The sequence below is a fragment of the Rhamphochromis sp. 'chilingali' genome (assembly GCF_963969265.1).
Source record: "Rhamphochromis sp. 'chilingali' genome assembly, chromosome: 5".
NCBI lineage: Eukaryota > Metazoa > Chordata > Actinopteri > Cichliformes > Cichlidae > Rhamphochromis > Rhamphochromis sp. 'chilingali'.
Genome location: NC_137932.1, coordinates 5,098,506 through 5,169,751, shown reverse-complemented (window position 1 = coordinate 5,169,751; position 71,246 = coordinate 5,098,506). Strand labels below are relative to the sequence as shown.

Here is a 71,246-nt window from a genome sequence, read left to right as displayed (position 1 = left end):
AAAAAAAAAAAAAAAAAAAAAAAAAAAAAAGAAAGAAAGAAAGAAAGAAAGAAAGGCAAAAGAGACAAGACATTTTTAAACTACATTTTGAGTTCACAGACAGGCAATTTCTTCATTGACAAGATCGTTTTTAGAAATTTTCTGTGTAAACCCATCAGCACCTTCATGGAACCAATTAGATAAGTTTCTGTAAGGTAGTGGGAGACGAAGAAGATGCAACGTAGTAGTTGGCATATGCTGCAGTCAAATCTTGTGTGGCAAGCTGGCCATCCCCTAATACAACAGATACAGTCACATATCAACGTTACACGCAAAGAGTGCAGGACTGTGTCGATGTGATATCATCGTTGATGGGGGAAGTGCAGGGAGGTAGCAGGAGTGTCGGAAAGGCTCAAGGTCACTTTACCTTGATCCAAAACTCCTCATAGAGAGCGCAGGCGATGAGGCATCTTTCGAAGAGAACCACCACACGCTCCGGAGTCCCATTCTCAATTTCGAACTCCAAGTACTCCTTCCAGTTGTTCAGTTGAGTCTTCTCCAAGGCTTTGACGTGGAAGTACGGTCTCTTAATCTAAAGAAACACAAATTGATTAGTTTGATAGTAATGAGGGGGGGACTGAAAGAATAAAACATCAGTAAGGGAAAAAAAAACAAGACCCACCCCTTCTTCAAAGGCCCAGCGCTTGCTGACTTCGTGTTCATTGTGGTTGAAAACTTCCTGCCGCACCTCAATCACCTTGTGGCGCATGTTCTCAATCTCCGTCACTCTCTACATACAAACACACAGACAAAAACAAGGTTAGCACCCTTATTTGTGCTTCTCCGTATCACATTCTCCACTTGATGTAAAAACTTCTATTCCTGCAGCCAACGATTTACATCACCAGAGATAAGAAGCCTGCAGAGGGGAGAAGTATTTATGCACCCTGCATATCAGCCACTGGGTATAGGTGCTGGGATCAACGGGCCCCGGGTGATCCTGTAAGTTTTAGGGCGAGTCCCTGACTGGATACCAACGTGAATCCCACCTGGCATTGATTGGCCTGGCTGCTGACATAAAGACACCTCTTCAAACCTAGGCAAATTATCTTTTCCCTTTCATCATGGATAACATCCAAGCTCCTGCTAACCCTGCAAGCAGCAATTTTATAAATTTTTTTCCCCTACGGGATTGGCAGAGAAGGTTTTACCTTAGCAGGATCCGCAAGATCCTCTGTACCAGGTGGAAGCTCCTCCTGAGCAACTTGTGACTCTCCACTGTCACCAACCATTCCCGACAGGCTGGCTTTAGAGAGCTCGAGCCTTAGCTGGACAAACTCCTCTTCTGACAAGAAGTGCCTGGGGTGATTAGTCTGCACATGGTCTTTGAACCTGCAGAGAGAAAAGAAAATGTCAGTGCACAGCTCTTTCATACGTTATAATTTTCAAAATGATTTGCACCATGACTATTTATTCCTTTACCAAAGCATGAAATCAACTTTCAGTTAAGCTGTTCAAGATGGAAGATTAAGCAAAACCAACCAAGCAGACCATGGGCAGAGGTAGAAACTATTATTTGTGCAGTTCCAAAACAAACATTTCAAGACTGCAGAACAGGATATGTCCATCACTGGGTTTGGGGCTTTGTAATTTTAAAAACTTTATAATTTTAAAAACTTTATATTTGCCTTTTATGATGATTTTAATAACACACTCCTCAAGTGAATGCAAACTTTCAAACAAATCTGGAAACTGTTCTTTTACTGTACCTCTGGAAGTGCTGGGAATACAGCTGGGTTGGAATGCCCAAGATGCGGTCATAGATGGCGGTGACGTTACCCAACTTCTGCTGCTCTGTCTCCCAGTTTATGAAGGATTCCCACAAACGGTCTGAGCGAAAGTCAGTGCCTGCTGCAAGCACTGCATGCTCATAGGAGCTAATAGGAAAACAAAAAAGGAAAAAAGATTCATGAAATGTCTCATTAACTCATTAACATTTGAGAAGAAAGTAAAACAGTAGAGTGTGTGTGTGTGTGTCTATATATATATATATAAATAAAGACTTTACTCACGCTCGAATGCGCCCCTCAGTCTCTGGGTCATTAGGATCAGAATTCTCTTTGATGAAGGTCAAATAGTGGATCCACAGGTCGACACTGAGAGGGATGACCTGCAAACCTCTTCTGTACACCTTGGAAAAAAATAAATAAAATGAGTTTGTTCATAAAAGTCTGAGTTTTTATGCCCCAAATTTTGGTTCTTAACAGATTATTCTAGCTGGTCAGTTATTGATGACACAGAAAAGCAGGCACACCAAGTTAAAAAAAAAAAAAAAAAAAAGCAACACGTGTACAAAAGTACAAGAGGCATACTTACTTCTTCTGCAACTTGTACATTGCCATGCTTTTTCTCAATATCTGCATACTTCTTCCAGTAGCCATAGCAGTAGGGGTAACGTAGGAAAAACACATCAAATGCCTTCCTCACTGCTGTAAGGACATTCTGTAAAGAAGCAGAAAGACCAAATTGCAACAATTTAACCACCTCTTTTTAGCATTACAAGTAATTTCTGTTCAAATTTATTGGACAAGAATATATTTTCACTCAGTTTTGTAAATGTGTGTGCCTTCTGTTTACCTCTTGTTCTACATACTGCAGCAGATAGACCCACGCATTGAAATCTTCTGGGTTTTCCTCAACTCCCTTAAAAAGCTTTTCAAACTCTGAGGGCAGTTCAGGATCTGTAGGAACAGCTGCTTCTTCTGTTGTTTCTTTGGATGGGTCTTCTAGCTCCATGCCATCCTCTGCCACCTGTGTAGCCTCTGTCCCATCTAGAGAAGTTGACAAGGAATCATCAAGTGAGTTTAACTACAAAATTACAGTTTATGATTTGTGCATAATGTGTCATTTGTTGACAGTTTTCTTTTCAATAAATTAGTTACTGTAAGCACCGACAGAAAAAAATAGAGAGAGACACTATGCTGATTCTACACAGTACCTTTCTTGGTTGCTTGTTGAAAACTAGCTAAATCTTACGACGTTACACTAACAATTGGACCAGAGTCAACTTCATGACTAAGCATTTATTATTAAATCAATTGAGCCAACTGAAAAACAAGTTTTAAGTTACCTTGACTGTCAGTCTGTCCAATGGATTCAGACTCAATATTCATGTCCTGGCTGCAAGGCTCAGACCCTACAGGTTCTGTTGCTTGCTGTGCATCTTCTGTGGGCTGTGGAGGGGGAGGAGGTGGCGGTGGTGGAGGTGGGTGTTCTTGGAAGAGCTGAGCATTGGCAAGTTGAAATTGTTCCACAGCCTTCTCCACAGATCCCAGATCTGTGGAATTCATTTGCTGACCCGGTTGTTGCTCTTGTCCCATGGCATCCTGAGACACATCTGAATCCTCAGGCAAGACATTGGAGAGAGGCTCTGGAGCAACCTGGTCTACTGACCAGTCAGTCGCTTGGCCTACGACAGGAAGGTCTGGAAGAAAGGCATCCCCATTGCTCTCCATGGCAGGGGACTCAGTATCCAGCATTCCAGGAAATGTACCCTCTGAGATTTTCAGGTCTGTTGGGACAGAAAAAAAGTAAAGACAAACTCAGGAAAAAGAAAATAGATTTTTCCACACACCGAATACTATTACAGTTTACTGAAATATTAATGGTTTGTACAACTTAACAAAAAAAAAAAAACTAAGAAAACTAGCTCTGAAATAAGCTAAAGTATTCCCACCATTTAAATAAATCAATAAATAAAAACATCCACTGAGTTTCCAATAATTTCTTTAAAAATACGCACTTAATGATACTAGTCAGGACAGCACAAAAACAATGTCAAGTACAATTATAATAAGGAACTTGGTGCCTAAAATAAACAAGTAAGAAATATCCAAGTGTGAACTGCAGTTATAGGTAAAATATCTACAAACAAGAAATTACTTTCAACTCACAATTTAAGCCAGTTTAGTTCTGACAAAGAATTTTCCACAACTATTGACAACGTGCTGTATTTTAAACTTGCCATGAACCTTCACTACTTAAAATGATACTTATAAATCTGACGCAACACGACGCATGTTTTTCGTTTCAAACTATTTTTTTTTATTTTACTTCCTTTACGCCTAAAGGGGTCAACCCTAGTAAAAACAGCCGCTAAAGCAACAGGATACTTCCTTGTTCTAACATTAAACCAGTGCCAGTTTAAGCTTCAGCCCTAATTTAACTACTAAAAATAATTCCGCGTACTCGGTTGCTTACTCTTAGCTTCTCGCTTAGCTACCTTAATACTAAAGTTGTTTTCTTTTTTAATTTTACTTTGGGGATTTTTTTTTTTTTTTAAATGCAATATTTCCTTTAAAAAACGAGTAGCTTTAGCTTTGTTTGCTCCTCGAGGCCTTGTTGTTGCCGGGAGGTCTTTTCCATGATCAAAGTTCAATCAGAAGTTAGGCCTGGCGCCCGTCTATCTCAAATAAGTATAATAGTAGAGGTCGAGGCATGTTTCGTGTACGCGCTTGCTTAGTACGGTCCAACACAAACTATTCGTCTTTAATTAAGTATCTACATTTTTCATCGATTCTTTACGTTGATAGCAACGTTTACAGAATAGCGAATAGGAAACTGTTACATACATCGTAACTAGGACATTTACATGTACAGCCTTTGCTTAGGCCTCCAGGAAATAGTCGGTAGCAGTTAGCTAACAGCAGCACGTTAGCTAACAGGCTAATGTTACCCATTTCGCCACTAGCGATTGTTAAATTCGTTACTAACCAGATAAAACCAAATCAACAAATAAAAATACGTTTAAGAATCTTATCCGTATCTGTTGCGTCAATTTACTTACCCCCGTGGACTTGAGTGCAGCTTTTGAATTCACTTTATCTACACTATTGCGACCGGCCGCGTTTCGTATACCATTCTTAAGTTGGAGGAAGATGAGAGGGACAGTGTACGCATGCCCAGTCGAACTACCACCCACCAGCGACGGCGCGCTATTCGTTGTTCTTGATGTCTTGCCAATTTACATTTTATGATGAAATTAAAATGCAGAAACAATATTTTGAAGTTAGCCCATAGCTTTTGTGAATTCCTCCAGAAGTAATGAAATAAATAAATACATTTCCTGCAGTTGCAGTGTTTGTTAAAAGTGCTGCATATAAACCCTACATATTTTAGTGTACACACACTGACACAAGAATTCAACCGCTTTTAAACCGAATGACGCAATATTAAACGTGAGCTCTAAATCTTCTGTGGCTTTTGTACAATACGTTACACTGCATTGAATTTTTTTGAAAGTAACACTCTTTACTTTTATTAATAAAAAAACAAACATTTACAATCAACCAAGCTTTATACCACTTTATACTTCCATACAATAAATCCCCCAAACAACTTCTCTAGGTATAGAATTACATTTTGTATTTCACTTTTATTATATTTATTAAAGCATTTCGTTTTATTAAACAAACCACTATTGATCTAATTAATCACTTGGGACTCAGCAAGCTGCAGCAAGCAGGTAAAGTCAGGTAGGTCTGGTACTGTTGTGTGGGAGCTTTCTAGTTAACCTAACCCAGCTATGTGCCAGTAAAGGTGTTATTAGTTTTATTACTATATTTTCATTTAGACTTTGTCCCTAGTCAGCATCACTTCGTCACAATCCTGACATTTCTCCACCATATCGACTTCAAGAACTTGTTTACTTGCTTCCTAATATATTCCACACTTTGTTGAGTGCTACTGTTACAATACAATATTACCAATTTAATATCTCAGTGGTTATATTACTGTGGCAGATCAACATGTGTTGCAAGTTTATGCACCACACTGGCATGTTTGTTATTCAGCTGCCTCGCCTCAGTTGCAAGTAGACAACAATTTCAGAGATCCTTATCATGAATGTTTGTGCCTGAAAATGTGGAGCGGTATTTGAGATCCTAGATTTGACTAAATCTATGAAAATTATGTCTTTTTGCTTTTATAAAGTCATTGACAACTTTTTTTACTTTAAGAAACTTCTAAGAACAGTAATAATAGTTAGATGTTAAACTGGCAGGCACAACAGAATGAAAAACAGGGTGAGGCCCCTTTGTAAAATCTCACATTTAAACCCATTTCAAAAGTAAAGTTGGGACGGTTATTCTCATAGCCTTATTTTTGAATAAGGCTTATGAGTGCATGACTGTTTTATGATATTAGAATCACCTCTCATAATTTATTATGGCAATAAACACGAGTTCACTTATATTTATACTGACCGTGTCTTTCTTTAGGCAGCCTAAATTAATAAGCTGGTGTCAGGTAATGCTTTCACCAATGAAATACTGTAGTTCCTCCCGCCCTATTCACTCACATTCTCCACGTCACAGACTAATAATACAGGAACTGTTTGAATGGATGATAAGACATGCCAGAAAGACCCGAAAGTAAACCGTCTCCTGAGACCACCGGGCCAACTAAATCATGGCATGTGTTTCATGTGTGCGGTCTTGTGTGTTTTCATTGCGGTACGTTAAACCAGAGGCGATTACATCCATAATGAACGCCCAAATGGCGTCAGCAATAGTGCCTAATGGACCGGTCTGCAGTTCTTTTTTTCTGGGCGCGCATGCGAAATGGCGTGCAGTGCGTTTAGGGGCAGTCGCGTTTTTTAAAATCTAAATGAAGGGTGTGTTTTCCCAATGTCCACGGTGGTTTCTACGGAGCGTGGATTTTGAAACAATTACAACGTCAGTGCATAACTTTATTAAATCAATAATCTGGTGCAGATTTAAACGATTGTTTATTTCGTTGAACGATTTGATTTTGGGCTGTCTAATAAATCGAATTAAAGATTATTTGAGTGTTAATTACCTAATTTACTAATTCTCTAGCTGTTATGTTTAAGGAGGAATACGGACATGAAGATTGATTTGTAGAGAGTTTCTGTGCACCATCCTTCTAGTCTTTTGTTTTCAATGTAGCCAAATTTCTGAGCTCCGAGGTAGCCCCTGAATGTATCAGTAGTGTGTGTGAGCGGTATAGAGGAAGTGGCGGCTGATCTGGGTCCGCACCTTTTCCGGTAACACAGCACCGCCACCGCTGTGACTGAACGGCTGGAGAGAGAGAGAGAGAGGGAGGAAGAGAGACAGAGAGCGGCAAGAGCGGGGAGAAACGGTCCGGGGACAGGGGGATGATTGCCGCAGACGTAAGTATTTACCGCGGTCTTCGTTTTATCTGTACCGTGTTGCTTTTCTGTGTGTGAAAAGAGTATTTTTTTCGGATCCAAAGTTGTCCTCTGTACTAACACCCCTCCCTTCTCTGGACCGCTCCTGTGTCACAGGGGGAAGAGAAGAAAGTCGGATGAATCAATGACCTTTTGAGCGCTCTTCCTCTGGATGTCCCGGCGCAGAAACGGACCGGAGAGGTTTAATTTAGGCTTTTTAACAAGAAAATTACCGAGCTTTGAAAATTCACCGACTGGAATTAGCTAAGGCCAATTGTGGATACCCGGCAGCCAAGGAGGAAGTGGGAACCCCCGGGCTTGAACTGGGCCTGATTTTTGTATAGTCCGCTTCTGGTGAGAAGGCACTACTTTGTGTCAGTTTCCAGCTCCGCTGAGAGCAACAGGATTTCGAACGGAAAAAAAACTTGAAATGTGGCTTTTGACGGAAGTCAGTGCTCATAGGCGACTTTGAAACATATCGGGCTTTTTTCTTCTTCTTACTTCGGAATCCATTGGATCATGAAAACAGACCCCCACTCAAGTCTGTGAGGGCTCCATACACACTGCTTCTACTGAATGCTCAGGTCAGATCACCACAGACCAGCTAACTGTACTGTACAAACTTGCAAGCCACCACCTTTTGAACATTGACACTTGTGTCAGCCCACCGCTGCCATCACGTGGAAGACTTTCAGTAGCAACACAGTGAAACTGTAACTTCTCAGTGATATATCTCCCCCTATTTTCTTCTCATTGGAGAAGCTTCATTATATCTTCTAAAGAAGTATTTATGAACAGAAAACAAGATGGGGAAAATGCTTTCAAAGATCTTTGGCAACAAGGAGATGAGAATATTGATGCTTGGACTTGATGCTGCTGGGAAAACTACCATCCTGTACAAGCTGAAGCTGGGACAGTCAGTCACCACCATCCCCACTGTTGGTTTCAATGTGGAGACTGTCACCTATAAGAATGTGAAGTTCAATGTGTGGGACGTGGGGGGACAAGATAAGATCAGGCCGCTCTGGAGACATTACTACACGGGCACCCAGGGGCTCATTTTTGTGGTGGACTGTGCCGACAGGGATAGGATCGACGAGGCGAGGCAGGAGCTCCACCGCATCATCAACGACCGGGAGATGCGGGACGCCATCATCCTCATCTTCGCCAACAAGCAGGACCTCCCAGATGCCATGAAACCACACGAGATCCAGGAGAAGCTGGGCCTGACGCGGATCAGAGATAGGAATTGGTACGTTCAGCCTTCGTGTGCGACGACAGGGGACGGACTCTACGAGGGCCTGACCTGGCTTACCTCAAATTATAAGTCTTAATGTTTCCCTCCCTTCCTCCTCCTTTCTCACCAGCCTGGACACTTGGAGGCAAAAGAAGTAGCTGAGAATGAAAAATAATAAGTAAAAAGAAAAAAAGATGCAATCTGAAGCAATTAATACCACGACCCCTCTGCTGAGTGTGTATCAAAGAGGGTAGCATTTACTTCTAGTTTTCTTTCTTTCTCTTTTTTTGGATAATGTTGACATCACTATAATCACAGATTTCATTTAAGCAAAAAACCAACATATTTCTTGGCTTTTTTTTTTCTTTGTAGCTTGCTTTGGTTCACACTCTGTATAACCAGCACTGTTTAAATATACAGTACGCTTTCTTTTACAGCAAATTCTTTATTTTTTTAACTCCCTGTTTTTTGTTTTTTTGTGTAATTTTTTTTTTCAGGGGACTATGGGGGACACGTTTATATTTCCACCCCATGCTTAACCCTCATTCAGTATTCTCAGTCATCACCCAGCTACATATCCAAAGGATGGGGAAAGTCCAAAAAGACAAAAAACAAACGAAAAAAAAAAAAGCCCATTGCCTAGCACAACCGCATATCACCTTCACTGGTCGAAGTTGCCGCTGTAATTTGTTAGAATGCGTGTTTATGAATATGTTAGACCTTCCTTTTGTATTCGATTGTACTGGGATGAATGAGGACGTGTTAGTTATTTCATGTGCAGTGATTCCATCCATAATGTCTACTGTGGCGGTTTGTTCGAAAGACACTATGTGGACGCTTGATATTCTGACACACACACGTACACACTGTGATATGGATATATCTATACATTTTGTTGTTTCAGGGTTTGAATCTGTTACAACCAGTCTTATCGTTTCCTCTCGAGCTTCCATTACTGTTGAGTGTTTGTAGTTTCGGCTGCCTTAAGAGGGACCTGAGTTACAGGTGTCCCCACACCCCCCTCCCCAAAATCAAGACAGCAGAAGGTATTCTTAGTCGCTGAGTTTGCACTGCAGGACAGAGCGAGGGAGGGAGGGAGGGAGAGGGGTTGGTTAGCAACAAGGTGGCTGTGCACATTTTTACTCTCTGTGACTGACTTTTGGACCCCAGCAAATGTTAACCAAATACCCAACCCTCCCCATTCACCACCACCACCACCTCCTCCACCTCCAATGCAGGTGCTCCAGTGACTTCAACCCCCTTCTCTTTTCTTTAATTATTATTATTTTTAAAATCATCAGCCTGTATGGTCCTGCAAACACCAAACCGGCTATTCTGTTAACGCTTTATAGATGCCGCTGTTTTATTTCTTCTCTTTTTCTTTTTTTTTCTTTTGCTATTGCTGATAAAATAATAAAAAAAATTATATATCCAGATCAGTACGGAAGTGATGCCTTTTCAATGAGCAGCTGCTACCGTAGCAAAAGTCATATTTCACAAAAAGTTCCCAAAAGAGGAAACGAGAGCTTCAGGGCGTTATAATGACTGAAAGAAACTCGAACGAACACAAAGTGAAGTGAGCCTCAGCCTGTTTCCTTTCTGCTGTTGAGTGTGTGTGTGTGTGTCTGAGTCATTTGCTGTGAATAAATGATGAGATCTCTAGTTTCAGAGAAGTGATTGTCAGGTAAACTACTTTGCCTCAAGTCTTAAAGTTTCACTCTGGTGATCAGAGTGCCGGATTCATAAAGAAAGCAAGTTTTGCTGATCTGTAAGCCATGGTAGGTTAAAAGCCAGAGGGAACAGGACCGTAATTCACTGTCTTGGTAATGGTGAGTAATACTGAGCCTGAATCATAACTTTAATGAGGAAATTACACATTTTTCTGCTGAAGATTCTGCCTAAAATACAAGTACAATGAATTTATTCTCTTTTGAGTAATTGGGCAGTGCCTTTCTTTGCCTTTGCGCAACATCTGAGGTTAGTCAGCATCACAAAAGATCTTTACCGCCCTGGCATTTTGCCCTGAGTAAGCGAGCTGCCCCGAAGCACGCATTTGAGATCAGGCCACCGTTTCAAAGCCATGCTTTCACCTCCGCGCCGCGCAGAGCAGCACAGACCTTCGTGTGTGTTTCCACTGCATAACAAAAGTAGGGACATGGCTGCGTTTGGAAGGTCAGGTTCCTCTCTCTGTACCAAAAAGAGGAGGGTGTGAATTGCGGGGAGTGACATCACTGTGTAGTCAGGAAATGCTTTGAAGGAAGAAGATAGTTGTCATGGAAATTGGTGGTTGAGGAGTGAATGCCTGAATGAAAACAGGTTGAACTACATCAACAGACAGGTGAAGTCCTGGCGCTTTTGACACTTTCTAAACTTAAGGAGGAAAGAGCTTCCTTAAAAGCTGACATAGCTGAAGGTATGACAGTGTCCCCAGCTATGTTAATGTAAAAATATTCAGAGGAGTCAGTCCAGGAATTCCTGCGCAGGAATTCTTGCTGTTTATCTCTGCATTTGCTCCGTTTGCTCGCGAGCTGTTTGCTCTGTGAGTGTGTGTCGGTTTGAAGTTTGACCTGTTGCTGTGTGGAAAGCACACATGTGACGAAGGACACTGAGATAGCCCGTCTCATTTGTGTGTCTATCTCTCCTGAAACCGCCGCTGTGCTCTGGATTTTTCTCTCGTACTGAAACCACTTTAACAGAACATCCGAGGGGCCGTGCCCCGGCGCTCTCAGGCGTGATCTTGTTTGCTTCTGACTTTCCATTCATGACTCTCATTGTGGATGCAATCAAAGTGAAACCCACAGAATGCCTTTCTCAAGAGGGTTCAATGAGAGGAAATGTGGCAAGGGAGAGCATTTTGAAACCGTTCCTGATGTTACATCAGCGCCGAGCCAGTTCATTGGGCTGCACATGTCGTTGGCCTTTTGTACAGCTGTCACTGCGTTCGGCAGCAGATGCACTGCACATATTGGCTGGTGTCAAATGCTGTCAGGCTCACCTGTGGCCCTCACTTAAAGGGCAGGATTTAAGACTGTTATTTTAATAGATTATATAATTTCATGTTTTATTAGGAAATACCTGTGTCAGTGAGAACAGCTGCACTCACACAGCCTTCCTACACTCAACCCTGTTTCATTTTTATATGCATTCAGTATTTTTTTTTTTTTTTTTTTTTTTCATCTGAAGCACTGCCATTGTATGTCTCAGGGTGGGGGTTGACTTAGACCATTGTACGCCTGAGAAGGGGGTGGTTTCAAACAATACTTTAAAACCGAGCTCATTGGCAGTTCCTCCGTCCTCGTTTTGTTTATTCAGGCGTTCCTCTTTGATTTCAGTCTGTCTTCAGTTCTTCATTCAGCAGGGCAGGAAACCATTCTCGTGCACGTGTCATCAATAACAGGTCTGTAGCTCGTGAACTTGCACAATCAACGAAGCGTCTCGCGCTTTCTAAGAAGCATTCACCTGCTTGTTCAGCGCTGATTCGGCATTCTGTGTTTTACGTGCCGCTGTAATCCTTGCTCTGCTTCCTAACTGCAGCACCGGCTGGGGTTATGTTTAAGTTAACTTCATGTGACACACACACACACTCAGCGGCTACGCAAGCCGACACGTTGCCTCTCACACCTCAGGCACTTGCTGTCTGAATCCTCCCACAGCCGTTTCCACAGAGTGTGCTCACTTTGCTGAAAGAGTCAGAGGCCAAGTAAAGAACTCCACCGTTTTCTCCTCATGTTCATACAAATATGTTTAGGTGGTGCTTTGCTGGTGTGGGAATAGATTTGAAAGTAGGGTGTAAAGGAGGTAATTATACTTTAATGTATGTAAACAAAACAAATAAAAATCAGGTTTTACATTAAAAAACAATATGATGCATCTTTTCAATTCACTGCTGCAACAGTCCTACCCTTTGAGGCTTGAGCTTTCAGCCTTAAGCTTCCCTCTTAAACAAGGACATTATATTCAGTCATGTCCCCATGTCTCTTCGACTTTACCACCCAGTGATTGTTAGCGTGTCAGGGATAAGTATCAAGCTCGGATACTTGTCTTCTTTGTCTTCTGATTGAATCCTTACCTGCACTTCTATTTAGCAGAACACTCCTGACACACCAAGCTGCATCAGCCAGAGATCCAGCTCAGAAGGTTACAGCGTCTTGGTTGTCATGGGGCCTGTTTCAATAGCCCCGTTAAAGCAGCATGCAGAGTGACATTCAGCTTCCAGGCAGTTGTAAGCTCTTCAGAGTCTGTTGCACATTGCATTTCCCTCCTCCTTGGACAATGTGCTAATAATTATAGGGAGCCCAGGGCCTGTGTTTGCATTTGGCAAAGAAGCTTTGCAGTGGGAGGGATGTGAGCTGCTACAAACCCCACGCTGCAGCAAAGATTCAGGCTCAAATATGTAATTAATGGAGGCTTTTTTTTTTCTAACTGAAGCCTGTAAACGAGAGAAAATTTTTTTTTTTTTACAAATTTTACTTTTAATTACTTAATGAAATTATTTTAATTACTTTAATTTAATTTTACTACTATTTTTTACTAAAACTATGAAATGCCAAAGCCTAACTAACCAACTCTGAGGTCTTTTTTTTTAAATAAATTTAAGAAAAAAACTGTCACTGTTGGAATTGTGCTCAAAGTCTTTTCTACGTCAGTGAAAATCTGATAACTAAACGATTAGCACAAAGAGAATTATGACCTCTTGTCTTTTGTCAGCAGAAGAAACTTTATCAAATACATAACAGGAAGCGAGACGATTTTCTAATTACAGAGAGAGAGAGAGAACAAACGTTTCCTTTATAGATTAAGACAGACAAACTGATGGGTAAAAGCAATGTTGCGCTTTCGTTTGTGACAGGAACTGACATATGCTGCAACCTTCCTGTGTGACACATGGCACACCACAGCAGCATATGGACAAATTCAGATAACCAAAAGAAGATTAGCAGAATAGTGTGGAGACAATAACAATAGCAGAGTCAAATTATTGTTATTATGGACTAAATGATGTGTCTGCTAAACAGCACTGTAATTACCTTGACTGTCTTGCTGCTGTGTTTTCTATTGTGAAACCCTGATTGTTTTGAATATGGGTTTGGACACTGAAACGTAACCAACATATGTTAGTTTCCCTCTGACTCAAATCTCCCCTGCTTTTTTTTTGCTAAAACAGTCAACAAGTGTTACTATGCCTTCACACGTCCTCTAAAAACTGTGCTAATAAAACATAATAATCATAGGTTACAGGCTGCCATTTACACTGTCGCACTCTGAAGGGGGAGACAATTAAGCTAAATGTCCCCCTCTCTCTCTCTGGGGACTGTTGTCAACCTCCCACTTACACAAACACAGAAGCAGAGTCACCAATACAATGTTCATCCCTAAATAACACACAGCACTAAATCCCAAAATAAACTCACCACACACAGCCTCCCCACTGGCTCTTACTAATGTCCAATTTGGCGAGCCACCTTCTTTTATGTAGGACACAGAGCATATAGCTTCACACACCAGCAGCTGTGTGTTTAGTCTGTGTACTCGGGTCATGTACATTAGGGCTGCCACAAACGATTATTTTGATAGTCGACTAGTCACCGATTATTTTTGCGATTAGTCGACTAATCAGATCATCATCCATTAGACGTAAAACTACAGCTTATTGCACCAGCAGCATCTGCTCTTATATAACTATCATTAGCTTACAGCTTTAAGTGTTTAAGGTATGTGCTAACTAAAAATAAAGACAAGATGATAGTTTATTAAATTTTAATGAAATTTGCAGATTGTTTCGGTGAAGTTTAATAAACTCCTTGCTATCTAAAATATAACAGGACACTGGAGTATATTCTGGAGCATCTCACACTTCTGATAATCAGCTGTCTGCTTGACGTTTATTCAGCTGTGTAAAAACTATAACTTTAATCTCAAACTGATTTACTCAGGAACAAATAAAATACTAAAAAAAAAAAAAAAGCCAAACAATAACATTTTAAGTTATCTAAGTGACTCATATATATTTAACCTGAGTAGCGAAAGACTGCGGTGGGTTTGAAAACGATTTGCGGGGAGTCCGGTGTTCTCAGGGCGCTAGTGAGCCTAGCCCCCGGCTCGCTAACGAGCTAGTGGGTAACAGATGTCTCCGAAAACGTCGGAGCGCTTTTGAAAATATGTGGTGTCCTGATAAACTGAGCAGATATTTGAGGTTTACACAGCTACATTCTCGCCTGAAAATATGTTAAACGTTTATTTTGTGACCCAGAAAGAATAATAAGAGTAACATTAAAACTAACTAGCTGCCGCCATTGTTGGAAACTGCGCTGGGCCGCGCTATGAATTCTGGGACACAGCTGCTTCTTCTTCTTCTTCTTCGGGGTTTAACGGTAGCTGACATCCTTGTACATGCAATGCTGCCATCTTCTGTTTCAGTCCGTTATTACACTCTTAAATCCTGCCACTTATTCCTGCGTCTTTTGTGATCGTACAAAGTTTCAAACGACGCCTCGACTATTAAATCAGTCGTCGACGATTTTGATAGTCGACGTAATCGTGACTAGTCGACAAATCGTGGCAGCCCTAATGTACATGTATGGCAGGTTGCTGAGAGGTGTTGGTGAGACGCTGTGCGAAAGGCTGCTGTCTCAGCTCACCTGTCAGTGTTTAAGCTGGAGCACAAGTGCATTGTCATAGATCCTTGACACACTGAGTGTGCACACTGATCAGCCACGACATTAAAACCGCTTACAGGTAAGTGAGCGCCATTGATCACTGTCAGATGGGTATGACCATGCATCTAAACAAGGTGGTGGCCAAAGCGCACCCCACATAGCAATATCACTGCAAATGGTAAATGGACTGATTCTTATATAGCACTTTTTTTTACTCTAACTGAGCACTGAAAGCGCTTTACACAGGTTTAGATATACCTTCTTGCATCTAAACCTTCTAGATCAACCATGCATGCAATGTGCACACTAGGCCATGACGTACAACCTGCAAAGAACTGTTGCAAATGTCCTACAGACAGGCAACACAAGGTAACTCCAAAGGTTTAGGTCCGACACTGGCAGGTGAGCTTCCATTTGTGTCAAAATTCCTGTTCACATGCCCGCTGTGTCTGTTGGCACAACACGTGACCAGATGTTATCTCTGCTTTTTTAGTCAAATGAAACATCTGGACCACATACTCAAATGAGAGGAAGTGCAACAAGACAATCGCGGTGAAGTTGGAAGGACACATCAGGTGTCGGATTAGCACCTGATACAGTTGGTTTCCCAAAATAGTTTTGTTGCAACTGAAGTACAATTCAGAGTTAAAAAGAGCTATGCAAATATTTTACTGTCGACGGTTTAGACACAAATTGAACCAGAAACAACAGATCGGTGAGGGACACGGGGTCTCACGCAATATTAGGCAGTGGTTTGATTGTTGTGGCTGACTGTGCAATTTGCATGTGTACAACTGCTCTGTTCACTTAGGTTAACCTTATGGTTTTTCTCGAAAATGTTGCATTTATTTAATCCCTTTTGCACGTTGGGATTTAATACAGTTCTCAGACTAAAATGCTGAAGTGCAGATTGCCTAACCCACTGATTTCAAAGGTTAATCCTGTCACATGCACAGCAGGTTTATTTGGTCCATCTATGATTTGTTTCTGTGAGATCTTCAGTGACTTCCTTATCTCTTGTTAATCACATGATCCTATATAATCTTTCTTTGTCTTGCTTTGAACCAGCTGGCCTAAAAAAAAAGCATTTGTAAACAAACTGTACGACTATATAACAGCTTGTTAAAGCTATTTCATACACAGTATATCACACTTTATAATTACGTTAGTTTTTAGTATTTTGCAACAAACCTGCTTGTGTGTGCAATTAGTCCAGCTCCGGGGGGGGGGAACAAAATCACCAGCCCTGCCTGGTGTGTATTTGTCCTGTCATACAGAATAAGAATATGCTGAGCCATCTGCAATATCGTGTCAGCCCTGTGCTGAAGATGGCCTCCTCATCAAGTAAAGGGAGTGCAGTCTCTCTCTCTCACACACACAGATACACGCATACCCAGCAGGTATGTGTGCACTTGTGCATCACAGGTAGGTGACTGTTCCAAAGGACACACAGCACACATGAATGCATTTAACAGCTTACGAACTAAATCATGTACTGTAATTGTATTAAACATTAGGATCATTGTGTTTAGTGTGCATTATTCCCAAATGCTTAGGGCTCTGCTTCACCAATTCACAAGTTCTTACGACACACAGCGAAGACAGGGTCGCTTAATGACAGAAATACCTTTTCTTTGTTTGCTCACATCACTATGGCAACATTGACAAAGACTTGGCAGCAGATGGCTGGAACACATCTAAGTGGTCCAAATTGATTGTCTTGAATCCCATCTCTTACTTACCATTCTTCTACTTACATGTTTACTTTTTAGATCAGCACAAACTGAATGCAGATTGTTGAAATCAGAACACGACTCTGGCTATAAATCATGGAAACATAAGTCACATTCTGAGCTATGAGAGTTAGGCTCCTAATTCGAAACACCGACAGCGGTGTCAGTATCAGGTGTTCTATTGGATTGAGCTCTGTTGACTTTAGAGGTATATGCGTATAACAGGAGAGTCACTGATATTTGGAACACAGTAACGTAGAGCTATTCCAAAATGGTTCATGCTGGTGTGTCTTCTATTCAAACATCCACTTCTAAAATATTCAGCTACCACCCCATTTCTATTTTTTGCTTTACTTGAAAATACAGCCTGCCAAAAGCTGAAGAATGATAGCAGAAGTAATGCACTTCACATGTTCACAATTAGGCTGACCTGAAATTTGCTTACCAAATATGGTGTCTGGATAACTTGCCCACTAACCCTGTTACGCACGTGATACAGATAAATAGCCCCAATGTAGGTGACACAAACGATTTTGTAATATTGACTTCTAATGTACATTTTCTATGCTGTGAATATAAAAAAGACTGCATACTGTGATAAGCCCATGGCAATGTGTTTGACTGACAATGCAAAGTGGCTGCCAATCAAAGTGCCACGTCCAATCTGTCAAACGAGTTCAGTTTGTCTTCGGCGAATATGACGGGGCTATGAGGTCATGGAAACATGGCCGGATGATGCTGTGAATGAGACACTTTACTAATAGAGTGCTTTTTCAGCTCTCTACGTGACAACAAACATCTATTCTGCGGTATCCTTTAAAACGCAGATGAATCCCTCCTACTGTTCTGTTGCTGCAATCGTTCAGCGACGTCAGTAAAAATGATAAAACACTCAGATGGGGATTACTACATGATCATTAAACATAGTCAGCCAATTACCAGACATGGAGTGGGGTTGTATTCATTCAGAACATTCCTTAAATTCCTGGTTAGACATGACAGGTAAATAATCCCGACAGCGAAAACTGGATCCTTGTCCTGCTGATGGATTATTATGGCCACAAACTATGTAAATTAAAAGGAACAGTGAGGATTAGTACAAAAATATTTTCTAGTTTAATACTGAAACTGAAGCCGAACAAGGACAGGCAGACAAAAATAAAGAAGCAGAAGGAAAAAAGCAGGGAATATGGGAGAGATGGCAGGAGAGACTGAGGAGGGTGTGACCTTAATCTCACAGTGGAAAAGGAAGAAACTCACACTGAAACATGCACAAACACAAACACACAGAGAAGCATGCACATCTGGTCCATCCAGTTTCTACTTTGTATCTCAGAAGAAAAGTATGTTGGAGGTTAACCTTCTGATATCCAGTATACAAAAGATTACTTAGTGCTCACGCTGGTTGATCAGTTACTCTGTGACTGCTGTGGGCTGTCAATTATGAAATAAGGGTGTGGCTGTTTGCTTTGGTTAATTCTGAAGCTGATTCATGAGTCATTACCCACATACAGTGTCATCACTGCTCTGTAGCACTGCAAATGTGTTACTGAGGGCACAGTCATTACCTTTTGAAACTATTATCATAGCAATTAGGTTAACATCTGTAAATTTGCACATGCAAATGTTTTACTGCTGTCCCATATATCCAGTAAAAAGAGGCCCGACACTGCCACACACTGCAGAGTCATGCAGAGTGCTATACCGTTTCGCCTTGCAACTCTATCTGCAAGCTACTACATGTTACACCAGTAAGCCAAACATGAAAAAGGGGACTGCTCCACATGAAGACAACGATGCTGATCAGTGTCTCTGGCTTCTGTTCAAAAACCCTGCAGCAAAGGTTTTGCTTTCATGTGTTGGTGTGGGGTGGAGGTGTCATATCTAAGCTTAGCTGTTCATTCGTTTATATTACTGGAGAGTGCGTGTAAATAGAAGTGATATTTAAACTGGAAAATTAGTCACAAAAAAAACCATTCAGACTTTACTGGCTGGAAAGTTGTACTTAGCAAGTGCACTGCCCTCATGCGGTCACAACATGATGCCTTACTACAGTGTGAGAGAAAAGAGCGAGAGAGGGATGCACGCGTGGGTTCCAGCCGTCCTATATCCGTCTCCCGACTCCCACATGAAATCCAGGGAGCGGGGGGGAAGGTGTAGTCTGGGGCGCAGTGGTGACCCACATCTTAGCTCCACCACCACACCCCCCGGAGCTCCTCCTTACGTCAGACTGAATAATGGCCCGTTAGATCAGCATCACTTATGACCATACCAATAAATAAATAAAAAAATCCAGTGAGGTAGTATTTTACTTTAAATATAGTAGAATCCCTCGGTATGGCAGGGGGATGCGGGTACTTCCTGTGGATTTCGAAATGGCTCATTTTATTCTATCGGGGGGAGCCAGCTTCACATCACGGATGCATCCATTCGTATTCCGCGGGTGGATACGTTCATGGCGCTTTTACGTTCTAAATGCTGAACTGCATTTATTTATCTAATAATCGCACGTGAAGTTTTTATCAGCATTTTCAATCGAGAAGTTGCACGTTTTTCCCAACGGGCGTAAATTTTATCAAAATTTTCGACATATGCTGTGAATGGCATCCTCTTCCCCAAATTTATGGTACAGCCCACTCCCTACCGTTAGCCGTTGTTGTATCCCCTGCTACTGAACAGATTTGTCGCGATACAAACTAGCTACACACTGGCATTAAAGCCACGAAAAGATGCTCCTTCACCGGATTAAAACAATGAAAAAAACACCTAGAAGTCTGGAAAAACTTTGCCCAACAGTGCCCAAACTTTGGTAGACTACAACCAAAACCACTTCCCTACAGTTTCGAGTGTGTTAGCATTGTTTTATCTCACCACTATTGCAATTGGACGCGTTTTTTGCCCCATCTGGACCAGTCCAGTCTGATGAATTCACCGAAAAAAGACGGAGATGATGATGTGCCCGTTAAAGACCCGGTAAAATACGGCGAATTGGTCATTTTGGGGTAAGTCTTTTAAAACCTTAAGCTAGAGTGAAATTATATCGTTTGGTGAACAGCTCCAGTGGCAAATTAACCTTTAAATATGTAGCGGTTTCACCAGCACAAATAACCCAGCAAATGACGTTCGAGTTCAGCTTTAATCCACTGCTCTTACAAAATATATCGCGCTTACGGTTGTTTTAGGGTTATTAAATCAATCGTAGTAAGGGATTCTAGCTTATTTCTCATTTATGTTACATTGTCGTCGTTTTCCCTCACCGGTGTAGCTGTGTAGTAATGTTAAAAAGTAAGTTTTTAAGGCATTTTATCTCAAACTACAGCCCAGCATAGTTTCTCCATCATGTTTAAGTGTAAAGGTGCAACATCTGCCTTGGCCATAGTACATAAGGCTACTACGGATGTAGCCGGTTTTTCATCAATGGTTGTAGTGGCAGCGCTGGATTGCTCAGACCTGAAAATCCCAATGATGTCATACTTTGCTGGATCGGTGCTCGCTAAAAGTAGCAGGGAGGAGAACAGCGTCGTCTGAAAAATGCGTTTTGCTTATATTCATAGTCATAGTCGCGCTCTCGTTTGGTATTACTAATTAATAAAACGTCTCAGCCAGATGACCGTCCATGCCAGGGCGGGAGGGAGGGAGTGAGGGAGGAAGGAGGAGGAGGAGGCGGAGGAGGAGAAAAGCCCTTCTACATCACCAGCGCACGCAAGTACAGGAGTGGGCAGGATGTGCTGATGACAGCCACCAGCTTCCACAGCACTTCCAGCCCTGCAGCTCCACTCTATGCACAGTTTGCAAGGACCAGGAAATTACAACACACATATACACATACACAATCATATACACAGCCTTACACAGGCCTCCCTTTTGCCCTGCAGAGCTTCCTGTGTATGCCAAAGATAACTGACCTAATGGCCTATCTCTTCCCCTCCAGCTGAACACAGAGTGAGGAGGCTGTAGCCCGCCTGCATTAGAATACTGATTAACGTCCGTTTGAACACAGCAGCCCTTTACACGCTCACATCAGAGTAAGGATGTGAGAACTGAATGCCTATTTTGAGAATTTTTTTCCTTTTTTTGGCTGTGGAACTTGAACACCAGTGTGCTCTGCAGTGTGTGCCGAAATGCGCCTCCTCGATGGCTAAAAAAATGCATTTTGTACAACCTCACTTTCAAAGCTGTGGTGATTGAGAGTCGGTTTTGATTGTGCCCTGCCAGACTGGTAACCTGTCTGTGGTTTTGAAAAAGAGCTGACAGACAAGGATAAAGAGATAAAGCTGATTAACTATCTTCCAGTGCCACAGCCTGGTTGTAGTAGTACACGGTACAGTAATATTGTGAATAATTGTTTTATTATATGGGTGATCACAGGTATATTACATTTGGATTTGTGGAATTTATTGCTCTCAAACATACAGCAGGTAATTTTGCCTGGAGGCAGGCAGTGTAAGAACAGGTTGTATCTTTTACTGCTTCCTGTCAGATTTCATAATTTTCTGGCCATGTTTTATGCAACTGTGGTTTGGCTTTGCATCTGTCAGCTTTGATGATCCCATGCCCCTTGTGGTCAATGTCTACTTCACTGCTGGCCATGTGATCTTTGCAGAGGCTGCTTGCCTGCTATCTCTCGTCACCTTAGTTATTCTGGACACCATGTACCACCACCATGCCCCGTCCAGCAACCCCCTCTATTCGCTATGCGAACACCCTCTTGTCTTCTCACACCTTTCTATTCTCCTCCATAACTTATCTCAATATGGTCTCTGTCTCATTCCTCTGTCTATCACCCAGCCCTTTCTCTAGCCGACCATTCAGTGTTTTGCTGAGTGCTGACTTTCACAGAGGCAGGCCTCCTTGGTGACTTGCCCTCAACGAAAATAAACCTCGTGTTGAGGGGCAGAAGGAGTGAATATTTCATATAGTGCCTTATGATGTGTGCACATTTGTGATGCAGGCTGAACTGCCCACAAACGCATCTTAAAGAGCTGCTGTCCTTCTGGCCTTTCCCCCTCAATCCTCTGCTTTGCGTGATCTTTCAGTCCCTGTTCTCCATCTCCCGTCCTTCATTTTATTCACTTATTTCTCTAAAACTTGTGATAGCTTCTGACTGTTTTTCTGCCTCCATTTCGACCAACCTGCTACCCTTTTCTCTATCTCCTGCAGCCTCTTATCCTTTGCCCTATTTTATGTGCTCTGACTTTTGGCCAAAGCCCTGAAAGCTCTGTGCTTGCGTGTCCGTGATTCCTGCACCAGTCTTTTCCTTGTTAGTCACAGTTTAGTTTGAACTGTCAGAGCAGGCCAGGAAGGGTACAGGTTTGCATTGAGTCATGCTCTTTAATTGGATTTCACATAAAAAAAAATCAAAGTTGAATGTGCCCTGTTTGTAGTATTTCCAGGTGACATACTTGATCTGTTCAGCATCATCATCCCACCTTCCTTTCCCGCTCTATCCTGAGGATTGTCAACCACAGAAAATCTATGTTCTGAGATTCATGGAATTGAAATGCACAATATCAACTTGCTCTTAGACAAGCTCACAGATTGAACCATCAAAGACAGTTTACATTTTTTCATGAATACAAATTTATTGAAGTGTTAGTATTAAATAGTAAAAGAATAAATAAAAACAGGCCTGGGGTAAATGCAGTGAAAAACTATGAAAAATATGCTAAAGTTGTTCATCTAATTTATTTTCAGAGAGCTCATGTCAAAGTGATATTAGAGTGATTCAAGTGAGCGACATTAGGTTGCTGGAAACTGCTGTTATTAACAGTTTTCCCTTTTCATCCTCTCTTTTCATCAGCTGTGAGCTGTCAGGAGAGGTCACGTTACCATAAGTATAATAGAAGATTACCAACAGGTGTAACACTAAACTAGTGTCCTTCTAGCTTCTTAGATATGGTCGGTGACAGAATATAATGAGAGTGAAAGTAAACTAGTGAAGGAAGAGACAGAAAGCATCTTCATTGTCAGGTGTTGTCAGTCATGTCACCTTGAGCCCAGTTTGCAGCAAAAAAAAAAACAACAACTTTGCAAATTTAGAGACCGAAGCTGTTGCAATGCCTCCAAACTGCTGACATTCTGGTGTTTGCTCGCTCCATGCTACATTAGCTCTGCTGCTAGCTGCTGCTGTCTATTGAGGAAGTAAACACAGAACCATAGTGAACTGAAATGAATGTATCAGACCACAGATCAGTTCAGTATAACCAATATCCAGACCAGTAACCAGACTAGTTTTTTTGTTTGTTTGCGTTGTTTTTTTTTGGGGGGGGGGGGGGGCTGTCAGACTAATATCTGATCTTAATATTGGATCGGTGCATTCCGATTTCAAGGAAGCAGTTTGAGATGATTTTACCTTTCTAGCATAGTTTGTGTTATCCTGCTGGAAGCAGCCATCAGAAAATAGGTACACTGTATTATAAAGGGATGGACATGGTCAGCTGCAATATTCTGGTATATTGTGGCATTTTAACAGGGATACTGATCGGTCAAGAACGTATCCCTCACATCATTATACCACCACCAACCTGAACCATCGATACAAGGCAGGATGGATCCATTACCAACATGTTAATGGCAGATTCTGACCCTATCATCTAAATGTCGCTGTAAAATTGAGACTCCAGTCTTCTGTTTTCCACTTTCAGTGAGCTTGTGGACATTATAGACTCAGTTTTCCATTCTTACGTGTTAATTATACTTATACGTCAGATTTATGTTGTAACTTACGCCATAACTGGAACCTTGTTATAACCCTACGCACCGACCTGATGTGTACCTCTGAGAAATGTGCCTACACATTGGGTTGATGGATACAAAAGACTTAAATGGCGTGAAAGGTTGTGGTGTAGGGGTGAAATGAGTTTCCAATTATTACGTAAGTTAGGACATACATTTCTAGCAGAGGTCTAAATAAAGCTTTAGCTCACATGAGTAGCACCCAATGTGGTCTTCCAACTGCTTCAAGTTTAATATGTTGTGCATTCAGAGATGCTCTTCTGCATACCTTGGTTGTATTGAGTGCTTATTTGAATTACTGTTACCGACTCAGTCTGAATACATCTATGCCATACTCCTGTGAGTGGTATCAATAAGGCATTGTTCATCCCAGAGAACTGCCCCTCATCAGATATTTCCCTTTTTTGGACCACTCTCAGTTAAACTTAGAGATGGCTGTGTGGGAACATCCAAGCAGATCAACAGTTTCTGAAATGCTCAGACCACCCGTCTAGAACATGCCACTTGCAAAGTCACTTAAATCATCTTTCTTCATTCCTTTTGTAAATTCATCGCAGTGTCAGAGCTACACTTTACTGACACTCAAAAAGTAGGCAGTGCTTCCTTTTGTACTCAAATCAAGACCAAAAGTCAGAAGAAAACCAGACCAGATGGCTTTTCATCCCATCAACTGTGGGGAGCAGTGAAGATGGTTATTGTCAAAATTGTGAGTCTTGCCTGCAGGACTTCCTCTGAATGCTTTTAATAAGAAACATGTCCTGCTCATTAGTCACAAGCCTTACATACTGCCTTTTTTGTGAACTCAAGCTGTGAAAGAAATTACATTGACCCAGCTACAGAAAACATTGAGGACAAATTCAATATCTTAGTTAAGGTGTCAGAAGGATTTTCATTTAAAAGCCTTATATTGAGTTATAAAACAGTAATGGGCTGGACTATGTTATTTACCACCCTCTGAAAGAACCTATCATATCTGCTTGCTATTAATGAACACAAAGCTTCAAAGTATTATTCAGTATCCTCTCCAGACCACTTACTCTCTTTATGGTTAATGTAATTGGGCAATGGTGTGATGAAAATAAATCTGTCTTGCTGAAGATGCTTTATATTGTAAGAGGTTAGATGAAGAGCGTGCTCTTCTTTAGTGAACGTGGGCCTTAAGGACAAGCCGAGTGAGTCAGATCAAGTGCAGGTTGTCTTTCTCATTGAGGTTCAGCAGTTTAACATGAATCACGAGTGGCCTGAATGTGCTGCTCTAATTCATTTCAAACGAGCGAGCAGCGGTATTGCTGTAAAGATGCACATAATTAATTGAGCTTGCACTTTAATTGCCGTTATTTTCCTGACATCTTGGCAGCTTCAGTGTCATTTAAGTGATGACTTATGATAAGTATGCAAACAAGATAACTGTGTTTTTAACACAATTAGGCTTTCTCAATAAAGCTAGATGTCGGCTGTATTCCAGCCCAAATTAGATTACTTAAACATCATTTGTTGGTTTCAGTAGATATTTTTCGTCATGTTCTTGTGTTTGTTTATCTTCCTCCAGCTACAATGGCTCCCTTCCAAACGGAGACCGTGGGCGCAGAAAGAGCCGCTTTGCTCTGTACCGAAGGGCCAAGGCCAACGGTGTCAAGCCCAGTGCTGTGCACATCCTCAATACACCACAGGACAGCAAGGTACGTGTCCATGCGCATGTGTGTGTGTGTGCTATAGTTTTCATCATTGTGTAACATGAGTTTCCTTCCTGTAACCCCTGTTGTGTGCCAGAGGAAGGATGACTAATCATGAAGACAGGTTTATGTGGTCTGTCTGTGTGTGTGTGTGTCATCCTACATAAGGCTGTTTGATGTACTGAAAGATGCTGCATGTAAAAAACTTGAGCTGAATTAAGATTTTAATCTGGAGATGACTGATACTGATTACTGCTTGGATACTGTTTTTAGCTAGTACAAAATTCAGGTATCAATAAATCGGCCAACATTTATATTATTTTGGATGGATATTTTTTTCCCACACAGAGACTTTGCTTGGGTGGTCTTTCAAGTATATGAACAATAACCAACAGTATTGTTTATTTATTTATTTAATTTAAGATAACAGTACCACCTATGATCAGAATACCAGTTGAAAAGCCACTTACTTTTATTTTGAAAGTTCAGTCACTGTTAAGGTCCCATTATAACGTCTGTGCAGTACCTGACAAAAAGCACTGTATGACAAATTATTAACATTAAACTTCAGATTCGCAGCTGCAGTTGCTGCAGCTTAATTGAAGAGACAAGTGTAAGATTGTGTTGGTTGTACCGCCATTTTTATCATACATTAGCACAGAAGCTCAGAGATTCACAGAGTTTACAGAGGAAGAAGTTGCAACAATCTGAAATGGTAAATGGCCTGTATTTGTATAGTGCTTTACTAGTCCCTAAGGACCCCAAAGCGCTTTACACAACCAGTCATCCATCCATTCACACACTGGTGATGGCAGCTACATTGTAGCCACAGCCACCCTGGGGCGCACTGACAGAGGCGAGGCTGTCGGACACTGGCGCCACCGGGCCCTCTGACCACCACCAGTAGGCAACGGGTAAAGTGTCTTGCCCAAAGACACAACGACCGAGACTGTCCAAGCCGGGGCTCGAACAAGGCGAACTCCCAACTCTTGAGCCACGAAAAGATGAGACCTTGTGGAGAAAAACTTGGCTGTTCTTTGGTTCTTGGTTCTTGTTTTGACTTCTTCTCCTCCTATATGAGGTTTTGTCTGAATGGTGACACCTGTTGTTCAGGAGAATATTGCAGCAGGTATCTGCACTGTAACAGGGACCATAAATGGAAGAGGCTGTGTGATAATGTTACCAACAGTGCACCAATGTGGCGAGTATACTGGGGCCAAAACCATGTGGCAGGGCCAACCTGGCAGAGTTGGTTTTTTGGCTCTCCTTGACACCATTCAGCTGTCCACCAGAAAGTTCCTGGCCCAGCAGTCTTAGACTGCCACTGAAAGCAGTATTCCTTGCTGTTTTTTGGAATTCTGCTATAAGCCGCAGAGCCACACTAAATAATATCCCCATGGAGCGAGGCAAACATTCAGGACCACCTAAAAGTAATGCTGTCATGTTCATCACCACCACCTAATGTGATCTGAAAAAACATAGAACTATCTCAAAACCTGGGAATTTTTGACAGTGTCAAATTTGTGTCAGAGCTGTCGTATTATATTTGATTTCAGTGGTGTACTTAATGAAGCTGAACATGAGAGTGATCAGATTTGTGGGATTGTATTACACAAACTGGTTAACAACTTACCATGAAACCCACACCACACCACCATCTGTTCTGCTGTGTTGTTACATGTGCTTTGCTGAGAGCTGACTCTGTAAGAGAATCTGTGTGATGACACCATGTCTAGACTCTTCCAAGCATCTTATTCAGCAATTTCCAACACAACAAAGAAAGGCTTTTATATCAGCAGACACGTCATCCAGTATCTATATTAGATCAACATCCACCGGCTGATCTGTTTGTCTGGCGCTTAGTAGAAGACGTCATTGCTAAATGCTGCTCTTAATGTTGGATGATGGTACCGTGGTTAGCACTTTGGCTTCACAACAAGGTTCCCGAATCATGGTGAGGTGGAGTTTGCGTGTTCTTCCTGGGTCTGCGAGAGTTCTCTGACTTTTACCCACAATCCAAAGACATAAGTTAGGTTGTATGATTATATGGGTAAATGTGGCTTGTAGTCTAAAATGCAGTCCCCAACCTTTTTTGTGCCACGACCGGTTTATGTCCAACAATATTTTCACTGACCGGCCTTTAAGGTGCCGCAACAAAATAAAACCAGTACCGGTAGCAAAAAAAGAAGATTTATTCATAACACATGGGGAAAAGACCCAGGAAAACCGAGTTGACGATAAAAACCCTAAAACCGATCAATTTCACAACTCTCACGGCCCGGTTCCAAAGACTCACGGCCAGTACCGGTCCGTGGCCCGGGGGTTGGGGACTGTTGGTTTAAAATGCTTGGAGTGGTAAGACTGGAAAAGTGTTGTATAAATGCCAGTCCCTTTGCACAAACTGTTTGAATTTAAAGGCGCCTTTAAAAACAAAAATGTAGATATACTTTATTTGCTTATAACTGTGTGTTTTACTTAAGAATATGGGTGGTTAAATGAAAAGAAAGAAGCTTCCAGAAAATGACAAGTTGTTGCTGTTGTTGTTGTTGCAGGCGGTGCACAGCAGGGGGCAGCACAGCATCTCTTTCACCCTGTCCCGAAACCAGACCGTGGTGGTGGAGTACTGCCATGACAACAACACAGACATGTTCCAGGTAACACAGCAAGCAAACAAAGTCAACTTTTATTTTCTTTTGAGTGATGAGAGGATTCACAGCAAAATGTACTCCAAGAAGTGCGATCATGTGCAAGTTTCCAACTGTTATGTAATCCCATCAAAGTCATTTCTACAGGAGGGTAGATTATTTTGGTTCAGAACTGGGACCATTAAGTGTTAAAAATAAAGAGATTTACGTCATAGCTCCAAGAAAGTCTATTTTTATGCACACGCTTGTGCTTTTCTATTGCTCTTACAGATCTTTTTAAACATAAAAATGAACCATCTTGCCCAGATAGCTCAAAGCCATAAAATTATGAGCACTGATGCTTTAAAAGAAATAGCTCTGCTTACCAATAACATTTTAATGAGACATTTGTTTCAGTTAATAAATAGTATTTTTCTGTGCTGTCCCCTGCAGATTGGACGCTCCACAGAGAGTCCTATTGACTTTGTGGTAACAGACACCTCTGGAGGAAAGGAAGGCGAAGATCCTTCCATTGCTCCCAGCACCATTTCCCGTTTTGCCTGCAGAATAGTGTGCGAGCGCAACCCGCCTTACACTGCACGCATCTATGCTGCAGGCTTTGACTCCTCCAAAAATATTTTCTTAGGGGTGAGTAGACTCATACTCCAGCAACAGGTTTCTAATAACAGAATATTTTAGATTTTAAGTTATTGAAAAATCTAACTGAGTCCCAGTTTCTTGTCTACTGTACACATCCTGATGATTTAAGAGAGCTTAACTTTCCATGAAACGATCTGATAAAAATTGCAGTGTTTGACTAGCTTTCACTCATTTTCAGTCCATTCCTTGTACCTGACCATTTTGAGAGTGTTGCTTTGTATGTTACGCCACTTAACACTGACCTATGAATCATTCAAGCATAGAAAAGCACCTGCCTGCAAGGGATGGGTGCGTTGTCCATGTGTTTCCATGTGTATTTGCACATCTCAATAAATTGCTGTACCCATTTTCCTTGCAAAATGGTGCGGTGGCCAAAGACTTTTGCACAGTGCTGTGGGACTTCTGTTGTAGAAAGTGATGCACTGAAGATCTAACTGCAAAGTCTTTTTTCCCTGTGTTTTTGGACTGCCTGTATTTGAAAGTAAGACGAGAGCAGCACTCTTCATGCTGGGAATAACAGTATGATTGACACAATAAAAATACTTTCTGAAACATATCAATATTATGTTTTAATGTCTTTGCTGCCACAGGAGAAAGCAACCAAATGGAAAAATCCTGATGGGCATATGGATGGCCTCACCACTAATGGGGTGCTAGTGATGCACCCACAGGGCTTCCCAGAGGATCCCAAGCAAGGCCTGTGGAGGGAGATCTCCGTCTGTGGAGATGTTTATGCGCTGCGGGAGACACGGTCTGGACCCAGCAGGGGGACGCTGGTGAGTTGCCGCAGGTTTGGTTACCATATCTACATTTCTTCAGTGAACTTTCGGGGTCTGTGTTTGCCTTTTATTGTACACAAATATCTGTTTGTGCGTCACTTCAGGCGGAGGGGGAGAGCAGCGCACTACGTGACGGGTCGCTCGTCGATCTCTGTGGTGCTACTCTGCTGTGGCGCACCGGTGAGGGGCTCATGCGCTCTCCCACTCTGCGTCACCTGGAGGCGCTTCGTCAGGAGCTTAACGCATCCCGGCCCCAGTGTCCCGTCGGCCTCAGCACACTGGCGTTCCCCAGCCTTCCACGCAGTCATAGGTCAGGGCCACACTGATGGTTAAATTAAGGTCTTGTTATTTATTTAAAAACGGATTATTTCCAATTACTAATTTTAGGAGAAAATTCTTCCCAGGTTTTTCTATTTTGTTACACACGCATGCATTAAAAAATTTTCTTTAAAATATCGGTACACTTTATTTAACTTCAGCCTTGAAGAGCGTCAACCCTGGGTCTACCTCGCCTGTGGCCACGTCCACGGACGCCACGATTGGGGCCAGAGATCGGAGAGAGAGGAAGATCCAGGAGAGGGTGAAGGCTCCACCACCCGGCGAGAATGTCCCCTGTGCAGGAGCGTGGGTCCCTACGTGCCGCTGTGGCTGGGCTGTGAGCCTGCGGTGTATGTGGATGCCGGAGCCCCCACTCACGGTTTTGTGCCATGTGGCCACGTCTGCTCAGAGAGGACAGCCAAGTATTGGGCTGAGACTCCTCTGCCCCATGGGACGCATGCCTTCAGACCTGTCTGCCCCTTCTGCTCCACTGCCCTGAGCTCCCCCGGCTGGACACGGCTCATCTTCCAGGGCCCCATCGACTAATCACCACTTCTCAGCAACAACCACAATAGCAGGAAGCTACCTGAGCTGCGTTCATGCGTTCAAATGTTGATCAGTATGATAAGCGTGTGTGTTCTGTACAATAACACTCTCTGTTACTGAATGTAGCTCAGTGCTGACAAATCCTTCCCTTTGTTTATCCTTTAGGGCTTGCTGATTAGTGTAAGATCAAGAAAATAGGACAGAATTATCAGTGCTGTCAATTCAAAGTGTTTTCTAAATTTTAAACCATTTCCCGCCCCCCTCGTGCAGGAGTCAGAGGGTTTTAATTCCAGCTGAACACAGTGGCAGTTGATTTCAGTCATTACTCGTCTTTCAGCGAGACACAGCTCTCAGAAGTGATGCTGCACGTTCACAGCTTAAACTATGATGCTGCATTTTAACTATATTATCAAATGATAGCCACATGACATTCGTCAGTCTTCAACACCATGCATTGTATAAAATGCAAGTAACTTTTGCACTTATTCATCTTCTACCCTTTCACATGAAGCGTAACCACTTCTGCTGCTGTGGAATATATATATATATGTATATTATATATATATATATATATATACATATACTTTTTTTTTTTATTAGTTCATTGGCTGCGGCAGGACTTTCATCACAAAAAAACTTAATGCTTCTGGCATCAACTTCCATAAAAAAATATCTTATCTGACATCAGCATTATAATTAATGGTTTTCCTTTCTGAACTAGCAACCGTTTTATATTTCTAGCTGTGTTCTCAGTGGGCTTTGTTAACTGCGGATGGTTGATGATTATAATGTGGGATCAGTGGCTCGTGCTTCCATACAGCATTTAACACTCTTCCTGATCCATGAAGGAAAACTTCACAACTATTTCTGAAGTTAAGGAATTAGAAGCATATGTTGTTGGAGTCCTTTACATATCACTGTAGAGTAAGATCTATGCACAGACTGCCCATTAATGACAGACCCCTATGTGTTGTAATTCTTTGGACAGTAACCTGCAGATTGTTTGATTAGCTCCGAAGGGCCAGAGGGAACACTGCAGTACTTTTACAGCAGATCTTTTCCTAATTATGAAGCAGGGTAAGGATAAACAAAGGCTTGGAATGAAAATCGGGTATGAACTCCACTTCCCAACTCTGAAGCAATAATAGCACTCCCATAAATAAGCTAGATGTTATGCTATGTTTAGCCAAGTGTTAGGTCAGCAGTCCAATTCAAATGTGGCTGAAATGGTTTCCAGGTAAAGGGCTCAACCAGAGGCGTGTTCAATCCCGTGACTTATTTCCAAATTGGGGGTCATAGACCAGAGAATATGAGTGATACCACAAGCTGCAGATTTGAAAGACTTAATGCCTGATCCATATTTAATTACTAATTCTATCATTTCTTTACTGTGCTGGTAATGCTGCAAAACTATCCAGCTTGTTCTTTGTTAATTTGAACACACTTCTGGTTTCTGAATTATGTTAAACAGGGTGTATGGTAGTGTGATGGAGTGTCAGTAGGCTTGACCTTGTGTAACCTCAAAACATTTTTTTTGGGTTATTGTTTCAAAGAAAACTATTTTGTTAGGAAACGGGGAGGGTTTTATTTGGGGAAGTGGGAGGAATTCTTTTAGATGTTCAGTGTTTAAAAAAATTATACAGCAACTATTTTTCTATCTGACAATTGGTTTTAGTTAACTGTTGTTACTCAGTGTACGTACGCAAGTTGTGTATGTTACGAGATATAATCGTGCGGTAGATGTAGGGGAGCTTGTGAGTGAGAAAACATTGCCAACACTGTGTCTAACGAACACACACACTTTCACACACACTCTGCTACCGTAAAACATTGCCCAGACAATGAATGTAGCCAAAATACTTTGGGCTATATTTAGCCTTCCCTGGTGCTCATATTGAATGGTCTATATTGTGATACTATTTTTGTAACTGAATATTAGGTGTAGCTTGGTGAACTAGCTCAACAAGTAAATTCAATAATAGCCTCAAGTATGAAAGACATAACTGATTTAAAAAACAGAAAAAAAAGAAAGAAATACACTCACGTGAAAAAATTGTGTCTAGCTTGCATGTGCTGAACGTACACATACAGTATGTACACTACACGTACACGTACTCGAAAACTTTGCACGGTGGAGCGCCAACTTGCAATTCATGCTGAGAACGTTTGAGCTGTCTTCCGAGTCCTTCGTTGGTTAAAAACTGCAGCATTTCTGTTTTGTTTTTGTTGTTTTTTGGGGGAGGTGGGCTTTAAAGCAAGAGGAAAAAAGAACGAGCGCCTAAATAGATCCTCATACTTGATAGATCCACGATCTTTGTGAATGAGACCTCTTGAATCCCACTTTGTACTACTATGCTAATATTTTCCACCAAACCAATTCATCACAGAAAGACATTCACATCGATACTTGTTTACATTTTGTATTTGGACCCGTCATGGAGCATTTAAAGCTAATGAAAGACAGCATGTTTTCCATTTGAAGGGGACCTCTTATGCTTCTTCAGTAGCTTTGCATGGTTCACAGTTCAGAATAATCCTTATTTACCTTGACAGCCCACTCAGTTCATTTATTGTGTGAATAAAAGCCATTTTGGCTCCCCGCCCACGCTTTTAACTTTATTCTGATTGGCTGCCCCTCACTCAAAGACTGTTTAAACAGAGGGTGGGTGGGGCTCCTGGTCTCATTGTTAGAGCTGAATTCCTGAGATGACCGTAATCATATGGGCGCAGATGTAGAAGAAAACAGAGCCTTTTGGGTCGTTTGAAGCTTTACCTCGTTATTTGAAAGGTCGACCATTATTAATATCAACATCCACTTTTGTATAAGCATGTGTATGACAGAACAAGAGGAAAGGCATAATAGGTCTCCTTTAAAGTCTAAATATAAGATTTGTAGTGTGGTGGATGAGGGTTGTGTTACTGTTGCTCAGGATTAAGGATTTTAGAGTCACAGCTGAAAGATGCCTGATAAAAGGCACTTTGAGTGAAAAAAAGTTCCAGATTAAGGCGTTCGATGTGAGAGCAGCCACATCTTATGTCCAAATTCTAGAGGGCAAACAGTCGGGTAGATCACCACAGGTCAACCACTTACGGGTCTCATGAAACAGGCAATGAAATCATGTGTATTAGCTGGCCTTCGCAAATCACACCAAATCCAGTGAATCTTGCTTTTGACAAAATATATATAGAGAGAGAGATATGCATATATACAGTACAACATGTAACACCATTGGCATGTGGATGGAGAACAGTTGCAGCACCCCCACTGGGTTCTAGTTTATGAGCTAACGTACAATATTTGTTTGAGTTTTCTTTTTGTTTTATTCTATGACTCACTTTGGGTTATGGACATCCATATGTAACTTTTTTTGAGTTTTAGATTTTAGTATTAGTTAAAAAATTAGAGACTAAGTATTTTAGCTCAGCATCAGGTTGTTTGATACCACCAGTAACATCATCAGCTCTTCCCTAACTTCGTTTGTTATCATATCTATTAATTGACCTTCATAACCAGATGGCCAAACCTCAACTTCCTCAACTTATGAGCTCGTCTCATCGTAGGCGAGTGAGTAGCTGATATGTATAATACAGCATAAAACCTCACAGTTAACAATGCATTCCTTTAACTATAATCTGTGTTGTGTACAGCTATTTTGTATTATTTTATAACATATTCTTCTGTAATCGTCCGGTGCACAGACAATCGCTATACACATGTCAATAAACCAGTTCAAAGTTTGCCGTGCTGTCCTTTCTGTTTAACAAGGGAAACAAGAAGGCTCCAGCAGAGGGCGCCCTCTACCAGCTCCGAGGTTTCCACACCATGAGCAGGGTTGCTTTGAGTTGCATCACCTGTTTTAAATAATCATCTGTTTTATGAGCACTTTTGGCAGTCGAGTACGGTACATCACCGCGCAAATGTGATAACGAGCTGCAAATGCCGGCAAAATTACAGGCGGCTTGATTTCAAGCAGAAATATAAAAGACTTTGCAAAGAATTCAGGGTGCCTGGTGAAAGGCTCCCGAAGCCCTGCGTGGAGTGGTGTTATTCAGGAGTTTGTACAGAAATTATGTCACTTCAACCATGAGGAGGAGGCTTTCTGCTTTTGAATAAGCGTTTTTCACGGGTGTCGTGCCGACACGCTACATTTAAAGTCTTTCAAAGCAGGAAAAGAGAAAACCCAAAGACTGCTAAAACTCGAGAGACGGTATGCACAGTTTTAATTTGGGTGCATGCACTACAATTTTCATCTCATGAGCGGCAATATGTTCTTAATTTTAATCATAGGCACATTTTTTAGAAGAAAATTTCCGTACACTCAAAAACGCCAACTTTGCAGAAAGAGAAAATTCACTACCAGTTCTCTTTGTCCATTGGTTTGAGTGCAGTTCACTTTAGAACATCAATGTGATGCATTTAATGTTCGATGCTTGCACCAGATGCACTGTAATGACATAAAAAATAGTCAAAGTAAGAGATGTGCTTGAGGGATCTGGCATCTAGATGATATCCCAGCCTAAGACACATCAGATGACCCATTTAGCAGGCTGGTTGCTGCTATTACTGTATAACCAGTAAGTAATCCACTCTACAGCCTCATTTGGAAGTTTTTATCCAAACAGTAACCACCGATGAAAAGAAAACAAGCCAAACTATGTGTAAGACCTCTGGTGGTCATGTGACAAAAAGCATATAAAATCATTAAACGATGGACGTTACCTTTGGGTCTGAAAAGTGATCTGTGCATAAGAACCTGTAACCTGGATTCTTTTTTGCAACCACCAGGGGGCGATACACGTGGTTGCAAAAAGACTGTAACGCATATAGAAACTGCCCTCTGACCCGCCACTATCATATATGGCTTCAAAAACATCAAGATGGTGATGGTGAAAATGCTCAACTCTCGTCTGAGACCAGAACTTCACAAACCAATGGGTGACATCACAGGAGCTGCATCTATCTTTTGCACTATGACTGGTAAATGTGGTAAGCTGTAAAAAGGAGCTACATAACATGTGCTTCAAGTTGTCAAACGGCGCCTTTTAAACCAAACATGATCCTATGAATGTAGCCAAGATTTATTTATCCTTTCATTTTTTTTTTAATTTTTTTGATTAACCATAACTTAGTGCTTAACAAATAGTAAGCAAAATATTTCATATTGGAAAGTTGGGACCTGAATTTGTGACCTGATCACTGTGAAGGTCCCAGCATACTACTGCATGGTAGTATGTATGTTCTGCATGTAGGTGCTAATATGTTATCTAGCTGTCTAGTACCACTTTGGGGGCACTATCAAAAATATGTGAAACAGCTACAGATTTTATATAAAAGATACACAAACATACAGTCTGTCAGTATGCATACATATAGCTTGCAGATCCTTTCATGTAGCTAACTTTTCAACCAGCAAGTATCCTAAACATAGCATCGTTATCACTGGGCAGTGCACTGATGGCTTCCTAGAATGCACTCACATGCATCCTCCTAAGCCTCTGCAGAATTCCCATAATGCTTTTCTCTCCATAGTTAAGTCTACTGTCCCTTATTTTTGCTCAACTACAACCTTTGAATACATTAAATGCGTACTGAGCTGGCTATTAGGTGGAGAAAGCTGTTTGCTGGTAATGTGTATGGTACAGGTTAAACTTGTAATGGATTTGAATAAGTTTAAAACAGCTGAACAAGGAAGGATAGGGACAGCGAAAGGGTGCCCAACAGCTTGTTTTTACCCCTGGCCCACTAACAGGGATATCTGGCTGTATTCTGTATGTGGTTGTGTGTCAGGGGATGTGGCATAAATGATGGAGGTATAGTTTAGGCGAACAGAGGAATTCTCAGTGGGGGGATTTGTAGGTTTTGATCCCAGCTAATTAATGTGAATCCCTCAATGGGAGTAATGATATCTGTGACTAGGAAGTTTGAAGGGGACTCTCCGGTCTCTGTGTATTTATATATATATGTGTGTGTGTGTGTGTGTGTGTGTGTGTGTGTGTGTGTGTGTGTGTGTGTGTGTGTGTGTGTGTGTGTTTTCATGCATGTGTACATATGTGTGTGTGGAGGATGTGTGATAATCAAAGGCTCTGAAGTACGTCTCTGTGGACTCTGCTCTCGAGGAGGCAGGGGGCGTTCAAGCCATTGTTCCATCAATCTCCCCATTAACTACAAACACTGGGAAACTTTAATTAATCTGGAGCCACAGATGATTAATTAACTTTAAGACTTTCCCCTTTTTTTTCCTTTCCTGCTACACATTTCACTAAATCCCCAAGCAGCAAAAAGTGCTAATTTAGCCACATAATTTACAAATCCAATTAAAGCCAATATTAAGGCATCACAATATGCTGTCCTGTGTTCTCTGGTCTTATAAGACTATTCTCTTTTGTGGCTCGACTAGTGGTGAATACCAACACACGTAAGCTGAGCTGACTGTATTAAACAGGGGTTAAGAGTTGTAATAAGTTTGATTATTTTATGGAGTTTATTACGCGGTGTTATCCTGTTAGGGAGGTGACGCTGTGGCAGTGGATTGGTAATCCACACAGTTTTAGTCTCACCAAGCGGTCTCCCGCTCTACCACCACGGACGCAATCCTCACACATCCCAGTTTGAGAGAGGGAGGCCCAGACTGGATGTGGGTGGATGAACGTGTTGACATATGACAGAGAAAGGAACCTAAACGAAATGTGTCGTGACACTAGCTTTTTTCATCTTTTAGTTTCTGTTCTGCTCAGTTTGCTGTTGAATCTTTTTTGTATTTTATGTTATGTTGTTTTTTTTTATGTGTAGCGCCTTCCCTCTGATGCTAAATGAATATAGGCCAAACATTTCTGTTTTCAAATATTCCCAAAGTTCCTTCTCTTCCTCCCTGATACAGGCTGCGTGACCAATAACAGCCCTGAGGAGGCATCTCCGTAATTCCCTGTAAATGACAACTAATGAAGATGGTACGTACTCTCATTGCTTTGTGTCTTTGAGGGGGAAGGGTTGTTCGGTTCAGTTAATGCAAACATATGCATCAGTTTTGTTTTATTCAGTCGCCTCATGGCTGGGGAAACTGGGGAAAACTAAATGCTCCTTTTCTCATTTTCTTCTCCTCAGCGACGTCAGCGGTCAGAGACGAGCGCTCTCCTTTTTGGCTGTATCAAGCACATGCTCAATTAGCGTCGCATGGTAGGTGAGAGCCATTTCGAAAACATTTCTCATTACACCTTATCGCAGGGGCACAGAGGGGGGCAACATGAAGCAAATTAGAGGGGTGAATGAGAGTTGGAGAACGAAGGAAGAAGGGAGGGCTGGAGACATCAAAGTGTTCCCACTCTATTTAAATTGAGTGATCTTGTGTGAAAGATCCCCACTACATAAAGATTAACCCCATCCTCCCTCCCACACACACACACACACGGGGCTAATATCTCACACCCACATACCCTTGGATTTATGTGTCAAGGGTTAATAACTACGGGGATGAGGACACTGGGGGGTATGTGTGGGGCGTTCCTGCAGATGCACGTGTGTGTTCACTTATATGTGGAATCTGCATTTGTATGAATTATTGGAGCGGGGGAGACGGGACAAGAAGCGGGCAGCAGAGGTGGGGATCGCACAGTGAGTGCGAGAGAGGCTCAGTTTCATCTTAGACCAAGAGACTGACGTGCTACAAATCCCACCAGTAGCACCACCAAACAGACCTGCCAGCACTCCTCAGGAAACCACTGACACACACACACACACACACACACACACACACACACACACACACACACACACACACACACACACACACACACGCAGAGGCGGAGAACTGATGTGTTGCTTGTTTTCTTCCAGTTTCATCATGTACGTCAGCTTTTCATTACCCCGTTAAATATAAGTTCCAGGGACGTGTAAAGTGAGTGCAGAGACTCACTGAAGCTCCTCTGGTGTTGCATTTCCTTTTGTTTGCCACACGCCTGCACGTGTGTGGGTTTTTTAGTGTTTGTGCATGCATGTGTGTGGATTTGTTCCTCTACCTGTTTGTGCCTGGTGTCTTTTAGTATATAAAAAAATGTGTGTGTGAGAATCCTGTCTTCCCCACGCTGTGTATGTGCGTGTGTGTGTGTCTGCTCAATTCCACCCAGTGGATTAGTGACGTCAGAGGAGCTCACCCTCTCCCTCTGATAAGGGGCGTGCGCCGCTGCCGCCCGCTCCCTGCTCCCCGTGCTTAATTTCAGATAGTGCTAATGGAATCTGTCCCGCGCGATTGTAATGCGAGTGAGACTCATTTTCCACGGAGCTTGGAGCTGTCAGCTTGGCAGGACAGTGAAGAGGAGGGGATGTTGGGAAGGAGGAAGGGAGAACCAAGGAAGTGAGAGGGCTGATGGGAGGATGAGGAAGGAGAGGATGATGAGGAGAGTGTGTGTGTGTGTGTGTGTGTGTGGCTGACATGTGTTTTGGTAGGCCTCTTCCTTCTTGTCAAAAAGCTGTTGTCTAGCTTCCCCCACGCTACTCATTATGGTGCATGCCTATACACACAAAGACACACATTTCCAGATTAACGTCTTGTGATTTAGGTGTTTTTTGGTTAAATTGCAAGTTGCTAAAATGGGTGTTCACTTAATGCTTTTCTAGCATTATGGAACACCAAAAATGGGATCCCGGGAAAGTGGAGAAATTTTAGAGACATTACTTTGCTGTAAGTATTTCCCATGAAAAGTATTCACAGAGACGTCTTTGGAGAGTATTACACTAGATTATGTACTGCAAACTAACCTGTTTATCCTGGACAAAACTACCCAGTACTTTCATGCAACACTTGAATAACACAAAGTTGATATACTTAGTTTGTTTTGCAGGATGTTTCACAAAATGGAAATACATAATTTATCAAAACACATCGTGTACAAATCCAATATGTCATATGATGACATTTCATGTAACCTTTAAATCTGCAGTTTATCAGGTGTCGCTGAGCAGTCCTTAAATTTAATTATAACCTGTCTTCTTTCTCTCCTGTCTCGTCTGCCTTCCTACAGCTTAAAGAAGCAAGTCTGAAAATGTAAGGAATAGAAAGTACAGATATTTGTTTAAGTAAAAAGTTATCAGAAGAAAAAACTGAAAATTCTACCTAAGTACAGTAACAAAGTATTTATACTTAATTACTTTCCACTTCTGTTGCTTTCCATGTGAACCAGTTACTTGCACGCTAATCTTACTTAGCACTCAAAGTGCTTTTAGACTACAAACAACCCCCATATTCAGCAATTCATACACATGTTAAATAAATTCAGTCACATGTCCATGCAGTGGTTTGTTCTATGCCTTTTAAAGTTATAGCGTATAACATCTCACTACTAGCTGCCAGTCCACTGTTATTACGTGTCCCCATCTATTGACTCTGGAGGAGATTTGTGAAAAGAGTCTGACTTGATAGTGAGGTGGGTTGTTGAGGATATCCTGAATTTTTCTCTCAGTAAGCTTTGCCGTTTTTGCTGCTGTTAGCTTCCGTTAGCCACTCCTAGCCTCGATTAGCTGATGTTAACCAGTATTAGTAAGAGTGTCTTTGAAATGGATCTGACAGTGTTGGACACACACTTAGTGAATAAGCTCTCATATGATGTGAGAATGTAATCTAACTATGTATCAGAGACACTCAAGCCAACATTAGCTAGCATAATGTTGGCTTATAACCCGCTGTTGTAGTTGGTTCTTGCCAGCTGTCTGGAGACAGGACGGTTGCATGTCTAATCTGCAGACAATAAGTAATAAGTAAACTGTACCTCCAAAAGTTGATTCTGTTCATCTGGACGTAGCGTTTTGTGGGAGAAACGTTTTGTCACTCATCCAAGCGACGTCTTCAGTCTCAGCTGACTGCAGGTTTCCCCAAATCTTATAAACACTACATTTGCATAATGACTGAAACGAGCCCACTGAAGGAACAATGGGCTGGGAGGTCAGTTCCTTAATCGTAATTATGCAAATTCTCATGACCACTGATCAACAACCGCTGACCAAAACCCACTGATCAAAGACCACTGATCAATGGCCATGAGTCCCATTCACAGAGAGTTGGGGAATGGCTGCAATCACAGCATTGTAAGATGGCGAAAGATGTACCCTTAGGCCCCCTCCTCGATTCAGAGATGGTCTTTCCCTTTTCACGTAAATGGCCTCCTTGACTCCGTGCTCAAACCAGCGTTCCTCCCTGTCCAGGATGTATACATCCTCATCCTTGAAAGAGTGTCCACTGGCCTGTAGGTGTAAATAGACTGCCGAGTCCTGGCCTGACGAGGTAGCTCTTCTGTGTTGTGCCATCCGCTTCGCCAGAGGTTGTTTGGTTTCCCCGATGTATAAATCCTGGGAATCCTCCTGGCACAGCGTACACTATGTTGCTCTGTTTGTGTCGGGGGACCCGATCCTTGGGGTGGACCAATTTTTGGCGCAGCGTGTTTTGGGGTTTAAAAGCCACAGAGACCCGGTGTTTAGAAAAAATGCATCTCAACTGCTCCGATACTCCTGACACATATGGGATCACTAGAGGTTTTCGCTTGGGCAGCGGTTGTCCTTCTCTCCTGGATTGGCTGGAGCTTTCTTTAGGTGCCTTTCCAGCTTTGACAAACGTCCAGCTGGGATAACCACATTTACTCAGGGCCTTCTTGATGTGCTGTTCTTCTGCCTCCCTGGCCGCTGTGTCAGTGGGGATGGTGTTCGCTCTGTGTTGTAGCGTCCTGATGACACCCAGTTTGTGCTCCAGTGGATGATGAGAGTCAAACCTTAAATACTGATCCGTATGTGTAGGTTTATGGCACACGTCAGCTTTTAGATGTCCCCCATACTGATGGAAATCTCACAGTCTAAGAAGGCTAACCTGCCACTTTTCATATCCTCCCTGGTGACGTCCAGATGAACAGAATCAACTTTTGGAGATTTACTTTCCTGGATGATTGAGAATACATCAAGAAGTAAACTGTACCTTCAAACACTATAATGTTCAATGACACACACACTCAAACTCTGCCCTTGTACTCCATATGTTGCCCAAGGACACTTTGACTAGGATAAATGGAATCAAACCTGTGACCTCTCCATTAGTATACAACCCACTCTACCTCTCTTAGGAATGAAAAAGCTTCTGTAGCCAAAGCTCTTGCCCCTTTCATACAGATCAAAATTCACTTCAAAAGAAATTCCACTCATTGCACTGCAGGAAGCAGAAATTTCAGATAAATGCAGCCCAAACTGAAACCTGATCTCTCTGAATGGTTAAACACTGTGAGAGATGAGCGAGAAAATACGTTTGAACTGGCTACTGAGTGTGGGTTGGCTTCATTATACACACTTTGAAAATAAGAAAAAAAATGGCAATGTTTACGAGCAGCATGGTTTTAAAAAATAGTACCTGGGGAAAAAATCTATAGCAAGATTTTTTTTTAAATTATTTGTTCATTTATTTATTTATAAAAAAGAAAAAAAATGACACAGAATTATTCATTATTAGTTTTATTCTTGACCACAAATTTCCCAGCTGTCATGGTCCCTGTGCCTCTCTGGCTTGCTCATGTTGGCCACAAGTTTGTTCTGTTTTTTCTCCTGCTTGCCTGGGTGGAGCTCATTGTGGGCTCTCACCCTTGGCCCACGCGCCAGCAGTGATTACAACACCTGTTGCTGATCAGGCAGCGTCCCTCTGGCCTATTTAACGCTGCGGCACAGAGTAGTCGGCGCTGGAACGTTGAACCTCCCGTGTTCGTGCTCTCAGCTCTCTTTCTGAAAGAAACTCTCTCGGTGCTGTGTGGTGTTTTGATCTAATCGGTCTCTCTGGAACTTGTGGCGGACCCAGACCTGTGATCCCCGTGTGTGTGTGTGTTAACATAAGTGGAAATTTGAGCGAGAGTGGCCTTGGAGAAGCGAGCGAGCGTGAGGAGTTTGGGCTGAGTGGAGAGCGAGTGTGGATTCCCTCCCCTGGAGCCCTGAACCCCTGCCTCATTCACTGAATATACACATCACTGTGGTTTTCCTTCTGTGTTAAAAAATTGTCAACCTTTTGCTTACCAGCACGCAGTCTGCACTTGGATCCATCTGTTAGCCGTGACACCAGCAGTGGATATTTTGATTGATACCACAGATGTCCAAGAATTATCGAAATCTCGATGTGCTTCAAACAACAGCCTGCAGATGGCAGCGTTTGCCTGATGAACTGTCCAGTGCACACTGACCAGTTCTCATCTCTGGCTGCAATTCGGGTGATGCTTCTCACTTTTCTGCCTCACCATATCATTTACTAAAACATCTCTCTCATGTTCATTTTGGCTTCCAGTTTCAAAATATTTGTTTTCTGATGTTCGGATGTGCTGCTCTCTTCCCTCGTCTCTGCTCTGTCGGAGTTACATTACTCACTTTTCTGATGAAGTGCGCCAACTGAAGCGAGGCCTGAAATTAAGGCAAAGAAATTAATTAGATTAAGTTAGAGTTCATTCGGTCCAGGCCATGCACGTCATGCTGTGATGCTCACTCTCAGTGTTGGTATGTTCAGTGAAGGGGAGGGAAGGAAAGGAAATACCAATTTGACAGCATTTCAGGGATTACAGCGGTGGAGGGCATCTTTAATCTGGGACAGACTGTAGCATTTGTCTGCACTTAAAACTGCCATCAGTCCAGTCTTCATCTATTGGCCTGTCACCCAGTCCCATGCAGTTTAAAAACACACTCTCACACACACACTGCTGGAGCTGATTAGACTCTGTAAAATAAATAAGCAGCAACCTAAATCTCACAGCCAGAGCTTTACACAGCGAGGGCCCCCATTACTGAAACTCTGGCCTAAGAGTTTAGTGCCAGCAGACTCTCCTTCTCCAGTGATGGAAGACCGTTTCAGTTCTATGAAATGTCCAGTGCATATTTAGATTATTTTGAGCCAAACACTTTTCAGACCTTTGCAGTTTTTCCTCATGCGACTGCAAAGCTAAAAATGTCTAATGGACTCCAGTAGAGAGTCGCACAAAGAGCACAACAGGACATATATGCTTCTGCACATACACAAGCATTGTTGCACGCATGCAAAAGAGCATATGCTTAATCACCACTAGCGTTTCCCAGGAAATAAAAAAAAAAAAAGAAGAAGCCTTGGCGGATTAAATCCTTTTCGAGCCGAACATTAGAGAAGTGCAAAGTTCAGCTCTCAGAGAAAAAAGGCAAATCATTATCTGCCAGAGCGAGAGAGGGAGAATCAGAGGTTGAAGGCGGCAAACTGTGATACTGAGGAAGAAAGGCGTCACGTTGAGAGGAAGACAGACTGATAAAAGAACGGAGCCATCGGCAGAGGAAGAGAGAAAGGGCCCCACAAATTGGCAAAGGGAAGTCAGGGTCTCTCTCTGCTTTGCATTTCATTTACATGGCTGGCCGTATCGACCAATCGGATTGGGAGAAGAGCCCGAGGCTTAGGAAGGCGAATAAAGACTCCAAATGCCTTCACTGCTCTCATCCCTCTCTCTCATAATACCCTGTCTGCCCTTCTTTTCTCTCGCTCCCTCTCTTTTCTCTCCTCACTGTTATAATACCCTTTCTCTCCCTATTCTCTTCTCTCTGGCTGGTACTATAAGTAGACCCTGCCTGATGTGATAGTGGGGTGAGGATGGAGAGGAGAGGTGAGGAGGAGGAAGGGAGGGCTGGAGAAATTACTTTTTCTGCCACCCACTGAAAGTAAAAAGCAATACTGTGTAAGTGTGTTCTTGCCTTTACGGATGTATTTGCAGGGACACGTGCACACGTGGAGCGTTTTTGTTCTTCCAAATACAAACCACACTCAAGCCGGAGATTACGTTTTGGTTTTTTTTGTTGTTGTTCTTTTTGATTGTTGGGGTTTTGTGTGTGTGTGTGTGTGTGTGTGTGTGTGTGTGGTTGTCCTGTGGAACTCGCAAGCACAATGTAATGCCAGCAGAGCATGCAAGGGCACGCTCTCAGTACATGTTAATTGATTAATACGTGCTCTATAATTATTGGGAATAATATGGTGTAATTGCACGCTAAACATCAATGATAATTAGTGTAATACTGATAAGCAGACATGCGACTTTTTTGATGTGCATTTGATGTTTCATACATGCACAGACACACACACACATACACAAGCACATTATAATGATATACGTCTCATTTAACTCATTTCAATAATGGCATGTAGACAGCCACATTAGAGAAATGCACAAATGGCCCAGGACACATGCAACCATGTAACACACACACACACACGCACACACATAATCCTTGAGGGTACAATTTTATGATGGATTATGACTTGAATAGTATACCACCCATCTGTGCACGACCGAGCCTCCATCCCTTAGTCAAATGAAGAATTTGGGGAAAGAGTTGGAGGATGAGACGGGAACTTTTTCACCTCTTATGCAGATAACAACTATATCCACCACTTTATTGCAGCAAATTCAGATGCTCACTTTATGAAGTGGTGAAACAGCATTGTGATGTATTTGGGCAGAAGCTGCGATTCCTCACTGTAAATATCCACAAGTAACCAGTCAGAATCATTGTAGCAGAAGTAAAGGAATATTCACAATTGTCTGCTTATTGTATACAATTTAACCAAATAGTCAGCACATGAAGACATGATTGTAATAGAACTGATCAAATTAAAAATGTAGCTCAATGTAGAAAAAAGTCTTCTTGTAATTTCCAGATCAATTACATGAACGATGTTATGAAAGAAACACGTGAACATCCTCACCTTTTCACTACGCCCTCTTTCATGTTTCCAAAACGACCCTGTGAGCTGGATTGGAGTCTTTGCTTGGCTTATTATGGTCCCCGCACTTTATGTTTGATACCCCTGATTAATTGAGTTTGTATCCGGGAATGGTAAATGAGGAAAGATATTACCTGGCTCAATAAGGCTAGAAAAAAACAAAAGAAAACTAGGAGCGGCCTTATGTCTCCTGTCTTTAATCTGCTGGAACACCTTACCAGTTTTCTAAAGAGGAAGTCAGAGAAACAAAAATCTGTAATGCAAACGATCATCTGAGAAGAATGGGACAACCTGTTTGCAAATACTGGTATGCTTGCAAGCACGGTCAAGCAAAATTATAAGTAGAAAAATACATTATTATAATGGAATCTAACCAGTGAAGGGGAACCAACTTTTATTGCAGTTGGTTCTTAAAAATGGAGCTTTTATGATAGTTTTAATTAGTCAGACATCGTTAATTTTCACATTAATTGGCTCCATTCTTTGTGGGCTTTGGCTGAAATAAATGAAATTCCAGAGAATGACAGCATTTTATAACATTTAGGTAAAAATACATCAGGTTACACCCCTAGTGAATATTGCTGTTCATAGTGTCGGTCCTCGGGAAATCACCAGAATAGGTCTCGTGAGTTTGGGGGATTTTTTTCTCGGCAAAATATGAACTTGAATTGAATTTCAGCATAGCTATGGCCTTTTTTTAAACCATTTTTTTTTTAATTTTATAGAACAATCTGCAGTGTCATCAAAGTGCATTTTCCCATTCTTGAAAATAACGTAGACGCATACTAGAGCTACTAGTCACTGTCAAACATCAGCAGGACCCCACATTAACACATGTGTTTTGCCTATCTTCTTACCATTTCCAAAGAAAAACAGTAGTGAATCAGTTATGCCAACAAGACCCCTTCAAAAAAATATTGCATATCTTGAAAATATTAATTGTTTCATAATGTGGTTGAAAATTAGTTAAATTTCATTGGTTGTATGTTCGTTACACATAAAATGAAATTTTGCTTTATTTTTGATGATAATAGGTGAAAATCATAAATCCAGTATCTCTTATTATTAGGATATTTCTTTAGAACAATTTTTAAAAGGATTTACATTACAGAAACATTTCACTTCTCAAAGTATGGCCATTTATGTGCTCAGTATTTGGCTGGTGATCCTTTAGAATGAATTACTGCATCAGTGCAGTGTGGCATGAAGCCAGTCAGGTTGTGGCTCTGCTGAGGTGTTACTGAAGCCCTGGATGCTGCGATAAAGGCGTTAGGGTTGCTGTATTTTGGGGTTGGGTGTTTCTCATCCTCCTCTTAACAATAACATAAAAGAATGGTGGGCCAACCACTATCAACGCAAGCAGATAACATAGCATCACAAATCATCACAGACTGCAGAAACGTCACACTTCACACCCTCCAGACTCCAGGATGTTGATTTCTGAAAGAAATAAACAAATTTACTTAAATCTAAAAAACCTCGGACCACTGAGCAACAGCTCACTTCTTTTTCTCATTAGCCTAAGTAAGACACTTAGGTTCAGGAGTGGCTTCACATTAGGACTGTGATAGTTAGTAACCCCTTTCCTGTGCATGGTGGCACAATGCACTCGGTTGTCAGTGCATTAAATGCACTCGGTCCACTCCTTGAATCTAGTTTTCTACTTAAGGCTGCGGCCCTTCCTGCTGTTTGCGCATGATGTTCTGTGCCTTAGCCTCCTTGTGAAGGTTGACGATGATCGTCATTTGGACAACAGTCAAGCCAGCAGTCTTCTCCCAGGAGTGTGGTTTCTTGTGCTGAAGTAGACTAAACCATATTTATGCTGTATGAACAGCAGTCTGCTTTCAAACCGCTGTTTGAAGTTTGAAGTAAAATGCTTCATCACTGCCACCTCCCTAATCTGTAGTAAAACCTCGAGTCATAATCATTCATCATCTACATCATCTTCTTTCTTCTTCTCTTTCTCTCTGTCACGGACACACACACACACTTCCCCTTCATTGCCGTTAATCATTAATAACAATACCTTATTTGTCGGGGAGAAATGTTTACAATGAGATCCCCTCCTCCGGCACCCCAGTATGTCAGTGTGCCACCAATTACTGAGCACAAACTGAATGAGGTCATAACAGGATGGGGTCATTAGCAAAACAAACCAGCCACCCCCATGGGGGAAACAAGAGGCAAGGCAGAGAGGGAAGACAGTGGAAGAGCACCCCCCCTTCAATCCCACCGTGATTGAATTTGCACACAAGCACGAGCCCAGTGGCGCTTTAATAGCCCGCCTCTTCTTTTTTACCGCCATAAAAAAAAGAGCGACAAGGTCAATTTTGTTAAATGTCCTTGAGCGCTCGGGGTACCGATAATTTTTGCGCAGTTCATCTTTTTGGCTGCATGTCAGGATCTTGGCATCCATTTACATCACCTTCCAGTAATTTGTGTGATAGGTTTAGTCCACACATGTCATTAAAATATACTTAAATGCCACTAAAGCAGTGAATTACATCATGCATACAAAAGCAAGTGATGGCAGTTGAATTTACATGCAAGCAACTGATGGCCACTTCTGGGCTTCTGGCTGATTTTTGCAGTTTGGTTTCTCTTTATTACGTCACTAGTGACAGTTTTTCATTCATGTGCATGTTTTTCTAAATCATAACGCTGAAAGTACCTTAACACCAACCACCTTTAATAAGCCATCATAATATGTCTGTCATGATGCAATAAAGCTCAAACTTTTTTGAGATTCTGTCTTCGTTACTGGGCAAGTTGTTGGTTATTTTATGTTGCACTTGCATGGTATTGCAGGACTCAGATTTGACAGAACGTTTAAATTTGATACAGCAGAGGTTTAGCTATTCTAAGGTTGCTGACAAAACTTTAGAGAGACCCGAGACACACTGCCAACAGATTCCTTTGGTCTCGTTAAGCACTGAAGATGTGAAAGAGCTGGTAGTGAACGCATCAGGCTACAACTAAAAAGGCATTGTTCATATGGGAAAAGGCCTTCTGAGTAAACTTTCAGTGGCTTTTTTGATGTATGCGGTCCTCAGACAACACGGATAAACTGCTTATGGTGCTTATGTGTTGTTATTCACAGTGATGTTGTGTTTGGGCACTTTTCTTGGCTGGGATTGTCTGATGGTTTCTCCTTGTTGACCCTGCAAAGAAAAGCAGGACAGTCGATATACTGTGGGTCATAACAGATGTGGTAAAACATTGTTAAAAGCCACCAAAGTTCAGCAGTTGGCGCCATAAGCCTCCAACAGACACATAGAATAAATGAATCAGTAGGCATCAGTCAACGTATTCATGCTGTAAATGTTATCTTCCATATCACGTTCAGCATTACCATACCACAAACGATGAAAATATTGAAGTTGCTGAAAGCAATTAGCAGTGATACTGTCTGGTGTGTGTGTGTGTGTCCTTTGTTAGCTGGAGGCATATTTGTGTTTGCGTATCTCCATTGTGACGCGTGTAATCCGAATGCTCTCAAATCCAGAGCAGGTGGCCAGGCGTTTGGCGGCCGTGGGGGCACGCAGGGGGCACGCTCCTCCTGCTCTCTCTCACACACACAAACACACACACGAACGATCCACAAACGTAACACATATACAGTCGCTCTGTACTGTGTGCTTTTTATATCACCTCAGGGTAGAGGAAACCTATAGAAACACACCTGCATCGGTCACCTTATACCTAGTGCCCACAAATACATCCACACACACACACACACACACACACACACACCCCATTGGATGTTTTTTAAGGGGTGAGAGACCTCTGTGGGAAAGCACGTGCCAGCATTTCCTGTCGAGCCCTCCCTGGCCACCTCCTGCTTGTGTAGGGAGAACAGACACGCTCATCTCCAGGAGCTCTCTTGACGCCCTGAACAGGTGAGCCGAGTCAGGGCGGGGCAGGGAGTGAGGCATCTGTCAGCAAACTGTGCATCCTTCCTCCTTTACTGTCATAGTGTGCCACTTTGTTGAGATGACTTTTACTGATATCAGCAGGACCTTTTTTTATTTATTTGTCAAATGAAGTTTGTCTTAAACGGTTTGTTTAAATAAGTTGGTTCATTCATCACCTCATGTTTAACTGTTGTATTTTTAACTGGTAACATGAAATCTCTTTGAGGTGTATTTCAGTCACAAGTTTGCTTTAAACTAATTTATTCGAGTTAACTGATATAATCAAAATGATGTGCATTCATAAATGGAATACTGCAAAGGACTGGTAAACATATCATGGTATACCAGTATATGACAGCCTCCCCACAACCCCAAATTGGGAATGCAGTTAGGAAGATGGATGGATGGATGGATGGATGGATGGATGGATGGATGCCAGTTTCCATCGAACTTTTTGCGTATGCACTCACCTGGCCTCCTCTTCACTGGCATTTCCGTGTGCTCTACAGTAACTTCCTTGACGGAGCTTCATTCATTCATCTGTTTGCATCAAACGCTTTTAGCTGCAGCTCATGGATGTAAATTTGTCCATTAAATGCATATAATCTGTCATTAAAACATCTCTTTTTTCCTCTTATAAGGAGATTTATGTTTTTTTCCAGCTAATGGTCTGTGTCCATGAGCGCAGAAGTGCTTTGTTGGCTGGATGTCCACGGTGGACATAATCCATGGTGGTGTGTGCTAAAGCCACATGGATGCTTTGAAAACAAACAAACAAAAAAAAGAAAGAAAGAACGAAATATTAGCTCGGCATTACTTTAATGTATAGCACTAAATCTCTAATGGCAATTCATTCCTTTACATATGCTGGATTTTCTTTAAACCTGTAATCAGCTTTGTGTTTTATGTGTGTTTTTATGGTGCTGTGTTTCATGGAATGACATGTCGCAGCGTTATGAATGTTTCTGGCTCACATGTGTAACACTGGCCATATGGTGGAGACTCCCAGCTCAGGCCAAATGCCAACACTACATATTTTGCTAACATTTTTTTGCATTTTGTATCAGACTCAGGTCTCGAAAATCAGTTAATTCTGCATAAATTGAGTTATCATAGGGTCAGATTGATGTACAGATGTATCTGATAGATTTGTTTTTTATTTATTTATTTTACAGGATTCCTTTAAAATGAGTTTCTTACTCTGGATGGTTTGAAAAGATGAAAAAAATCATCAAAAAAAAAAGCCTGTTTGCATGCAGAAATACATAGATTTCAGTATGACAGTGGACAACACCGCTGCTCACAAAGCAGTGAAAATAAATGCTTGTTTGTAAAAGTAATTCAAGGAGATGGCGTCAAATTAGAAACCTGCACAGAGAGGGCCCCGATTAAAATACCAAAACAGCATCAACAGAAGGTGAAAGCAGCTATTAATATTAGAACGACACTCAGGAGGTCCGGTAGGCGTGCATTTTATCCAGCAAATTTTGTCATAAACTGGAAAAAAGCCAAATAAGCATACTGATTATGAGGGAGGGCACTTATGCGTAGGTGGGCAGCAGTGTGTTATTGGCAGCATCTGCTCATGTCCCTGTTAACTGTGAGGAACATGAATGGCATCTTCAGAAAACGTATAGAAAAATGTGTTAAGTAAACTAAAATGAGGGCAAAAACAAGGATGTTACACCAATGTGAAATCCACTGAATGTATTTAAATAAAGTTGCTTGATGTGAAGTTGCTGACGAATTCCATTTAAGGCTGCTTTGTGCTTCTACTTCAGCCTTTTTTAAGGGGGAGCTGTCAAACCGTATTATATTTATTTAACAGCTATGGTTACAAGTTACTTTTAAGATTAAGATTTTAAACTAAAAAAAATACAGTGAGTGCATTAAACACCTTTTTGGCTTTCAGCTGACAACCATTGTCAAACTTATGATACCTTTAAGAGCAGCCTTTCTCCTTTTTCTTCTTCTGTGGTTTTATAGGCAGCTTAAAGAGTTAAAAACTGTCCAGTTTTATTTTTCTCTGACCCTTAAATCGCTTCTTGGATTTATTCTAGATTAAATCTAAACTGTATATATATAGTGTACTGTAACCTATCTCTACTTTAGCCCTCTATAGTGTTAAACAGCAGTATTAACTGTCTAATCATGGTAAATTAACAATCATAGAGGTCACATTCTGCAGAACAAGCTCACATTTTGCTCAAAACACTTATAATGTTCTTTAACGCTCTTCTGGTAAAGTCTTTTTATTGTTGTGGCAGTATGATGGCTGAAGTGCAGAGTCAAAGCACCACTGCTGAGCTTTTTTCTAGCAGGAACAACAGCGGCATTTACAGTTAAAGCAGCTCATGAGACAGTAGCAGCGAGCATTTACACCAGAATGACACGAGGTGCAAATGAAAGCAAATTTAAAACGAGGTCTGCTTTAAAGTGAGCTCCTAGTTGAGTGTTCTGCCACGCTTTAAGTCCCATTAAAGCAACACATGGCGACATTTAGCGTGTGTGCATCCGATAGAATTTAGTCTAATCTTATCAAATTGTGTAATCCATGAGATGAAATCACTCTAAACGTTACATGGATTAACGTGGATAGAAAAGGTCATGAAGTGTTAACACTCTTTTAGTACTTTTTGAACCATTTAGCATATTTCTCAACCGCCAGTCTGACGACAGCACAGAAACACTATTGTTTCATTCATTTAAATGAGATTCCATGAGTGCTGTTGTTGCGGATGAATTATGTATGTGTTGCTGTGCTGATATGTGATAGACATTGCCTCCCTGGGAATGTAGGACACATACTTATGCATAACAATAGTTTTCGGTTATGTTCTCACCGACTGGCCGTTCATCTCGAAAAATATTCTTTTCTTTTTACGAGAAAGTCTGTTCAGTTCATCGTGTGCTTACATTATTTGTCGTAGAAGGAAGCAGGTCCATATCTCAAAACAGACGGTTACTGTATTCAAATGTAGAGGAGGGTCGCCCCAATATCTTTACTGGCTACTTTATTGTTGTATGTCATACGTCTGCCAGGAACACCCTGCAGCTGCACTGGAGGTTTAAAATCAATCAGACAGGCCACTTTTGATAAACTGAACATCGTTTTTTAATATTTAGTGTTATGATATTTCTCTTTACAGTCTGCAAGGGGCATTTAGGTCTGTTACCAAGAGGGGTCAATCAAAATAGCACATCTTTTTTATGCATGTGCTAATGAACTGATACAGACTCTGTCATGACCAGATGGATACATAGATAGACCACCTTTATATCATCATCATCATCATCATCATCATCATCGGTGTCTTCTTTCTTTTTTTTACAGTGTGTGTAATTACACTGTTATAATAAAATAATATCCACTCTGCTCTTTACTTAACCTAAAGTAAACTGATATAGTACCAAATAGGCTACGTTATTGGTCAATTAAAAAAATAAATAAAAGTCTGTAATGACGTCAGTGTCTCAGAAAGCTAATGAAATTGGAACTTTTTTCCTCCCATGTGAAATTTATGTGATATCCTGTTAAATAAGCCCGTATTCCTAAAAGTGTGTTGTGGCACTTCAGGCTACTTTTGTGTCCTTCTCTCGTTACGTTTTGTCACCATCAACAGGAGTTAATTGTTGTTTGTGTGCCCGCTCCGTCGCCGCTGTGAAGTAGGATCGAGACGCACGTCCACTCGGATCTTCTCTTCGCCGGCGGGGAAACCCGGAAATCCCTGGCCGAGAGGAAGTGGTGCCGCTTGGGGAAAGCCCTGCCTCGGGGCGAGGGTCGACAAAATGTGCGGGCTTCTCAGCCAAGAAGAGGCTCTTTTTATTATTATTATTCTTGAACATCCTCAAATGCGATGAGAGGATTAATGAAGCGCGTCTGCCTGGCCCATACGTCCTCTTTAGTGCCGTTTGTGCGTAATTAAAACCGAATGGATACTCTGCCCCCCCTCCCGGTTGCCCCCCTCGCTGCAGGAAGACCGACTTACTGCTTTTTTGCTAACATTTATTATAAAACCTGTTGGAGTTTTCACACTGTTGTGACCGATAAAAATAAAAATCCAGACTGCAATTTATTAGGAACAGGTTTTTGCACTGATTTGTATTGTTTGTTTGTTTTTATCCGAGAACTGATCAGGAGCTCAACTCTTTATAGATACGTGGATTGAATTATATTGAGACCTCAGTTTCGGGTTTTTTCTCCATCAATTATAGTCAACATTTCTCATATTATGATTTGTCCCTATTCATATAAATAATTTTATTCTTCCTCAACTCATCATTTCCCAGCTGTTCTACATTTTTAATAATATCTATTATTTATCTTACGAATGTCGTCTGCATTTAGGTTTTAGAGCCTGTGCTAATTTCAAGCCTTTTCTCTTTACAAACGATCTGATTAAAACACAGAAGCTTTAAAGTGTTACAGGTATTTAAAATAAATAGATAAGAGCGCTCAAAAGGCTGCAGTCACATTTGTTCCTCTGCGGAAGCATAATTGCGCATCAATTAGTGCTAATTGGGGGTCAACTGAATAATACAAAACCCTTCAGTGGCAGCAAAAAGCCACAGATTTCAATGAACGTTCTGACATCTCATGTCACATCCTAATTAGAGGAGTGACATCAGCCTTCCTATGATTTAATCCACGCACGGGCTCTCTCTTCCTTAAACCCCAAAGCGGCTGGCCATAGGTTTAAGACCACTATACACAAACCCATATGTCAGCAACTGCACATGATGCTGGCTGTGATAACACCGTACTGAGAGTGAATACTTCATCAGGGACCAAGGAAAGCATAAAAGCGTTTGTGGGTAAATATGATTTTCGAAATGAGTCATGTGTGCTCTCTAAATAGTCTTTAAAGAAAAGCCTCCAGAGTTTGGGCCTACAACATATTCAATTAGAGAAAACTACTTTTCCCCTTTTTCTTCATTTCTAAGGAAGGGGAGCGTTTTATTGTGTTATTTGTTTTTGCACTGGCGTTTCAGCGGATGATCACACACACACCCTCCGAACCAAACTGATGTTTAACGGAACATTTTGCGCACAACCTGTCTTTAAGCTCGTGTTTGCCCCTGGACTCTTGAGCAAGCACAGCCGTGTCACATTTCTCCGTGTGAACGGGCCAGTGGCGCGCGTGAATGAAAATGTTGGGATTACCCGCTTTCACGAGACGGGATTAACATAGCTCTGTCATAATTCAAATTCCTCCTTGCCCGGGTAGTTGTGACAGACACGGTGAACTGTGTAGGCAGCTGTGATCAGCAGTAAGAAACCACAATTCAGATAATTAACCGCAAACGATGGCATTCATGTCTGAACTGAATAAACGGAGGCGATAGAATACTGTGTTTTTCCCCCGATGAAACACGTGATAAAAGAAGAAAGAAACACAAGAAATGGATCAGATGGATGCACAAGTGCAGCCGAGGTGGATCAGTTGAAGTTGTTTTTATTGGGATTTTAGTGTGTTCGTTTGTTGCCCCCCACCCCACCCCCCGCCCTTTACAGCTCGAGTGAAATTCCTCACTGCTTGCTTCATTCATCGTGCACTCCCTATTTTAACTAATATCTCCTTATAATAATTTATCAACAACACCCGAGACATTAAAAAAACTATCAAATTCACAGCTGGCTCGTGGCACACGGGTTTTGCGCAAAGCGCAATTGCATACAGGTTGTACAAAAAAAATACAGACACAAGGGCAAAATAAACACATCAGGGATTTTATGCTCACACGCACATGGACTGATTGTCTCGTAACTTCCACATATTTTCTCATAAATTAAATAGTGCATCCAGGTTTATGTTCAGAGCTGCTCTCACTCACTCACAGCGCAAGCACACGTTCTCCTGCGCAGCGTTTTCATCAAAGGGGCTCTTCAGCGATCCAGCAAAATTAATAATAAAAACAAAACAAAAAAAAAGACAAGAAGGGAGTCTTTAAGTAGCTAAGGAGAAAACATGACCATGTCCCTCAAACTCAACCAAGTTAGGATTCGGATCTTTCGATCTCTTGATCCTTTTCCTCACTTTTGGTTAACAAATTTGTTCCGTTCCCTTGATCAAAGTTAAGAAGTCAGTGTATTTTTAATAAGTTAGCCCAACACGCGAGACAGCCGCCCGCCAGTCCTCGTCTATGCTTTGCCCCGAGGTAGAAGTTAGGGCCTGTGGTCGTGGTGGTGTGTGAGGGGGGGAAACGCCACACTTGCCTCTCCAAACCTTGGGCTTTAATTTGCCTGTACAGTCTGCAGTTAACGACAGCTGTCCATTTATTTCGTACCCCTCACAACACTTGGAATTTCCACGCTGATTGGTCTTTGTAATCCAGACAGTCCGCGTTGAAATTGAGCTTCCACGAGGAGGCTGTTTGGTCCTTGTAGTCCAGGCAGTCTGCAGAGCCACTGAACCCGAGCCCCGCTGGTCCATACGCCGAGGAGGAGAGGGACGACGCCGGGCTCAGGTGGCTAGACACCCCGTTGCTGCTCATGGGGCTCATGGCAGAGCCTGCGGCGGAGAGCTGGTGGTGCATGGGCGAAAGGTAGGAGCTGCAGTCCATCCCCGTGAAGTAGGACGAGGAGCCCGTGTAACCCTGGTTGTAGCCCGTCGCCTGGGTGTAAGTCATGGGGTACGAGCGCTGCATGCAGGAGGAGGAGGAGGTAGACAGTGGGTCTGAGAGCGGGGAGATGGAAGCAGGGCTCCAGATGGACACGGGAGCAGCACTGCTGCTCACAGCCGGGACTGATGTGCTCGAAGGCGGCGTGAACTGGCCGCTGGCTCCGCTCTCTGAGCTGGCCTCTCGGACTGGCGAGCCTTTCTTTTTCACCGGCCTGCTGACAGCCTTGTTCTGCACGCCAGTCTGGGTTTGCTGGGCCTGCTGGCGATGTTTGGCCCGTCGGTTTTTAAACCACACCTGAGAGAGAATTACTGGGATTATTATAGGTATCATTTTCTTTTAAATGCAATAATGAAAAATAATGTTAAAATAAATAAAGAATTCACACATTAAAATATTGAACACGTAACCGCAGTGGGGTAAATACAAAAATTAGCTGTTTTTCTCATCATCTCACTTCCCTGTAGGAGTAGTATGGGCCATAATTAAATAGAAATGCGAGGAAAAAAATATAGCCTATTTTAGAATTACAAGTGAGCACATTCCCAATGGGAATAAATGAGGAAGTAACAATACAGTCTCAGAGGTGTTGTTGTCAACCTCTCCTGTGAATGGGGAGCCTCTCTCACCTCTCACTGACACAATTACCAAATATCGACCTCCTTCGGCAGGCTCGCGCTATCAGTTATGCTCACGACTTACTTGCACTCTGGATTCAGGCAGGTTGATCTTTAAGGCCACCTCCTCTCTCATGAAGATGTCCGGGTACCGAGTCTTGGCGAACAGATTCTCCAGCACGTCGAGCTGGGCCCGAGTGAAGGTCGTCCTCTCCCTTCTCTGTTTGCGGGGGGTTGCTGATAAGAAATGGGGAGAAAAACAGCGATTATTGGCACATCCTGACTTTTAGCACGATTTGAATCCAGCAACTTCTCACCTAGAAATGTTGCCTGTTCCGTATCCTCACCTGAGCATTAAATACAACTATCAGCGTTTTCAGCTGAGATAACTCAGCATTCCGTTAAATGTTTTAAACCTGCTGGACACCTTAAGAGACAGATTTTTTTCTATCGTGAAGTGGTTGCGGGCTTACAGGGTATATTACCTTGGTATCCCACGGAAGGATGCAGCAGGTCCACTCCTGAGGTAGATAAGCTCAGTCCGTTCATCGTGTAGGGCGGTTGCTTCAAATAGGACATCATGCTGAGTGTCGGTCAAAGGAGCACCAATGGAAAGAAATAAGAAAAATATCTCAGAAGAGAGGGTTGTTTTTATTTTTTAAAAATCCGGTCGCGTCTCTGTTTACTGAGTCAAGTCGTCCAGGCGAATCTGAAGTGAGACATAACCATTTTTCGCCCTCTTTCTTTCTTTTTAAAGTGAGTTCTTGAAATCAGTCCGCTAATTTTTACGCGCTCCGTGCGCAGAGCTCCGGGTTTAAAGAAGTGGGCGTCCTCTTAAACTGGCAGTGCTCTTAAAGCCAAGTGGAGACCCCCAGCTGTCCGTACCAGACTGAAGATGCTCTGTCTGGCTGACAGGCGTTTACGCCATCAACCCCCCCCCCCCCCCCCCCCCCCCCCCATACACAGTGCCTCCCCTCTCCTCACACACACACACACTGCTACTATAGCCCCGCCCCACACACCTCCCTCCAACTCCCCACCCCTGAAACACACTCCGCTCCTCCTCTACTAGTACCCACCGAAAACAAAACATTGTCGTTAAAATGCGCGCACACACTGGGCCCCAACCGGGCTCACAATTAGCATAGACCCACAGGTTGGGCGAAGCTAAATAGACAGCTGATTGGGGGACATTTGCAGAGACAAAGCCCAGTGTTGACCGATAAGTAATGCTGATAACAAAAGCCTTCAGGGAACAAACAAAAGAAGCCAGCGCTGCAAACTGAGCAGCTCATTCAAACACAACCGAGCACCTTTACTTCTTTATACCGGCCCTTTGTTTGTTTCCATTAAAAACCTCCCTGAGCATTCAAATGTAACGACATTAAAATACGAAGAACAGATAATTTGAAACACGGAGACATTTACCCCAAAGTGAAGGTTGAAACTCCTCCTTGAAGTATGGACACGCACACACACACACCCTCTTTCCTTAATGAATTAGATTTGGAAAGGTGAGACTATCGAAACGTGTTGATTAGAGAGGAGGACTTAATCTAAACAAACAAAGAGATAGCCTTCTCTGTTGATGGTCAATCATTTTAGAGGAGGTCAATTTTACGAGCAAAACAACAACAACAACAACCCCCCCCCCCCCCCCCCCCCAAAAAAAAATAGCATTTTAATTTCAACCTCACGTGGAAGCTATTTTTAAAAAAAAATTTAGGCATTCAAAAACAAACTCTTAAATTGCACAAATAAATACAAACATAAAAATACATTAAATTAAAAATCGAATAAAGAAAAAAAAGAAAAAACATTTTGCATTATGTGACAGTTTTACTTCGAGGGTCCTGTTAAAGACATACTTACTCTTTGATCAGATGATAAGCACACCTTAATATTTTATTAATTGCTAATATATTGGGCTAACTTCCGCAGACATCTGCAGCCGGTCCGAGGCCTCTCGTTTCCACTTACACCTACCTGTAGAATAAGTTTTACAAGTTTTACAAGGACTCGGGGCGCTCCGAGCCGGACCCCTCGTTTTTATACAGCCAACATAACGGCCACTCCTGTGCTCAATCTGTCGCTTTATTTCAACCCCGTTCAATAATAAATACCCTGCCTGGATATTTAATTATTATTGGCTGGTATATTTTTTTCCTCCCCTTTTTCTTCCTTCTGTAAGAAATTAACGAGATAATCCGGACGGCACGCGCTGGCCTGATTACAGGACGCCAGCCACGACTCCGCATTCAGGCTTCCTTAATTTTCTGCGTCACGAAAATAAAACAAAGACTGGCATTGTAGTTATCAGACCAGCTGACTGCCAGACACCCCCCCCCCCCCCCATTACCCCCAAGCCCCATCACAACCAGCCGCACAACTCACTTTCCCAAACTGACAAACGCTCATGTGGGCCTCTGTTATTATTATTATTATTATTATTATTATTATTATTATTATTATTATTATTAAACAAAGTTTTTTAATGCACTGCTATCACATTTAAAAAAACAAATCAGGCAGGTTGTAATTAAAGCTGTATTATATTATTATTATTGTTGTTGTTGTTGTTGTTGTTGTTGTTATTATTATAAATAATCTGAGGGGCTTTCCCCCTGAATAAGATACAAAAAACGAACTGATTTCGATGTGTTTAAGCTTAATTCTATCCAAGGCTTCTACTGAAACGTCCACAAGTTGCGGACTGCTCCACAGTCCCGCTATTCCTCGGCTCACTGCGTCTTTGCTTCAGGCGTGCAGCCCGGCAGAGGCAAGACAGGGAAAAAAGTTTCCCCCTGAGCACGCCTCCTCAATTATCTCCCTGTAGGCTAGCTTCATGGCAAGCAGCTCCCAGTGGCTTTCATTGTCAATTAAAAAATAATAATAATAATAATAATTAAAAAAAATAGAGTCAATCTAAATTAACGGCGGAAGTTAAATGGGCCACTTACTTCAGTTGTTAGGCGCTCGGTTTTTGGTCATGGGCCTGTGAAGGATTTATGTGCCTGCGGTAAACCTTTGGATGTGGATAATACCGAGAGATGCTCGGTATTTATGCTGAAAGAACGTGTGTGAGAGGAGAGAGAGAGGAAGGAAGGAAGGAAGGAAGAGATGGAGGGGGCGAAGAATTTTAGCAGCCAATGGAAATGAGACAAAATATGATGGGCAGGGGGGTATCAAAAGATGCAGTTGGAGAAAAGTGGCCTATTGCTGGCTCCGAAGCATCGCTGATGCCCAGCAAAGGGAATTAAAAAATAATGTAATTACATATACGTTGATATATTTTGACACAGGTAAAATATGGCATGGTATTTATGGGCTAAGGTGTGTTGCCATCAGTGCTGTGACCATCAAATATTACAATAAACCAGCTGTGCTATTATGACATAATTATAGTAGATGGATTGACATGGAGGCTGAAGACAAAATATTAAAAAATAAGAAAAATAATAATAATAATAATAATAATAATAATAATAATAATAATAATAATAATAATAATAATTTCGGAGAGATCTGTTGTGGTTTGATTCTGTGTAACTCCATGAAGAACATATGAAGAAAAAATAAATGTAAATGTTGGTTGAAACTTTGCGCCCCCACTCCCTACAGTCAAATCCTGAGCAATGTGTGTGCTTAAAAAAATTCTGTGGTTGTAGGAAGGAGGTGCAGGTTGCATTTCGGGATTAGATTACCACTAAAGCTAATCCCTCTATGCTCTTTTCTTTTCGCTCATCTGTTGTGCTCGGGCTTAATCCTGGATCCCAGGTCGGTTTGGATTTTTAAAAAAATCATCAGTTTCCGACAAAACTTTGGCCTCCTCATCCCTAAATGAAGGCTTTGATTGATGCTCCCAAACAAACAGCAGGTTAGACAACTAATTAGGAGTCTATGTGCCAGATGAACAGACTGCGAGGCTGCTGGGTTGTTAGACAAGCCTGAAATCAATAAGGCCTGCACTCTGTGTGCTGCTACAGCAAATCTCAGCACCATTCATGTCAATTCCTTGCATAAAGGCTTTAAAATCAATCAATAAATAAATAAATAAAACTGTGATTTTACCCTTATTTTTTCTTCTTTTTTTTTTTAAAAGTGCCTACTTTGGTCATTTCTGGATCTTTCCAAATCTCTATAGGCCTATAGCCTTTACAGTTTCACTGCAGGCCGTGGAGTTTTCCCATTTTCTGCCTTCATGGATGCACGCTAAAACAAACAGCCTCACCGGGCTTAAATATCTGGTCTCCTTGTTGTCCCACAGCGATGTTCTTGGCTCACGCAGAGTCCTTTCATCTTCAGCTCTGATATATAATTCATCGGAAAATATCTAACAGCCCTGGGGAGCGTTTCAGCTAAACGGAGCTGTGGTTGTTAAAAGGTGAAGTCGCTTGTTAATGTCTGTGGCAATATGCCCTCCCCCTGTCTCCCGGCGAATCGACGCAGTCACGGTTTCTCCTGCTGTTAGGGAGACGAATTGAAGGCTAAGAATCGTGGGACTGCAACGCTGCTCTCTCTCAGAGTGTACTGGATAATGCTGGCATGAGGGAAGTATGTTGAGCTGCTGCCACTTCTCTTTTCCAGCACCCATTTGTTTGTTCCTTGTACATCAGGGTGACAGACTTTAAATATTAAACATTTGTTTAAAGATATCATAATCACAATCTAATGAAAGAGTTTGTTCTCTTAATTCATGGGGTATAAATGGGGGTAAATGTAACATTTACATGATGTAAACACAATATACCAAATTGTATCGCTTCATGGATTAATATTCTTAATCTTTATTTCCTCTGACTACCTCTCACTTCAGTGGTCTAGGCCTAAATCAAGGTCAAATCAATGACTTGGCCCACTCTGTCAATCCCATCTGTTACACGCTGATGGGGGGGAAACTATATTGGACATTATCGTGATTTTTTTTTCTTTTGCCATCTGCACCTGACAATGATAACTTTATTGATAGACATTGTGGAAGAAGCCATACATGTATTGATGATTACAAGAAGACAAACCGAGCGTCCCTCGATATTTAACTATTGTACTAACAGAAGGCTCTGGGCAGCAGCTGAACAACGGAGACAAAAACCTTCTTATCCTGTGAGGGGGAGCTGTTTTCCAGCAACTCAAATGTGAAGTCACACTGGCAAAAAAAAGTGTATAGAGCTTTTTGTGTCTTATTGGTTGGGAGAGAAAAATGTTTGCTCCCCAAATGGTTGGTAAATAGTTGCTAGAGGTTGCTGGCTGTTGCCAGGTAAAATTGGCACCAAAGATGGTGCTACATCAAAAACCTCCTTATGATTGCTTTGCTGAGGTCACTCGTAGTTTGCATGGAAGATGCTGGGTTGTCTGCAAACATTGGCCAACTGCTAGCCGAGTGGTTGTACGACTTACAGGATGCAAACCAGAGACAAACTTTACTACTGCTCAGCTAGTAGTTAGCAAAAAATTTGCAGAGTGACTACAGCTAGGTACTAGTGACCAAAGGAATTGCAATTAGACATTTGCCCCCCCAGTAAGAGAATACACATAGCCACTGATCAGACCATAGGCCTTTGGGACTGTGTTTTAGGCAGCTGATTTCCCAGAAACTACCATCAACCTCTAACAAGCACTTGCCAGCTTGTCAGGGAGCACACATTTTTCCCTAGCAAACAGTGGTTGATAGATGGTAGAGAACCAGTCTCCAGGCCTGTGTGGCTGGGGACTTATTGCCATGCTCAGATTTACATGACAAAATCCAATTATTGCAACAACACATTAAATAAAATAGCAAATTTTAACACCTTTAAATGCTAGCGTGGTTCGGCTACATGTACTTTTCCGGTGAAATGACATTTTGGAGATTCTTCTTTGATAGTTTGGTGTCAGTGCTGTACTTCATATTGCACCTGCAGCACAGTATTACAATTTTCCCATTATAGTCCACTGCCTCATGGCTGTCATAGCTAATATCACATCATATTCATGCCCTTCATTGAGATACATCCACCACTTGTGGTTTCCCCATGGGAGAGTTGAATGCCTAGTGCCTGCTGGTACCTCGTTAACCTCCCACGGCCTGTGGCTATAGTGTTAGCCAAACTGAGAGGCCTCATACCTGGGTATTGGTCAGCAGGGACTGGCCCCAGGAGCCCAGGACCCCCCACCAGTTGAGGGGAGGGAGGCAGGCGGGACAGAGGAGGGCCAAACAAAAACACAACCTGGCATCCCCACGGCAAACAGCCCACCTACTGACAGCCAGCATCTGGGGCACAGCACACAGCCTTCTCTATTCACATTCTGATGATGGCAAATAGTGAGCAGCAAACACACAATGCAGCCTAACACACAAATTCAAGCCTTTAGCAGAATGAAACTGGTGCTGGTAATTGGTTTTAGCTCCTGGCTATGGTTTTGGTTTGTTTTGCTTCTATAATTGGTAAACTGTTACATCATCTTTAGCTATGACACGTGAAGTTTTCCTGTAAGATTGTCCCAGAAATATACAGGTGAAGCTCTTTATGAGGTCAACTAAATGCTTTGAAAGCATGCATTCAAAAGATTAAAGTGCATGTGGAGAGCAAAGTTCGGAAACTGCTCGATAGAAAGAGACTGGGGAGAGAGAGTGGCAGAGAGAAATGAGGAGGAGGAGTGTAAAGTTAATCCAGTCTGAATTGATGGGCCCGGCTGCGGGAGTGACACTGAAAACAGTTTTTCTTTTCTTTCTTTTCTCTGCAAATTTGCTCTCCCCTCTCCCTCTTTCTTTGCTTCCTCCCGTGCCTCTCGCTATTTTTCTGCCTTCTTATCCTTTTTAATTAGAGGGGCTATTCTGCTGCACAGAGGACCTTAATCCCCAACTGACCAACAATGTAAAAAGCCAGCCTTTGAACAGCCGACCTGCACCCCTCTCTGTCCCCAAATTCCCCACCACCACCACCACTGCCGCCGTCACCACCAATCATTGCACTACCGCTGCCACTCCACTGCTGCCACTGTTGGGAAAAAAAGCAGCCTTCCCCCCTCACCACCATCTCCAGCTTTTCCAACATCTTGGACAAAGCTCTTGAGGAGCCACTGCAAAGAGAACTTGTCTGAAAGAGCATTTCAATATCCGCCAAGGTTTTCAAAGAGCGCTGGTTGGGACAAAAACCAAGGTCAAATGGCAGGTGACTTTCTTTGAATGAGTTATCAAAATAACCAAGCACAATTTGAAGTGCGCAGAAAAGAGCTCGAGGTTCCCAAGGAAGCTGTGTTTAGCTAGTTTACGGATACAATATGACAAAGCACATACACGCACGCTTACAAAACGCATTTTCCTCGCCATGTTGAGGTTTAATTGGAGAAAATATTTTGAAAATAAGCCGTTAGATGGCACAGAAGCTGGAAGTGGGTCCTGCAAATTCCCCCACTGGGTCTCATTTCCATATGTATATGGGTCTCTAGATGGAGTCCATTAACAAACCCCTGTTGTCTTGTTAGATGATTATGTGTGGCCATTATCAGCAAACTACTTAGTGAATGAGATAATAAATCAGAGGGTCACAAGGGGGAGAACTTAATAAAGGCCTCGGGTGAATTAATCATTGGCGATAACAACACTTTACCTGAACACGATTAATCATGTGTATCAACCTGGTGCCCTCCCACTCCCAAACCCCACCTCTTTATTAACTGAATGTAGTCCAAATATTTAAACCTTATAATGTCATTGTCACAGCAAAACACCAACTTAGCCTAAAAGTAATTGAAATAACTTCTCTGTAATTTTGCTCAAGCTGATTTTCTGTCAACTTATTGCCAACATAGCAGTCTGACAAATTGCCACTGGAGCACAATAACAGTCCTCCTGCTTTCAACCCTGCTCCGCATGCGAGTGATGGGAAAAATGAATTTCCTTTCACCGCTGACTACCGCACTTTTCTATTTTTTAAATTTTTTTTGCATCGGGCATGCTGGCTCGACACTGTTTCACACAGAGACAGGCCAGCCAAACCTTCTGCCTGGCTAATCACAGGCCCAATATTTCCATAGCAGGCAATTAGCATCTTGCTTTTATGTGTGAAATGGCTGAGGCGACGAAGGAGTGAGTCGGGGAGAGAGGCACAGTAAAAAACAGAGAAAGAATAAAAGAGCAATTAAGATGTTGGGTGAGCGGAGGACAGAGACAGGCAGTCTGCTGCCGTGTGATTTGAGGCTTGCAGGCCTGGTAATTAGCCCTTCATTGTGAGATAATGGACTTGGCCAATCTTCCCGGTTCCTCGAGCTGCCCAGCTCGACTCGACCCACGGAAGGTCAAAGGGCACAATGTGCAGCTTGGCTCCTATATCTTTGTGTCTAGCCTGTACTTGTGTGTATGTTGTGCGCGTGTGCTACTGGTGCTCGCATCGTCTAAGATGATAAAGTTCAAGCAAGACGAACGAAGCACAAAAGAAAAGTGTTTGCATTCACATAAATTAATAATCTCTCCAAATCTGCAAAGCATTCTGGATAAGCAGCCTTCTGGGGAAAAGTGTGCCAGTGAAAGGCAGGGGCCAGCTTGGAGGCACTGGAGTCATCACTCTCCCAGCCTATCGCGCCTTTCTCCAGCCATCTTTAGAAAAGCGGTAATCTGTGAACCCTGAATCATAAGCTTTGGGTAAATCTATGTAATACGGGTAATTCGATGAAGCAGTATTTTTCCTGGTGAGAGGCAAAATCCTGTTGACTATTCAAGGATTGAATCATCCAACAGTAATGCCATTAGACCAGAGCAGCGGATTCCTCAGAAAATGCTGTTTAATTGCCAGTAACCAGCCATTGTTTGATGACGGGTAAACACTAGCCGGGGGTGTTGGGAGGAAAGGGGGGGCTTTGGGGTTGGTGTGGTGGCGAGGGATGAAGCGTGTGAAAAAGATGGCCCCTTCGCCTTCAGCCAATCGCCACCGAGAGACAGGTTTACTCGGGCCCGATGAAGCCCGGGCTGCAAAAGTGGCAGCGGCACTGGCTTAACTAAAGTCTTCAAGAGTCTAAACGCAGAGTAACCCTTTCCTTTTAATACCGGATTTGCTCAACAATACCATTTAAGGGGGTGTCTATTCAAGACAGACATTTTTTTTTGAGTGGCGAGGTTTTTAAGGATCAGACCTTGCTGCTCACGTTTATTAGCACAGGACTCCGCAGCTCAGGGATTGTTGGTGGTTGTAATCGTCGTTGCGGTTTATCCATGTTTGTGTTTGGCTTTTACGTATATACACCGTGACACTAAGACCCCGTTCTTGCTCGGAAAATCTTTAAGAACAATACCCCTACCTACACCCAGACATTTATCCTAAGCCCCACTTATTCCAGCTTTTTAACAATAAAAACTGATATTAACTGTCCAAGTCAGCATGAACTGATCTAAAGCTACCAGAGTGCTTTTTTTTCCTTCTTTCTTTTACTAGCTAATCCAATTCTCACCACATAGGCACTTTTTTTATGAGAATTTGAACATTTGAGGTGCATTGTTGTCCCTCCCCGCTTTCAGGCCTGTCCTGGAGGAGGCAGATTGGAAGTGAGAGGTGTGGCGGTCCAGGCTCTCCTCCATTGTGAGCTGGTGCCTGGGAGACAAGCAGCACTGCCAGACCAGACACTGATTGGGTTTGACACTGCATCCAGGAGGCAAGAAGAGGCTTTTCTTTTGCTCTTTTTCCCTATAAGTAAAAAAAAAAAGAAACCCCTTTTTGTAAGAAATGCCCCTCCTCTCCTCTTACTCCCCCCGGTTCTGTTGTGCTGCTTGCCCTCCTCCTCAGCCTTTTTCTCTTTTCATTTCTATGACTCCCTCATTTCTTTCTTTTTCTTTTCGTTTTTTTTATTCTCAGATTAAAACCCATGGACTTCTGTTTCTTTTGTCTTTCTCTTTTATGTTCCTCTCACTTGGTCGTTGACCAGTAAATTGGATACTCTGCATCACAACATCACAGAATTGCTTTTGTCCTTCATCCCCAAAGCAGACGAAACAGTAATTGTAAGTGCAAACAAGGAGGGCACCGTGCCACAAACTGAGCCCAGTAGTACGTCCTTGGGTGGACTCTTTGACATCTAAGCTTTCCTAATCGCCATGCCTCAGGCTATGATCGCACTGTGCTCAACACTGGGCCTTTACACAGGATTTATCCTTTGACTTATTTAGCTCGGGATACTTTTTTTATTCGCAGAGGACCCAAATGATATATTGCACCTGGGATTTATGTCCAGCGATTTAATTTGGAATCAATAGCTTTGACATTTTGGAAGCCAGCTTAGCTCAGAAAAAAGACTGGAAATGTGTATTAATCTGACAGCATGTGTAGACATTTTGGGATTTGTTACCATTAAGTTGCTGAACATTGTACTGTTAATTTAAAGTTAAGGCATTGTTATAAGACACAGCTGATCATCACTTTATGCTGTATTTGTTCCATCTGTAGAAAAACTGAAGCATAGAAATGACCTGTTGAGGTACTAACAGCGCAGAAAATTTTTTAGACTGAAGTTTTTGTGCAGATTTAAGAAATAAGATGTAAGTACCAGTAAAAGACATTCATGACGCACTTCAATCGCTACTCTGACGTCATATGAACGACAGCATGATGTTCATTTTGTATATTACGATCTCCGTGAGTCTCCAGAAGGGCAACAATAATAAACTTTCACTGTGATCAAGAAGCGGCTAATATATGAGCATGCTGTCAGATTAGATCCATCCCATGCTGGAGATCTGGTTTCAAAAAGCGGCAATCAGGATGGGGCAAACCACGTGACCTGGCTATGCCCACTGTTTATATACACTCTGTGGATTTAATACATTACTGACTGAGCTTTATAAGTGTGTTAATATGAATGTTATGTTCATCTGGAGCCTGGCTGGCTGTTTACCTATGATTCCAGTCTGTGTCCCAAGCTAAGCATGAAAGTGAGCAAAAAAGTAATAAAAACAACAGATAGAGAATAGTCCCAGCTCTGAGGATTATGGGTAACGTAACTAAAATATTGCCACATAAATGCCAAGAGCATTAAAATAGGAAACTGTGAGAAGGTGGGCTTTTCTTAGAATTGATTAATCTTCCACACAGATCACCAAAAGAGAGCGCACTATCTCGATCCGCTTAATAGAGCCACTAATGACGGGCTCCATTAGTTTAATATATGCTTTTATCACTGTGTCCTTAGATGACTGTAGCATTTCATTAGACATGTCTGCCTCATATCTCACTTTGCACCCAGAGGAAATTGTGAAGGGATTAATTTTATGACGGACCCCCTGCCTCTTCCTCCCTCCCTTCCTCCTTCCCTTCACTCCATCACTTCTTCCCTCCCACCCTCCTCTCCTTTCCTTAGCTCCCAGCCACAGCCAGGGGACCCAGGAGGAATAGTGTCTTTGTCGCCCTGCCGTTTTCCAGAGTTGAGGAACAAGAGGAGTTTAATCCTTATTGTCCAGGAGACTGCAGAGGGTGAAGGGGGGGGTCCTCCGGCTGTAAAATGATCCAACCGGCCTTAGCTAATCCCCTCCTAACCCCCACTCCCGGGCCTGACCCCCCTCCTGGCCTTAATTCACCCCCCTATATCTACCAGGGTATCACACTATAAATGCACAGATCCATGCATATAAAACTGGGATTGATTCACTTGAAGGAAATCAAACAAACATCAAGTAAATGAGGACAGAATTAATTTTTTAAACCAGTGTTGGGATCTTCCCGACCAATGGAGGTGATGTTCACGGGGACACAGCTCCCCCCACGCATTTTTGCACATTAATATAAGCGAATTGCAGATTTGTTTGAAATGGCAAGAAGCCCTGTTTCGTGATTAGAACTTTACAACGTGACAAATGTGAATATGCACATGCTGCCAGTGACAGAAAACAAACAAACATCCTGTCATCATTAGCGTGATGAGGAGTGATGTGAGTCGATGCGTCTCACAGTGTGATATATGTGTGCGTGTGGGACGTGTAGGCTGGCGAGAAAGAAAACACTTTTATTGTTCCTCTTATTAACTGAAGGATTATTCGAGATCAGACGGGACGGGGCTGGACATCTAGTTGACGTTAAGTCTTTCTCTAACAAGACGGGTGCTCTCCACTCCGCACAAATCTTCTCCTTTCATTTTTCCTACCTTGCGCAGACACCTCCCTCCCTCCCTCCTTCTTCTCCATCTCTCTCCTGTCCCGTCTTTATTTCTCTTCTGTTTCTCTCTCTCCCCTCCTTTCTTTCCTTTTCTGCACTCCTCCCTGAGTGACAGCTCAATACCCAGCTCTCCCAGGCTTATCTAGCCTCAGCAGATGGTTGACTTGGATCACTGTTCATACGCCACGATCTGGGCTGGTGATAAAGACTGTTACAGAGGGAATATATGCTATCTCTGTCAGGCTCGCTCTTTCTTCCTTTTACTTCTCCTCTTGATCTGCGCTGTCATTCTCCCCCTCTCCATCCAATTCTTTTTAGCTTGTTTGCTCTGCGCTCCTTCGATTTCTACCTGGACTCTTCCCACTCATCTCCTTGTCGTGTCCTCCACCTTTCTCAGCTGTCCTCTTTGTCCCGCTCCCCCTTCAATCTACCCCTCTGTGACTCCTCATCTCTCTCCCATCCCTCAATCTCTGTGCATTGAATCTGGTGCTGCGTGATTGTCTCTGCTTCCCTGCTGGGCTGGCGCCTGTCTAAAGGGCCCCAGGACCCTCACACACTGAGGGGCTCCAGCCATGCCAGAGATCCCTCTCCTCTCGTTTCTCCTCTCCTTCCCTTTCAAAAAAGTCGAATGGTGTCTTTCTTTTACTTTTGCAATGTATGAGTTGCATACAGCATGTGTGAGTTTCAAACAGTGTGCCAAAAAGAACAGTTAGTAAACAGGTGAGATGAAAGCGCAGCAGTCTATACTCACATCCACACTGCTGTCTTTATGCGTTTAATTTATGTGATCACTTCACTCGGGCCACTGATGTACACTTCAAAGGCTGCTGCTGCCCATTTTATGTATGCTTCACTTGCTTGGTTTGGTCATTTGATGTCCTCCTCACATATTTTTCTTCTAATTCCACGCAAGCCAAAGGAGCAGGGTATAGCTGGCACTGCTGGGGGAAAAAAGGGTTGGGGGTGGGGGGCACATGGTGGCGGGCAGTGATATGAATGAGAACATACAACAGACTGGCGAGGACATCATTTGCACGCGCCATACATTGGACCAACTCTGTGATGAATGCCGGCGTGGCACACGCGTAGAAATGATGCTGAAATTCATATAAACAAGAACGGTGATGCTGCCGTGGGTACATATGGAGCCCACCGTCCCGTGTGAGGTGGAAAACCTCCCCTCCTTGCGATTTACTAGTGGCTCGCCTGCTCTCCAATACTCCAGACAATTCAAGGCCATCTTAATCTGAACGGTGGAATCTGGCAACCACTCCTGAGCACCTGCATCCGTCCAGCCTGACCCGCTTTTGTTCTGGTCCGACCCCCTAACTTTAGCCCCTAATTAACCCAACAGAAACTAATTAAATACAGCTCTAGTGGACCAGACGCCAGACAAAAAGAGAAGGGAAAAAAAATCGAAGAAGGAGGAGAAGAAGAAGAAGGAGGACACAGGGAAGTGAGCAGAGTGAGGGGAGCAAGCCAATGTGACAGGCAGGAGCATGAGAGAGGAAGAGAGGAGGGGGTCCAAAGTTTGGCCTCAAGCCCCTGAGAGCGGTTCAGACAGACAGGAAGACAGGCGGAGAGATTTGAAAGAGGAGGGAATTCGGGTTTCAGTGTCAACCCTGAGTTGTCTTTACCGTGTTCTCGCTCTACGCTGATCTCCATACTGACCTTATGCTTCTTTTACATGCTGTCATTTTTTTCTCCAGATATTTTGGGTTCTTCCTCATAGATTAGCACGTCTGCCAACTGCTGTAATCACAAGCGCACCAGTCACATGACGCAACTGACACCCTGGAGATATTTGGAATAGGGGAGAGCCACGGAAAGACAAGAGCAGCGTGCAATGAAAGCAAGGCAAGGAGGGAAGAAAGGTGGCGGTGGCTGCGGCGGTTGTGGTGGTGGTGCGGGGAGAAGGTGTGGGACAGGCTTGTGAGAAAGAAGATAGGCCTATAAAAATATGGGTTCAAACCAGCCAAATGTCTCTGGCAGAGACGCTGCTGCTCCTCGTCCCAGCCACGGCTCGCCTAAGTGATAGAGAAAGTAATTAAGAGAAGCCTGTTCAAGTAGATAGGCCTGCAAAGGAGATTTGAAGAGGGGAACTGATTGTGCATGTCTGATTCCAGCTCTTCAGAGAGTTCTCAGCCCCAAGGCTTAGCTTTAAAAGAGACGTCTCTCTCTCTCCCTCCTATCTCGGCCTCTTTCTCTGTAATGTATATTTATACGTAAAATATGACTCCCTTTCAAAACTCGCGTATGTTCATGGCAGCTGTGTAGGACGGACAACGACTGAAAGATCAATCCGTGTTAGCATGAAAGAGCAAAGTCAGGCTCTCTAGCATCTAGCGCTCCCACTTAGACCTTTTGTGTCATGGTCTGGTTGTGGCAGGCCGACTGGACTCAACTGTGTCTTTGTGAGAAAGCGATCCACTTCAGAGTACCTGGAGCTACAGCTGGAGGGCGCTACAGAGCGATACTGCTAGACGATTTTCAAATCCTTGCCTCGTTTTGGTAAAACTGTCCACAGTTTGAGCAAATATTAGTCGGGCACGTCTTTGTGAACAAAATGTGCAGTATAGTTTAAATTGTGTTCTGTGGCCACAGGTGCAAGCCAATAATTTTAATTTTGGAAAACATATTTATGGAAGTTGAGAGGAACAAGAGTAAGGATATATGGATGCAGAGGAAAGACACCTATATGTGTCTTGTGGAAACTATTTAGTCATCAACACAGAAGCTGAATTTTGATGCGTGATTTAAAGGGTTTTTGGAAAGGTACGGCAGGTCACAGTGTTTTTGCTGCAGATTTGAATTCATTTGAAATTCCCTCCACTTAAGATGAGTATAAATGTTGCAAGAAATCTGCCAGAAAAACTGAGAAAAAGCTGGAGTATCTGTCAAGGTCTACCCTGAGGTAAGGAAGAGACGTAGAGCAAGAAGAAACATCCAAAATGTTGACCATCGATTACAGAAAAAGCAGGACTTTAACCCTGGAGAAACCATGGGGTCAAATTTGACCCCATGGTTTCCCTAGAAAACCATTGGGGTCGGCTCTGACCCCATGGGTTCTCCAGGGTTAAGGAAAAGAAAGCAAAC

The 71,246-nt window shown here is 42.4% G+C and overlaps 4 protein-coding genes across 5 annotated transcripts in view; 2 read left to right on the top strand and 2 right to left on the bottom strand.

Annotated features, from left to right (window-relative positions):
• prpf39 (PRP39 pre-mRNA processing factor 39 homolog (yeast)) overlaps window positions 1-4,950 on the bottom strand; it is a 7,215-nt gene extending 2,265 nt beyond the window's left edge. For both annotated transcript variants that reach the window (XM_080882021.1, XM_080882022.1), the window contains exons 1-9: window positions 4,826-4,950; window positions 3,110-3,550; window positions 2,617-2,810; window positions 2,356-2,481; window positions 2,052-2,170; window positions 1,749-1,916; window positions 1,191-1,371; window positions 662-769; window positions 407-571 (exon numbers count right to left, since the gene is read on the bottom strand). In XM_080882021.1, coding sequence (XP_080738147.1) covers window positions 407-571; window positions 662-769; window positions 1,191-1,371; window positions 1,749-1,916; window positions 2,052-2,170; window positions 2,356-2,481; window positions 2,617-2,810; window positions 3,110-3,518 — 1,470 coding nt within the window. In that variant the 5' untranslated portion in view covers window positions 3,519-3,550; window positions 4,826-4,950. The remainder of the gene's footprint in view (window positions 1-406; window positions 572-661; window positions 770-1,190; window positions 1,372-1,748; window positions 1,917-2,051; window positions 2,171-2,355; window positions 2,482-2,616; window positions 2,811-3,109; window positions 3,551-4,825) is intronic.
• Window positions 4,951-7,014: 2,064 nt separating this feature from the next.
• arf6a (ADP-ribosylation factor 6a) lies at window positions 7,015-9,862 on the top strand. Its single transcript, XM_080881866.1, has 2 exons — window positions 7,015-7,171; window positions 7,307-9,862. The coding sequence occupies exon 2, from the start codon at window positions 7,996-7,998 to the stop codon at window positions 8,521-8,523; it is 528 nt and encodes a 175-aa protein (XP_080737992.1). The 5' UTR covers window positions 7,015-7,171; window positions 7,307-7,995; the 3' UTR covers window positions 8,524-9,862.
• A 9,599-nt stretch (window positions 9,863-19,461) lies between these two features.
• Window positions 19,462-33,889, top strand: LOC308397669 (E3 ubiquitin-protein ligase pellino homolog 2). The gene is made up of 7 exons (XM_080883707.1): window positions 19,462-19,817; window positions 25,100-25,229; window positions 27,776-27,877; window positions 28,301-28,495; window positions 29,098-29,283; window positions 29,391-29,596; window positions 29,766-33,889. Exons 1-7 carry the CDS (start codon window positions 19,738-19,740, stop codon window positions 30,148-30,150), a joined length of 1,284 nt encoding a protein of 427 aa, XP_080739833.1. The 5' UTR covers window positions 19,462-19,737; the 3' UTR covers window positions 30,151-33,889.
• A 20,418-nt stretch (window positions 33,890-54,307) lies between these two features.
• Window positions 54,308-56,933, bottom strand: LOC308396996 (homeobox protein OTX2-like). Its single transcript, XM_080882698.1, has 3 exons — window positions 56,523-56,933; window positions 56,123-56,274; window positions 54,308-55,717 (listed from the first exon to the last, which is right to left on the bottom strand). Exons 1-3 carry the CDS (start codon window positions 56,617-56,619, stop codon window positions 55,091-55,093), a joined length of 876 nt encoding a protein of 291 aa, XP_080738824.1. The 5' UTR covers window positions 56,620-56,933; the 3' UTR covers window positions 54,308-55,090.
• Between the last annotated feature and the right edge of the window lie 14,313 nt (window positions 56,934-71,246).

What these genes read in the sequence shown, in the direction of transcription:
- arf6a (XM_080881866.1), top strand. Translation starts at nt 7,996, where the DNA reads ATGGGGAAAATGCTTTCAAAGATCTTTGGCAACAAGGAGATGAGAATA.
- LOC308397669 (XM_080883707.1), top strand. Translation starts at nt 19,738, where the DNA reads ATGAATTCACCGAAAAAAGACGGAGATGATGATGTGCCCGTTAAAGAC. An exon ending in ACAACACAGACATGTTCCAG is followed by an intron (nt 27,878 to 28,300) that starts GTAACACAGCAA and finishes TGTCCCCTGCAG; the next exon opens with ATTGGACGCTCCACAGAGAG. An exon ending in CCAAAAATATTTTCTTAGGG is followed by an intron (nt 28,496 to 29,097) that starts GTGAGTAGACTC and finishes TTGCTGCCACAG; the next exon opens with GAGAAAGCAACCAAATGGAA.
- LOC308396996 (XM_080882698.1), bottom strand. Translation starts at nt 56,619, where the DNA reads ATGATGTCCTATTTGAAGCAACCGCCCTACACGATGAACGGACTGAGC. An exon ending in TCCTTCCGTGGGATACCAAG is followed by an intron (nt 56,275 to 56,522) that starts GTAATATACCCT and finishes ATTTCTTATCAG; the next exon opens with CAACCCCCCGCAAACAGAGA. An exon ending in TGCCTGAATCCAGAGTGCAA is followed by an intron (nt 55,718 to 56,122) that starts GTAAGTCGTGAG and finishes ATTCTCTCTCAG; the next exon opens with GTGTGGTTTAAAAACCGACG.